General features: G+C 46.0%; 8 protein-coding genes across 14 annotated transcripts in view; 4 read left to right on the forward strand and 4 right to left on the reverse strand.

Moving 5' to 3' along the window:
• Positions 1-1421: 1421 nt before the first annotated feature.
• flot1a (flotillin 1a) lies at positions 1422-7708 on the forward strand (the record flags this gene model as incomplete). The annotated part of the gene is made up of 12 exons (XM_083681142.1): positions 1422-1464; positions 1753-1828; positions 2266-2356; positions 2990-3133; positions 3644-3763; positions 4092-4187; positions 4545-4697; positions 5162-5343; positions 5695-5740; positions 6117-6254; positions 6569-6733; positions 7309-7708. The coding sequence occupies 12 exons, from the start codon at positions 1422-1424 to the stop codon at positions 7327-7329; spliced, it is 1275 nt and encodes a 424-aa protein (XP_083537268.1). The 3' UTR covers positions 7330-7708.
• Positions 7709-10219: 2511 nt separating this feature from the next.
• Positions 10220-23505, reverse strand: LOC310811739 (zinc finger protein 362-like). Of its 6 annotated transcripts, none has more exons than XM_083680012.1 (12): positions 23390-23483; positions 22178-22245; positions 21515-21791; positions 20702-20824; positions 20339-20377; positions 18685-18839; positions 18194-18270; positions 17566-17790; positions 15424-15591; positions 14906-14984; positions 14090-14248; positions 10221-12804 (listed from the first exon to the last, which is right to left on the reverse strand). In XM_083680012.1, exons 2-12 carry the CDS (start codon positions 22238-22240, stop codon positions 12433-12435), a joined length of 1737 nt encoding a protein of 578 aa, XP_083536138.1. In that variant the 5' UTR covers positions 22241-22245; positions 23390-23483; the 3' UTR covers positions 10221-12432. The 6 variants fall into 6 exon arrangements, with proteins under 6 accessions (XP_083536141.1, XP_083536138.1, XP_083536139.1 ...); XM_083680013.1 differs by lacking the exon at positions 23390-23483 and adding an exon at positions 22950-23135; XM_083680011.1 differs by lacking the exon at positions 23390-23483 and adding an exon at positions 22484-23135.
• Positions 23506-26968: 3463 nt separating this feature from the next.
• zbtb22b (zinc finger and BTB domain containing 22b) lies at positions 26969-33972 on the forward strand. The gene is made up of 3 exons (XM_083681152.1): positions 26969-27254; positions 29658-30566; positions 31038-33972. Exons 1-3 carry the CDS (start codon positions 27012-27014, stop codon positions 32010-32012), a joined length of 2127 nt encoding a protein of 708 aa, XP_083537278.1. The 5' UTR covers positions 26969-27011; the 3' UTR covers positions 32013-33972.
• A 3415-nt stretch (positions 33973-37387) lies between these two features.
• caspa (caspase a) lies at positions 37388-43246 on the reverse strand. 2 transcript variants are annotated; one of them, XM_083681001.1, is made up of 9 exons: positions 43106-43246; positions 42035-42141; positions 40918-41196; positions 40386-40501; positions 39558-39734; positions 38761-38995; positions 38452-38598; positions 38148-38257; positions 37388-37843 (listed from the first exon to the last, which is right to left on the reverse strand). In XM_083681001.1, the coding sequence occupies exons 2-9, from the start codon at positions 42039-42041 to the stop codon at positions 37739-37741; spliced, it is 1176 nt and encodes a 391-aa protein (XP_083537127.1). In that variant the 5' UTR covers positions 42042-42141; positions 43106-43246; the 3' UTR covers positions 37388-37738. The 2 variants fall into 2 exon arrangements, with proteins under 2 accessions (XP_083537127.1, XP_083537128.1); XM_083681002.1 differs by lacking the exon at positions 43106-43246 and having other exon boundaries at positions 37388-37746; positions 42035-42396.
• Positions 42550-51571, forward strand: rabgef1l (RAB guanine nucleotide exchange factor (GEF) 1, like). Its single transcript, XM_083681000.1, has 9 exons — positions 42550-42669; positions 44505-44711; positions 45773-45939; positions 46381-46553; positions 46939-47020; positions 47155-47287; positions 47661-47752; positions 48738-48994; positions 49109-51571. Exons 2-9 carry the CDS (start codon positions 44533-44535, stop codon positions 49529-49531), a joined length of 1506 nt encoding a protein of 501 aa, XP_083537126.1. The 5' UTR covers positions 42550-42669; positions 44505-44532; the 3' UTR covers positions 49532-51571.
• A 609-nt stretch (positions 51572-52180) lies between these two features.
• LOC310811734 (high affinity immunoglobulin gamma Fc receptor I-like) lies at positions 52181-55362 on the forward strand. Its single transcript, XM_083680001.1, has 5 exons — positions 52181-52230; positions 52336-52371; positions 52838-53125; positions 53488-53754; positions 54303-55362. Exons 1-5 carry the CDS (start codon positions 52206-52208, stop codon positions 54596-54598), a joined length of 912 nt encoding a protein of 303 aa, XP_083536127.1. The 5' UTR covers positions 52181-52205; the 3' UTR covers positions 54599-55362.
• Positions 55363-56381: 1019 nt separating this feature from the next.
• Positions 56382-58914, reverse strand: otol1b (otolin 1b; the record flags this gene model as incomplete). The annotated part of the gene is made up of 4 exons (XM_083680605.1): positions 56382-57280; positions 57858-57929; positions 58071-58160; positions 58542-58914. 4 exons carry the CDS (start codon positions 58912-58914, stop codon positions 56382-56384), a joined length of 1434 nt encoding a protein of 477 aa, XP_083536731.1.
• A 9772-nt stretch (positions 58915-68686) lies between these two features.
• Positions 68687-69686, reverse strand: part of sptssb (serine palmitoyltransferase, small subunit B) — a gene marked incomplete at its 3' end in the record, with an annotated part of 2736 nt that continues 1736 nt past the window's right edge. Inside the window, exon 2 of the mRNA XM_083679925.1 lies at positions 68687-69017. Coding sequence (XP_083536051.1) covers positions 68687-69010 — 324 coding nt within the window. The 5' untranslated portion in view covers positions 69011-69017. The remainder of the gene's footprint in view (positions 69018-69686) is intronic.

Here is a 69686-nt window from a genome sequence, read left to right on the forward strand (position 1 = left end):
CAATGAAGTTGAATGGCATGCGATGACATGACTTCTTAACAGTGTTTACTAAACACTGTTTTAACAGACTCCTTATTTTTGTAACATACCTACCCACTCAGAACATATGCCCTTCACCAATGTCCCTTCAGAAACAATGGACAGTCATCAATGGTGAAAAGAAAATGAACAATCATTCCTAGTCACCTGATTCATGCTCTAGAAGGAATATTTTACATAATCATCATGGATAGCGAGACCAGACACTCTAGAAACACATTTCACAAGCACACAACTATAGAAATGATCCCTGAAAGTATAGTCTTGGTGTTCCATCTAATGTCCAAAGTGGGCAACATCTTGAGAACAGCATTAGCATCGCGGTTTGCGCGCTTTTATTTTGAATTAATCCTCATTTCCATGGAGGTGGGCGGGGTTCCAGCTCACAGATTTGTGTGACGCTGCTTCTGTTTCAGACGTAACGGGGACAGATGATCGCAAGACATAATAACACCGTGCATGAAGAGAGAAAACCCTTATTGATTACATTTGTTTACATTCGCATTGTGGACTAGAGCAATAGGTCAGTTATTGGTAAGTGATTAAATTCTGGTGCTGCACGCACCTCAATATTAGTAATATTATTACCTAAAGCAACAATTTAAACAGCAGCTTGATCTACCCAAACAGATTATATGTGTAGCTAGCCTAGATACTATTAGCTGCTGTCTTATCCGATTGCAAATCCGATTTTTTTATTTATGCCTTTGCACTTGTGCTGACGATGAATATGTATTGTTGTCAATTTTGGGTGACAGGGAGCGTGTTCGAGAGCGTATGTTTACTGACCAGCGCTGATCAGCGCCTTTCAATACCGTTGACATGATGAGGATACAATTTGTCCGACGACTTGCTCTAAAAATGTCGACTGCTTGAGATTAACGAGAGTCGCAAAATAGAGACGCAGTTTTTCGAGGGAGACGCTGTTTCCTCGCCGAATTCGCGATGGAGCAGCAAATGGCCGTGTTTGAGTTAAGAGAGCCAAACCTAGAAAGGCGAGAACAGGCCCGGCAGTGCATCTGTGCAGTCTTGTTGGACGATGTTGTGAGAATACCCTCAATAGAATCCTCATTAGGACGTCCTATAGAACATAAATGTGCAATCAATAGATTTCTCAAATACCATTATGATTTATGTCCACTCCTACCACAGCCTACACATTAAAATAACACTTTTGAGCAATGTTGTGATTGAAAAGTAGTTGAAACTAGTTGGAAAAATTGGATAACTACATCTAATCTAGCCAGAAAGTGCTTGAACTGCATTTAAGATAGCTAGCTATTTCGTTTGCACCTTCTAGATTGCTACTTTAAGTGTTTGTTCATGTCGGTGTTGACAGATTCAGTTGCTCTTCCTTTTCAGTCTCTTGAGGAACAGTCACCATGTTCTACACGTGTGGTCCCAACGAGGCTATGGTGGTGTCAGGTACCTCTCATCTAAACAATTCCTTCATCCATATGTAGACATCAGCGGAGGCCAGTGGAGGCAGAAATCGGAGGACGGGCTCATTGTAATGCAAGGAACGGAATGAGGAACGGTATCAAACACAGCGTTCCATGCATTACAATGAGCCCGTCCTCCGATTTCTACCTCCACCAGCCTCCCCTGGTAGACATGTTGAGTATTTAGGTGTAGTAGTATAGTATTGTAGTACTGTAGTATTTAGGTGGTAATGATGACCTCCAGTTTTCTGTTACTCTTTCTGTTTCTCAGGATTCTGCCGCTCCCCTCCCCTGATGATCGCGGGCGGCAGAGTGTTTGTGATTCCATGTTTTCAACAGCTCCAGAGGTATTTTATCTGTTCCTCGCAAAGTGGCTGTGTGTCAGGGGAGGCTGGTGGAGGTAGAAATCGGAGGACGGGCTCATTGCAATGCATCAAATCAAATCAAATTTTATTTGTCACGTACATCGCATACAGCCGTAATTGACATTGTGAAATGCTTTGGGATCTCGCTCCTCGCTCAACAACAGTCGGCAACAATCAACAATCAACAATCAGTAATACAATATAATATATTACTTAAAAAAAATGACAATAGTAGTGTATAAGGGTGTAGAGTAATGAGCAGCAGTAATGACTGAAAGGGACGGAATATTTGGTTCCATTCCTTATTCCGTCTCATGCATTACAATGAGTCCTCCGATTTCTATCTAGCCTCCACTGCTTTGTATGTGTTGACCTCCATCATTGTGAACTAAACATTGCTGTCCTCTCCCCTCCTCCAGGATCTCCCTGAACACTCTGACCCTGAACGTGAAGAGTGATAAAGTCTACACACGTCATGGAGTCCCCATCTCAGTCACTGGTATAGCCCAGGTCTGTCTGCCAATCCCTCCCTCCTTCTCTCTCTCTCTTCCACTCCCTCTTTCTCTCTCTTCCCTCTCTTCTCCTCTTTCTCTCTCTTTCCCTCTCCTCTTTCTCTCTTTCCACTCCTCTCCTCTTTCTCTCTCTTCACTTCCCTCTTTCTCTCTCTTCCCCTCTTCTCCCCTCTTTATCTCTTCCCCTCTCCTCTTTCTCTCTCTTCCCCTCTCCTCTTTCTCTTTCTTCCACTCCCCTCTTTCTCTCTCTTCCCTCTCTTCTTTCTCTCTCTTCCCTCCCTCGTAAAAGAGACCTTGGTCTCAAAGGTTAAATAAATATGGCCACTGGGCAGGTGCCTCTGTTTGTTTTGCGCTGAGCACACATGCGGTGATACTGTTTTACATTTTTACATTTACATTTGATTTTATCCAAAGCGACTTACAAGTACATTTGTCTGAAGTAAGTGAATCATCCATCCATCTGTCATCATAAGAAATCTATGCTAGGACCAGGTGCCATTGGCAGACACAATGCTAGAAGAAGGAAGGATTTCTTTACAGAGGGGTAGTGGGGGGTGAAGAGGTCTTTAGGAGGGGTCTTTAGGAGAGGTCTTTAGGAGAGGTCTTTAGCACTGTGGTCTTTGCTCTCCAGATGAAGATCCAGGGCCAGAACAAGCAGATGCTGGCCGCAGCCTGTCAGATGTTCATGGGGAAATCGGAGGGTGAGATCGCCCACATCGCCCTGGAGACACTGGAGGGGCACCAGAGGGCCATCATCGCCCACCTGACCGTAGAGGTGAACTGCACAGCACCCGCTACAGGCCACAGTAGTGTATTACAACAGCTCACCCATTTCAGTACTGTGTTCCCCATGACAGCACTCGAAACACTACAGCGCATTCCGTAATTGATATGTAATTAATGAATTGTGTTATGTTTGTCATTTCAATGCAATTTTCAAGTGCATTTATGATCTGTTTCATGTTTGTAAAGCAGGGCTCCTCTGAAAAAGAGACCTTGGTCTTAGTAGGACCTCCCCTGCATAAAATAAAGGTTTAATAATAACAATAAAACATTTAAAAAAAAAAAAAAATCGTAGATGGGAAAGTCCAACAGTGACTCTGTAGAAAAGTCCATCAGCCAATGACAGACAGTATTTAAGAGTTGAAACAACTGCACATTTTGACACACAATAACATCATGGGTGTTATTGACCATTCTGAATATTTTCACAATTACCGTAATCGGCACCAAATGAAGTTTGGTGTCTGAGGGCCTTCACAGATCCACTACAACCCTCCTACAGGAGATCTACAAGGACCGTAAGAAGTTCTCAGAGCAGGTGTTCAAGGTGGCCTCCTCTGATCTGGTCAACATGGGCATCAGCGTGGTCAGCTACACCCTCAAAGACGTGCACGACGACCAGGTCTGCTTTCTCTCCCGCTCTCCCACCGCTGAGATCCCCTCGTTCCTCACTGAACATACGTTTTAGTCCCGGTGTGTCCCAGGGGAGGCTGCTGGAGGTAGAAATCGGAGGACGGGCTCATTGTAATGCATGCCCTGCCTCACGATGAGCCCGATCTCCAATTTCTACCTCCACCAGCCTCCACTGGTGTATAACGTGCTTAATCAGGGTCTGTGGAACAGTCCTGCTGTATAATTGTTCAAGTAAATGCTAGCTAAAACCTGGCCTGTAGAACAAACAAAGCATAACCAGGTGTTGTTGTTGTTGTCTTGGTGGTCCTGGGGTTCAGGATTACCTCCACTCTCTGGGGAAGGCCAGGACCGCCCAGGTCCAGAAGGACGCTCGCATGGGAGAGGCCCAGAACAAGAGGGATGCAGTCATCAGGGTAAGCCCTCTCTTCTGTCCTCTCCTTCTCTCCTCCCCTTCTGTCCTCTCCATCTGTCTCCATCTTCTCTCCTCTCCTTCTCTCCTCTCCTTCTGTCCTCTCCTTCTGTCCTCTCCTGTCTTCGTTCCTCTCCTTCCTCTACCTCCCTCTCTCCTTGTTTATCTCATCGTTTCATCCCTTCTTCCTCACATTTTTGCCCTCTACCTCCTTGTCCTTTTTTGCATTTTCTCTAGTCACTCCTCCCCCCCCCCTTTTACGTTCTCTCACTCCATCTTTCCTTCTCATTTTCTCATCTACTCTCGTTCCTTCGGTTGTGATGCTGTCTCTGGGTGTTTGTCCCTGGCTGTCCCTGTGCAGGAGGCCCACGCCATGCAGGAGAAGATCTCAGCCCAGTACGTCAACGAGATCCAGATGGCCAAGGCCCAGAGGGACTACGAGCTGAAGAAGGCCAGCTACGACATCGAGGTCAACACCAAGAAGGCCGAGTCTGAGATGGCCTACCAGCTACAGGTATGTCCATGGCTGTACCAGGGGAGGCTGGTGGAGGTAGAAATCGGAGGAGGATGGGGTCATTGTAAAGCATGGAATGGAATCCCCTCCTCACCCTCCTTCTACCCCCTCTCCTCTCTCACCCTCCTTCTACTCTCTCAACCTCTCTCTTATCCTCTCACCCTCCTACCCCCTCTCTCACCCTCCTACCCCCTCTCTCCCACGCTCTCACCCTCCTTCTACCCCCTCTCCTCTCTCTCACCCTCCTTCTACCCCCTCTCCTCTCTCTCACCCTCCTACCCCCTCTCTCACCCTCCTACCCCCTCTCTCACCCTCCTACCCCCTCTCTCTCACCCTCTCACCCTCCTTCTACCCCCTCTCCTCTCTCTCACCCTCCTTCTACCCCGTCTCCTCTCTCTCACCCTCCTTCTACCCCCTCCTCTCCTCTCCTCTCCTCTCCTCTCCTCTCTCCTGTCTTCTCTCAGGTGGCCAAGACCAAGCAGCGTATTGAGGAGGAGAAGATGCAGGTGCAGGTGGTGGAGCGCGCCCAGCAGATCATGCTGCAGGAGCAGGAGATCACCCGCAAGGAGAAGGAGCTGGAGGCCAAGGTGAAGAAGCCAGCGGAGGCCGAGAGGTTCCGTCTGGAGAAGCTGGCCGAGGCCACGCGGTAAGTACATTGACCGGTGGAGGTAGACATCGGAGGACGGGCTCATCGTTACGCACGGAACGGAATGGGGAACGGTATCAAAACACGTTGTGGTTGTCTCCACCGGCTTCCTCTAACAGTGACCATAGTGTGAAAACAAATGATTGAAGCAAATTGAAATGATATAGGAAGAGTAAAATGATTTGGTAGAAATGTTTTAGCGAGTCAGTCACCAGCTCACATCCGGCTCCCTCCTGGGGTGGGAATCAAACCAGCGACCTTCTGACTGCTGGCCGGCCTCTCTGACCTCTAGGCGACCTGCCTACACACTCATTATACTGTCTGATAGAATTCCTCTTTCTTCCTGTCCAGTCTGCAGCTCATCATGGAGGCCGAGGCAGAGGCTGAGTCCATCAGGGTGAGTCAAACTCTCGGCTAGAAAACAAAACCACACACAGAAACCAGAATATTGCATTTCACTCTGACCTCCGCTCCTCTTCTAGTCCTGTAGTGGGCGCTCTCATCCACTGTGACTCACAATAAGTGTGTTTACAGTAAGACAGACACTGAAACAACCAGGGGAGGCTGGGGGAGGTAGAAATCAGAGGATGGCTCATTGTAATGCATGGAACGGAATGAGGAATTCCTTATTACAATGAGCCCGTCCTCCTATTCCTACCTCCCCCAGCCTCCACTGGAAACAACCATATACCACGCACCAAGCACTGTGAAAGCAACACCGTCTGTGTCTCTGTGTCTCTCTCTCTCTCTCTCCCTCCCTCCCTCCCTCCCAGATGAAAGGGGAGGCGGAGGCCTTTGCTGTGGAGGCCAAGGGCCGGGCCGAGGCTGAGCAGATGACCAAGAAAGCGGAGGCCTTCCAGCAGTACAAGGAGGGAGCCATGGTGGACATGCTGCTGGAGAAACTGCCCCTGGTGAGAAACACGCTGGAGCTTTAGCACCCTACGCCAGGGGAGGCCGGTGGAGGTAGAAATCGGAGGACGGGGCTCATTCTAATGCATGGGACGGAATGAGGAACGGTATCAAACGCATGGGTTTGACGCCGTCCATGCGTTAGAATGAGCCCCTGTCCTCCGATTTCTACTTCCACCGGCCTCCCCTGGTGAACACACACTGTGGACATGGGGGTACTGTTTTGCATGCGTGTCAGAGCACACAAATACAAAATGCAAATGTTGGAGCGCAACCCCAAATGTATTGTCCCGTATATTCCTCTGCCGTCCACTAGATAGCAGAAGAGATCAGCAAGCCCCTGGCGGAGGCCAACAAGATTACCATGGTGTCCAGTGGTAGCGGGGAGGTGGGCGCGGCCAAGCTTACGGGGGAGGTGCTGGACATCATGACACGCCTCCCAGAGGCGGTGGAGAAACTGACCGGCATCAATATCTCGCAGGTACACACACACCCCGCACGTACACGCACACACACACACACGCACGCATCTCACACACCCGCACACACACGCATCTCTCACACACACACACACACACACACACACACACACACACACACACACACACACACACACACACACGTCACTGTGTGGGGCAGGACCAGTGTTGGGGAAGCTACTCTGAAAACACATTTAACTAAATGGCCGATACTCTACAAGGAGAGAAGTGGAACTACACTAAAGCTACCCTTGAGAGAATTATAGCTACTTGATGTAGTGAACTACTTTGAAAAAGTAGTTCACTACATCAAAACTACTTCATCCAACACACAACAGTCAGTTACTGAAAGATGACCAGTCCAGAAAGTGTGTGAGTGACATGCTCTGAAATCACTGGGAGAGAAAAAAATGGTGAGGTAGGGTGAAGTGGGGAGACCGGAGGCAGTGAGGGAAGAAGAAGTAGGGACATATAGGCTGCACAGGTCTAAAACAAAGTCTCTCTGTCTAACCTCTCTTTTTCTCTCTTCCCTAAACCTTCCCCTCCCTCCCTCTGTCCCTATCCCTCTCTTCTCTAGGTGGTCACTTGTATGGACTGAAGAGAGGCTCCAATGACCAGGCAGGACCCCCTCACCCCTCCCCCCTGCCTGGATGTACCACACACATGCGTGTCTGTCACAGTCTCCCCTCCCTCCTCAGAATGTTCTAGAATGAGTAGATCGGACGTAGTCCCTCATAACATGGCCATTTCGCTAGTACACCAAAAGATGGCAGACATGGAATTGTAATACATAATAATTGCCATGGTAATCATTATTGCTGCATGTGTAGAACACTGAGAGAAGCTTAAACAAATTCTGAGGCGGCGCCATAGCAACGAAGCACCGTTTGACTGAACATTTCAATGTCAGTTGAGTTGGTTGTTAATAAAGCTGTGAACTAAAACTTCCAAATGGTACACCACAAGACGGCCGCCGGTACGCCCACCATGGAATGTCGGTTCTACTCATTCTATTCCTATGGTTATAACAACACCATATCTATCTACAGTATATCTGCCCTCCTGTCGTTTAATCGCTCCCCTGTTTCAGTCTCTTCTTTCCCTGTCTCTCAGTCTCTCACCTCTTTTTGTATCCAACCCCCTTTTCTCACTCCTCTCTCTCTCTCCCTTTCTATTTCTCCCTGTTTCCCTCTATCGTACGCTCTCAGTCATAACTGCCTATGTCCACTGCCTTGATGCCAAACCTTAAGTGCGTCTTAATATACAAGTTTACTGAAAAACATGCAGTCAAATCCTCCATCCAGTATTCTGTTACAGCCATCAGCCTAACTCAACAGTAGGCAAAGGTGGCCAGACCAAATTCACAACCCATTATTTTAAAATTGTTATTATTGTTATTTTAAGTGTACTACTTTGTTATTTTAGTCTGATGAAAATGGAAAAGAGTGGCTAGTGTAGAGAAGCATTTAGCAGCTGCGTATCTAGGCAGTGAATGTTAGTGGTGTCACCAAGAAAGAATGCTTAAAAAAACTAAAAAAACAATCAAAGGATCAGATCACTGGCGTCAACAAAGGCTCTTGGGAGATGTAGTGCAGACTGGCCAATACAACTCTATAGCTGTAACTGTATTTATCAGTCATTTTTAAATCACTTCCTACCTGTGAAAATCACTTCCTCCCATTGGTGTGTGTCTACTCTGTTAAGTGTTGTTGGTGACGTTTGAATCCACTGCTGTTTTCACATATTTATTCGTGTTAGTTGAAAGTCACAGGAAATCACTTTATATTTTAAACGCCGATTATGTAGCAGTTCTCACAAATTGTATTAACTTAAACTTTATTAAACTTGTATTAACTTTGTGGAGAGTCCTGCTGTGAGTTTTAAAACCTGGTTTGCAGCCCAACAGACCTTCTATAGCTAGTTACTGGTATAAAATAGTTTGATTTTACACACAAAGAGTATTAGCGAAGAGCATGTCACTGTACATAAGATATAATATATTTCACTAGAAGAGAGTCAAGCCCTCAGGACAGTCCTGTCACTGTATGTCAGTCATTCTTCATCAGTCAACGCTTCAGAATACGACGCATGAGTTTGGACTATTAAGGCCTCCTCACTCTGTACTTGGCCTAGGGTGAACACGAAACCCAGGGTTAGCAAACGTGTGTGTGAACGAGGGTGAGCTAGCCCTGGGCCAGTTTTGACCCTGGGCTAAGGATTATTTTTAATGTTATGAAACACAAGATCATGCATGTGATGTAACTAGTTGGCATTATATTCAAGTGTGCAATTTTAGATATGGAGCGTATAAGGCATGTGAAAGTGGTAATGGGTCAATAGCCAGGTAGGGACTGAACCAGAGGTTTCAAATACGACCAAAGGGTCAACAAATGGGTATTTTCATTTTCATAAAGGATGTTTTCTGTACCTCTGTACCCCAGTAAAGGTTGTCTCCATTTTTAACAAGTGTAATTATTGTAACTGTTTTTACTGAAATGGTTTAGGTTTCATTTCTGTTCAACAAAGCTTGAATCATTTTCATGTTTGTCAAAGAGAAGAACATTTCCAAAATCAGCAATGTAAACCCGTTTACACATTTGTCTTACCTTCCGGTTAATTAAATGACAAATGTAATCAAGTCATGAGTACTAATACCCCTGTATTACTAGTACACTGTACCTGTGTTTGTAACCTCACTTTGCCAAGGATCCTACCTGTTGGATTACTATCCATTGTTCTATCAATGATTTATACCAGTTATTATTTCATAATTATTCATAAATGGGATGTTTAGTTTAGTACAATGAAAAGCACACAGAGCTTTAGAGATGGCACCTGGTTTACACTACAATGGAACAAATCATGCCATGGGAGCAGGAGAGGCTGGTGGAGGTAGAAATCGGAGGAAGGGATCATCGGGCTCATTGTAATGAATGGTATCAAACGCGTGTTTCTACCTCCGCCCGCCTCCACTGCAGATGGTAGATTGTATCCATATGTCAAATGTTATTTAATTTATGTTCTTGTTATTTTCTTAATTAGAATTCAGTGTGCTGTAGTTTTTTTGTTTTTGTGGATTTGACAAAATGGGAATATGCCTCTTGTTGTTTTGTCATTGCTGTGGTTGTGCACTGAGGGCATGAAGAATATTAGACATTTGTATTTTGTAGGCACATGTACACTCTTAATTACATGAAATACACTTTCTTTTTTAAAATCCAAAACTGCAACCTGTTTTTGTCTTCTTTTGTGCGAGCGTTTTGCATCAGGGGAGGCTAGTGGAGGTAGAAATCGGAGGACGGGCTCATTGTACCATGCATTAAAATGAGCCCGTCCTCCGATTTCTGCCTCCCCTGGAGTGCGTGTGTGGGAAAAGCATTGTCACAGAGCCAAGCACAGCCTGAGGGGTCCTGTGGCCAGCTTAGGGGACAGACAACAGTGAAATTGTGTCTCTATCGCAGGTGCAGGCCAAACAGTCATTTCAAGCGCCAATATGTATATAATCAACATTTTGATATTAATATCTGATATTTCTCGGCCATATCGGCCGATACAGAAATGACAAATAAAGTTCCATAACGGGGCAGAAAATATGGTGAAAACGATCTCTTTGCAGTTATGTTCTGACATTTTGTAATTGTTCCACACATTTTTACTCGGCAGCTAATGGCTTTATGCACATTCAACCTGAGGAATAAACTGTTTTGGCTCTGATTGAACAACATCAGCAGCACACACAACGTCGGCCACGCAACGCTACCCGCATCGTGCCGGTGGCGTGTCAGGTGTGTGTTCCCTTGGCAGACAGAGCCATTGGAATATCACTATCACCGTTATAATATTTACAAAAAATGTGATGAACAGGAGTATGATGTGATTGATAATCATGGCAGAATTAGTAATTAATAATAACTACAACAGATGAGTAACTGAACATTACTATTCACGGCATCATCAATAACCGTAATTAGTCATCATGAAACTGCTTCGGAGGACCAAGTGTCATAACATTATTGTTATTTTACAATAGTTTTTCATGAGATTGAGATTCTTAAAAACAAACTTTCTGCCAGATTGGGGAACACTATCTGACAAGGGAGCGCGTACTGACCCGACACCGTAAAAGGAGGACCAGCAAGGTTGTCGTCTTGGGACAACTTGTATTACTTTATTGTCCTTTACCAGGAGAGCACTCATCTTGAGATGAACATGTGAACTGTGCATATACAGCCAGTGCAGCGTAAGGGTAGGTAATAACTGCATTAGAACAGGAGTAATAACATTAATAACAATATTGAGGACTGATAACTACGAGGAGAATAAGCACGAGAACCAACCAATCACAAGCCTGCTCCACCAACAGGGAGAGCAGAACGGAGGAGTTCTTGTGATTGGATGGGGGTAGAAATACATGTCAACGACTCAGTATTTAAAAAGCTATTTTGTTTTCTTTTCATACTTTAGATATCTGTTTTGCTTTACAGAGGCAGAGAGGACCATCCTTCCCTTTTTTAAAAAGAACAAGTGTCGTCAATATCTATGAACAGGATAATATTGACAGTTATTGTAATCAATAATAATGAGGCTAACATTGATAGTTGCATACAATAATAATAATATTGAAGGTAGTAATAGTCTGTATGAAAGTTGTATATTTTTTTTTTAAAACAACTCATTAACAGTACCTGACAGCCATTTCACAGCGAGCACAACCGTCTTCCTTCCACCCGTCCCTGGCTGTTCCTCAGTGTTGCTTTGCAAGAATGACTTTGAGGATACCTTAGATACCGTATGGATACCGTAGATACCGTATAGATACCATATAGATACCGTAGATACCGTATAGATACCATATAGATACCGTAGATACCGTATAGATACCATATAGATACCGTATGGATACCGTATAGATACCGTAGATACCATAGATACCGTATAGATACCGTATGGATACCATATAGATACCATAGATACCATAGATACCGTATGGATATGGATACCGTATAGATACCGTATGGATATGGATACCGTATAGATACCGTATGGATACCATAGATACCGTATGGATACCGTATAGATACCATATAGATACCGTATGGATACCATATAGATACCGTATAGATACCATATAGATACCGTATGGATACCGTATGGATACCGTATAGATACCCTATAGATACCGTATAGAAAACCATCATTCTTAAATACAAAATGTGCTCGCTCGAAGATGTCTTCTCACTCACGTCCCTCGATCATAAACTTATTTTTTCGCTTTCCCGTCACACATATTTCATTCACACATTCCTCTTCAGATAGAAAAATAACATACATATGATATACAACAACAACGTACATATGATGAGAAACTGGAGAGGGGGGGGGGGATTACCAGATCCATCGAGTGCCTTCGTTCGGACCCTCTTATCTGATTTCCCTTTTCTACAACGTCTTATTTAGTGCATTCTTTCAACCGTTCATCTCTAGAAGCCAACGCTCCTGTCATCCTCCTCTTCCTCTCTGGCCTTCTTCACTTCTCTCCTCTCCTTAGTCGTTCACTGGGTCTTTCATCTTTAAAGCCTCCAAATGGCCACCTCTCCGGCACCCAAAGGCAGTGTCGTTTTTACTAAGTGCTCTCTCCTCTCCTCAGATTCTGTCCATCCCCCCCCTTCCTCCTCCTCCTCCTCCTCCTCCCAGCACCCCTCTATGAGTTCATGTGCTCCACCTGGATGGCAGAGGTGGAGACGGTGAGGCAGAGGTCCTTGTGGGAGGACAGGTCTGCCACGCTCACGGGTTTGTACTGGATCTCCCCGGACGACACCATCTTGTACTGATGCAGGTCGAAGGGACAGGGCTCCCCCTGCTGGTAGCTGCCGGGAGTGCTGGGGTTGGGCTGCTGGTTCTGGTTCTGATTGTGGCCCACCCCTCCAGGCCCTCCTCCTCCTCCTCTCCCGCGCCCCCTGCCCCGGCCCCCGCCCCCGGGGGTCTGGCCCTGGGCCTGCTGGGCAGCTACTGCGGCCGCCACAGTGAGGGGGTCTGGGTTGTGCTTCCGCATGTGTTTCATCAGGTAGGTCTCCTGGGGGAGGGGGGAGTCGGAAGGGGGGAGGTGAGGGGAGGGAGGGGGGGGGGGAGGAGAGGGGGGGGGGAGAGGGAAGGGGGAAGGAGAGGAGAGGGGGAATGAGAGGGGAGAGGGGGAAGGAGAGGAGAGGGGGAAGGAGAGGGGAGGGGGGGAGGAGAAGGGAGGGGGAAGGGGAAAGGGGGGGAGAGGGGAGGGGGGGAGGGGCGAGGGGGAGGAGAGGGGGGGAAGAAGAGGGGAGGGTTGAGAGAAGGTGGAGAGAGCAGTGAACACTCAGGATGCAGTGAGGGGAACAGGTTGGCTGGGGAGGCTGGTGGAGGTAGAAAAATTGGAGGACGGGCTCCTTGTAATGCATGGAATGAAATGAGGAATGGTATCAAACACGCATTCCTCATTCCATCCCATCCCTGACGTGGAGCCCATCCTCCGATTTTTCTACCTCCGCCAGCCTCCCCTGGTGCACACCCAGTATGGAAGTAACTGGGGAGAAACACTGTGTAGAACATTAATATTTACACATTAACACACAAACTACAGCAGTCACAAGGAACTGTATTCAACCACAGAACTGACGCCTACCAGTACAGTAGGGGAGGCTGGTGGAGGTAGAAATCGGAGGACGGACTCATTGTAATGCATGGAATGGAGTAAGGAATGGTATCAAACACGCCTGTTTCCATTCCACCAGCCTCCACTGCAGTACAGTCAACACTACAGACCAAAACAATCATCTACTGGCTGTTTAACTGTTGACACTACCAACCAACTTACAGTGACCTTACCAAGCAGTCCGCAAATTAACACTGCACTTACTGAAAGAGATATAAATTAACACTGCAGTTACTGAAAGAAATACAAATTAACACTGCGGTTCCTGAAAGAAACAAATTAATACTTAGAAATACAAATTAGTATACAGGATTAGTTTCCATGCCCACAATTCTCTAGCCCCTCCCCCACTGATGCAGCCAATGATTCTCATGCAACAGGCCCCTCCTACAACTTTGGGGCTCATTATTAACTCACTAACTGCCAAACAGTTCCGGAACACTCACCACCAAGAGCGCCAAGTGTTCTATGTGGTGTTTACCTAGCAACAACACTCTGATTGGCTACAAAATGAAGCATCGTCATTGATGCATTTCTGGTGAATAAAGCCACCCTGGGCACTCTAGAATGTTGACAATGTGGGCGACTTTATTCCCCCTCGGCACTGAATGAGTTAAGGGGTGGGGCTGTGTCACCAGGCAGGGGGGAGGGGCTTCGGGGCGACGGACAGACGTACCGAGGTGTACGCGCGGTTGCACAGGCCGCAGGAGTAGAGCTTGGCGTGTTTCACCGTGTGGCTGGACAGGTGCACCTCCAGGCTGGCCGCGTCCGTGTAACCGCGGTTACAGTTGTGACACTTGTAGGGCTTGTCTTTGTTGTGCTGGCGGCGGTGGGACTAGCAAGGAAGGAGACACAGAGCGTTAGTGACATCATCGTTATTGACCGTGTCGCCCATCTGATTTGGGGTCAAAACTGTATCAGATGTTTCTGACAAATATTTGTATTCTGGGGGGCGCTTAGTGGCGTAGCACACTAGTGCGCATACCACATCTTCGCAAGGTTCCTGGTTCCTCTCTCTCCTGTCCTTCCTGTCAATCTCTATTGTCTCTATCCCAATAAAGCACAGATGCCCTAAAAAACATATAAAGAAAAAAAGAAAAGAAAAAATTTCCCCCACGGAGATTAATAAAGTATCTATCTATCTATCTATCTATATTTGAGACTCCCAGTGACATATGGAGCCAGCGTCTGTATGTACCTCTACTGATGTAGATGGTGCTGAAAGGATTCACAACCTTTGTTCTGCAAGACCAAATACATCAACATGATTCTACACCAGGGGAGGCTGGGGGAGGTAGAAACCGGAGGATGGGCTCATCGTAATGCATGGAACGGAATGAGGAACGGTATCAAACACAACGTGGTCTTCTTCACATCGTGTTTGATACAATTCCTCATTCCGTTCCATGTCGTCCTCCGATTCCTACCTCCGCCAGCCTCTCCTGCTGTGCACCATGGAGGCTGAGTTAAGATGGAGGAGGAGTTGTCGTACCTGGAGGTTGGACAGCTGTGTGAAGGCTTTCTCACAGCCGGGGTGAACACACTTGTACGGTCGGTCCCCAGTGTGGATCCTATCAATGTGAAACACAGCGTCTGTGAACTACAACTCCCAGCAGCCTCTAGAAAACCATTACTTTTGTGGCAGAAAATATGATCATCTTTATCTTCTGTGGCAGAAGATATGACAAGAGTGTGGAAGAGGTGTAGAGGAGAGTGGAGGAGAGGAGAGGAGTGGAAGGAGTGGAGGAGAGGAGAGGAGAAAGGAGTGGAGAGTGGAGTGGAGAAAGGTGTGTTGTGGAGGGAGGAGAGGAGTGGAGGCTGTGATGTTGTGACTGGCCAGGGTGCCTGTTACCTGTGATGCTGCTGTAAGTGTCTGAATGTTACTTGTCTGAATGTTACCTGTGGTGCTGCTTTAAGTGTCTGAATGTTACCTGTGGTGCTGCTTTAAGTGTCTGAATGTTACCTGTCTGAATGTTACCTGTGGTGCTGCTTTAAGTGTCTGAATGTTACCTGTGGTGCTGCTGTAAGTGGCTGAGCTGTCTGAATGTTTTCTGGCAGTAGGAGCAGGTGTAGGGCTTGGCCCCGCTGTGGATGCGGATGTGCTGGGCCAGGTAGCTGGAGTTGGCGAAGGACTTGGAGCAGTGAGGGCACTTGTGGGGCTTGCCTTCAGTGTGGTTTCTAACCAGGGAGGGGAGGGGGGTGGAGAGAGAAAGAGAGAGAGAGAGAGAGAGAGAGAGAGAGAGAGAGAGAGATTTATATATCAAATCAAGTTGACGATCCAGATATCATCAAACCATAGTAAAAAAAAAATCAAATCACCTAAATCAATTTTCTAATTGAAATTGTGCGCTTTTTTTTTTTTTTTTCAAGTTGGGGAACACAGAATGGAAACATACAACTGGCACAGTCACCCTTTCCCCTCTCTTTCTCTTTCTCTCTCTCTCTCTCTCTCTCTCTGTGTCTCTCTCTCTCTGCCTACAGTGTGATAGAGATGGTGTGTGGTTATTCTGCAGTCGTCTAATGAGAAGGGATTTGTGTGAAGTGTGTGTTTTTCTCTTGAAACCAACGGCCAACACCAAAACAGTCTGCAGGGCATGGGAGGGAGAGAGGGAGGGAGGGAGGGAGATACGGACAAAAGAGCACTCAACCAGGAGAGGCAGAATCGTTCTCCGATTTCTACCTCCACCAGCCTCCCCTGCACTCAACATGGTAACTGAACGGAAAGGATGGTAGGGGAAACCATGAAACACAGGCAGGTGAACAGAAGAATCGGTTGAGCGAGGTACATGGTCCACAGGTAGAGTGTGGAGGAGGTGCATGAAGAAAGGAGGAAATGATTGCAGAAAGAGGAAACGTTTGATGTGTATTTTACTCAAAGTGATTAAGTCATTGCCAATGTGACTGTATGAGTGATGGTCAGTTTGAGTGATGGTCAGTTTGAGTGATGGTCAGTATGAGTGATTGAATGCAGGTCTGTGACAGGGTGACAGGGTGGTCTGGGACAGGGTGTCAGGGTGACAAGGTGACAGGGTGACAGGGTGTCAGGGCGACAGGGTGTCAGGGCGACAGGGCGACAAGGTGAGAGGGTGACAGGGCGTCAGGGTGACAGGGTGACAGGGTGACAGGGTGTCAGGGTGACAGGGTGTCAGGGTGTCAGGGTGACAGGGTGACAGGGCGACAGGGTGTCAGGGTGTCAGGGTGACAGGGTGTCAGGGCGACAGGGTGAGAGGGTGTCAGGGTGTCAGGGTGTCAGGGCGACAGGGTGTCAGGGTGACAGGGCGACAGGGTGTCAGGGTGTCAGGGTGACAGGGTGTCAGGGTGTCAGGGTGACAGGGTGTCAGGGTGTCAGGGCGACAGGGTGACAGGGTGACAGGGTGACAGGGTGACAGGGTGTCAGGGCGACAGGGTGAGAGGGAGGTAGAGAATGAGAGAGAAGAAGGATGAGGAGGAGACATTAACAGCGAGAAAGAAAAGATGGACGTCAAAACATACAGAGGGGTACAGACATTACAGGCAACCAACAGAAACAGGGACAAGACAACCACACTTCATCAGAGTAGACGAGAGATATTTTGTAAAAAAAAAACAACAACATCTAAATCTCTGTGAACATGAGGTGTCAACGTTTTAGGGGTGACATTTTGACGGCACAAAAAGACCAGCGGTGTCACAAATTCTGGACCCCCTGTAAAATATCGCTCCTCTGTCATGGCACATAGATTTTGAATTAATAAACACTACTATAAGAATTGGCAGAAATTACGTCACCCATCATCAAAATGAGGCCCTAAGAATCTGTTGCACTAAAAATTTACCGAATCCAATACAAATCTGACTGTGGCGAGACGTGGGACACCATTATCACTGTAACTGGTCATTCATCTCCTCCTTTATTTCTGTGTGATTGTCTGTGACTGTTGCTCTCACACACCTATTAAAGAGACATCAACCTAAACCTCAAACCAGACACTCACACACTCAGTCTCACACACCACGAGGAGGCCGGTGGAAGTAGAAAAATCGGAGGTCGGGGCTCATTGTAATACATGGAATGGATTACACCCCCCCCCCCCCCCCCCCCCGTCCTCCGATTCCTACCTCCACCAGCCTCCCTTTGTAATACACACACGCGCCAGTAGAGGGCAGTAGTACCGTGTATGCTGCTGTAAGTGGCTGAGCTGTCTGAATGTTTTCTGGCAGTAGGAGCAGGTGTAGGGCTTGGCCCCGCTGTGGATGCGGATGTGCTGGGCCAGGTAGCTGGAGTTGGCGAAGGACTTGGAGCAGTGAGGGCACTTGTGGGGCTTCGCCTCCGTGTGAGACTTGGCGTGGATCTGCATGTCCGACTTGCTGAAGAATGTCACGGCACACATCCGGCACCTGGAGGGAAGAGAGGGAGAGGGGGGGGGGGAGGAGAGAGAGGGGAGGGGGAGGGGGAGAGAGAGAGAGACAGAGAGAGGGGGGGAGCGGGAGGGGAAGAGAGAGAGAGAGAGAAGAGAGAGAGAGAGAAAGAGAGTGAGAGAGGGAGAAGAGACAGAGAGACGGAGGGAGAGGGGGGAGAGAGATGAAAGGGAGGGAGGGAGGGAGAGGGAGGGAGGGAGAGAGAGAGGGGGAGGGAGGGAGAGAGATGAGAGAGAGAGAGAAGAGAGAGTGAGAGAGAGAGAAGAGAGGAAACTGAGTGACGTGCCATGTTTAAGACAACATATAACACCTAATGGTTACAATGATGTTACGATTACATGTCATAAAAACACATTTGTAATGGGGTGAAATGCTCTCCTACCTGTACGATTTGGTCCCATCTTTGTTGGCATGATCGTCCTCGTCATTCGACAGATCATAGGGGTCGGTGGTGTGGTGCTGAAACAATATCAAACACAGGACGACCGACATTCAGTAATGACAGAGGAACTATCTCTGATGGCCAGCGACATCGTTGTTCAAAACGAAAGCGAAAGTGAAAGCATTACGATGTTCCTCAGTGAATTCAGCGTTTTAGCGAAATGAATAAACAAGATTCTGTTTTATGTCAAAGTTACCTGTCCCAAGATTCACTGGTCAGTCAAAGTTACCTGTCCCCAAGATTCACTGGTCAGTCAAAGTTACCTGTCCCCAAGATTTACTGGTCAGTTAAAGTTACCTGTCCCAAGATTCACTGGTCAGTCAAAGTTACCTGTCCCCAAGATTTACTGGTCAGTCAAAGTTACCTGTCCCCAAGATTTACTGGTCAGTCAAAGTTACCTGTCCCAAGATTTACTGGTCAGTCAAAGTTACCTGTCCCCCGCCAGCCAGGTGTGCCAGGATCAACGCATCACTTCCTGGCGGCAACATGGCGCCCACCCTCGGCATCATCGCCTTCTTCTTCCTGCCGCGCTTCCCAGGGGTTGGCATGGCGATGGCAGGGGGGATGGCAATATCCTCTTTCTTATCTAGAAGAGGGATTATTGAGAAAAAGGGGGGTGAAAGAGAAAGAGGGGAGAGAGGGAAAGATAGAGACGGCTCCCGTTAAAAAATAAATTAAAAAAACCCCCACCAGAAATCATACTACATATCCCATAATGCTCTCCACCCAGTCCCACACAACTGTTGTGGCTTCAACTATGCGAGTAGACAAACCAGCTCCATAACATCTTCATCTCACTAGAGCACCTTGAACCTTAGGGGCTTGATTAAAGGTGAAGCATGTAGTTTTTGCACATTGCTGCCCCCTCTGGCGACACTGAAAATGTGAAAACATACATGATGCTACGTTTTCTAAAAACGGCAATTGTAAACAAACCAAATGTAAAATAGGTACGTCGAGGCCAGCGCTCGACTACGATGCCAGATTTAGAAAGAGCTTTGTTTGGACCAAAACATCGCCCTGCATACTAATCATGTGATCTCATTCCTCGATCTCTACCGCTTTATCATGCCTATTCAGCACTATTTTAAAGCTCAAATCTACATACTGGACCTTTAACTCAGTCCATCAGTGCCGAGGGTGAATAAAGTCGCCCAAATTGCAAACAATCTAAAGTGCCACAGGTGATTTTATTCACCAAAAATGCATAAATGATGATGCTTCACTTGTAGCCAATCAAAGTGTTGTTGCTAGGTAAACACCACATAGAACACTTGGCACTCTAGGTGGTGAGTGTTCCGGAACTCTTTGGCAGTTGGTGAGTTAATAATGGACATATATCTCCATCATCAGTTGGCCACAAGTGGCTTGCCTCAGACAAGCTATGGATTGCATGCTATTCATTTCTGTTTCAAAGACTCCTTGTTAAATACGAAGGGAGTTATTAAACCAAGCTGCTCGAAAATGTCTGATTATTCTTCAAAAACTCCTCAGGAAAAAAATGGTCCAATCCTCCAACAGAACAACCCTGTAGTTGCATCAGTGGACATTACCTTTGAAGCCGTTGTAGGACAGAACAACAAGGAGTCCGTGACCGGCGTAACCATAGATACAGAATTAGTAGAACAGACACGCCTATTTAAAAATCAACATTCCATGTCGGCCATCTTTTGGTGTACGAGCCAAATTGCCATGGTCATATACTCATTCTATTTCTCTGGGCCTACATGTAACAGCCCGGAGGAAAGTGACCTTAACAAGAACCTTACGATGGTCCACAACAAGCCAGGATTTAAACATCAGTTCTGAAGCATGCACCATACCCACGAGAGCAGCCGCGAGGCAGGGCTGCGTTAGGCGGTAGGAGGGAAGGATGGCAGGTGGTGAGGGGTGAAGGGGGAGGGGGGGGGATGGGTGGGTACCAAGGGAGGCTGGTGGAGGTGGAAATCGGAGGACGGGGCTCATGGTAACGCTCGGAACAAAATGAGGAATGGTATCAAACCATTGCTTATTCCGTTCCATGCATTACCATGAGCCCCGTCCTCCGATTTCTACCTCCACCAGCCTCCCCTGGTGGGTACTCACTGTGGCTGTAGAAGTAGAGAGAGGAGGGCTGGTTGGTCTCTGACAGAAACCGAGAGAAGAGAACACACTCAACACATCTGTGCTACCTCGCTCGCTCGCTCGCTCCCTCTCTCTCTCACACCGCAGAGGGCGGAGGTCAGGGGTCATGGGTCAGAGGCTGCTGTCAGTGTGATGCCCATATGTGTGTGTGTGTGTGTGTGTGTGTGTGTGTGTGTGTGTCTGGATACGTGTGTGTCTGAACTGAAGTAAGCCGGTTTTTGCTCTGCTCTGTGATAAGCCAAGCTGCTCAGGCACACAAGCTATCAAAGTACAGGGCGAGATAATCGGGCGTTTGAGAAAACGGGGCGGTAGTTGAGCTGTTACCTGTGTTGGTGGGGTGCAGGGCGGACACTATCATGGTGGTGGACTGGGGTCCGGATACGAAGGGCTGTGTGGAGGCGGGTTGGGAGACCAGGGTGCCCTGGGGAGTGGTTATCACAAGCCCCGCTGAGGGAGAGAGAGAAACGGTCACCTGACTGCACCACAGACCCCCCGTCCCGTCCCATCCCGGGAGAACGACAGCATACATTACACACAATGACACATTACATACAAATATAAATACACACACACACACATACAATGACACATTACATACAAATATAAATACACACACACACACACACATACAATGACACATTACATACAAACACACCCGCATCACACACATACAATGACACATTACATACAAATACACACACACACACACACAATGACACACTGTGTCAGAATTGTGACAGACGGCACAGGTAAAGGACTCCAGGATTGAAGAGGACAGAAACAGAGGACGGGGGAGAGAGAGAGAGAGAGAGACACACACACACACACACACACACACACACACACACACACACACACACACACACAGGTGGAACCACACCACAGAAGAAAGACACACAAGTTGACACCAGGGGAGGCTGGTGGAGGTAGAAACCAAAGGACAGGGGCTCATTGTAATGGATGGAACGGAATCAGGAACGGTACCAAACATACCATTCCTCAAATCCTACAACGGCTTCAAACATACATCAAACATACCATTCCTCATTCCGGTCCATGCATTACAATGAGCCCCGTCCTCCGATTTCTACCTCCCCCAGCCTCCCCTGGTTAACAGCAGGCTGCATGTCCTCTCACCCGCTGTCATGATACCAGTGGATGATACCGGCACCACAGTGATGTTCTGAGAGGTGTGAGGCTGGTGCAAATGCCCGACAGCGCCCAAGGGACCGCCACCACCCCCTCCCTCCTGCTTGGGCACCCGCCCTCCGGCCCCGACGTCCATGGCCACAGAGCCTGGAACGGTGAGCACGGCAGTGGGGTAATGAGAGGAGGAGGAGTGGGGGAACGTTGGAGAACCCTTCTCCGGACCCAACTGCTCCTTCATCTTGTTGAGGAACATGGCGTTCTCAATCTATAGGGGTCAGGGGTCAAGGTTGACGGGCGAGGAGAGGGGTGGAAGAGAGGAAACAATGGGTGAGAGAGAGCGGGTGAGAGGCAGAAAGGAAGAGAGGAGAGTGGTGTTGGAAAGAGCAGGAAGAGGAGTGACAGGAGTGATCATTTGGGGAGGCTCGTTGTGTTACAGACTGTTATGTACATGACAGGGGAGGCTGGCGGAGGTAGAAATCGGATCCGATTTCTACCTCCGCCAGCCTCCACTGTCTCATGAATAGTGTATGAGGTTCTAGCCATCCTCACCTAAGGTGGCAAGCTCAGCTTATTACTTGTTAGTGCTAACACAAACTGTGTCTGCGAAACACCCATGTGTATTTCAAAATAGTCCAATAATAAAGTTTCTACCTGTCCTTGAACTGTGGGAACAGGAGACCAGAAGTATGATGAGTTGAAATGGGAATCTTCCATTATCTCTGTAATTGAAAAGCAACATTCTCATAAAGATTCGTTCTTCGCCGTCAGCTGAAATGAGATGCCCATGCCCTCCTCAACTGACGTCAAGCTCTTGGCCTGACCAACTGTCTCACCAGCGAGTTGAGCACAAGAAAGAGCGAAATAAACACGGACAACGTCTGTACAAGTGCAGCGGTCATTTCCTTCATTTGCATGCGTTTATTCAAGTGTGTGTAGAGTTAACTTAAAAGTATCCACCTTTTGTGAGTGTCGGTGGCTGCAGACAAGAGGTTGGAGTATGCAGGTCAAGATGATAACGGTCATGCACAGCCGTTCACACACAAACAAACGCATGCATATGACTGTAGAGCAGTGCACAGCGTTGTAGTGTGTAACGAAGAAGACTTGTGACCTCTGAAATGTACATCGAGGGAAATGTCTGGAGTTTCACCTGCACATGCATCGAATAACCTTCGCTGTCACATGCAAATATTGTTTTGACTATTGAGCTTGTGCATTCTTTAGAGACAGCTCTTTAGAAAGGGAAACGTTACATTGCTGAAATGGTATTACATGCGTATAGCTTGCCTAGGTCTAGCTGCGTTCGGATTGGGATGTTTCACAGACATATTTCAATATGCCATAGCTACACATATCTCTTGAGCCAGTCACCAAGCTAAATGACGAGGTACCGTTTATAGCAATGGTGGTTAACTCTACCAACCTCTGCCCCTGGCAAAACTAGTCAATTGTCATCATAGTTCGCATTTATCAACAACACATCAGAGAAATATGAGCTGGCGAGTTCGATCCAGAGCAGAAGTTAGCGTAGCTAACTCCATTAATGTCAGCTTTTGTTCGCTAGCTTCAGCTTGCTCCTGTGCGGCCTATATTTGAAGTCTGTAAACAAATTAACTTCCGCTTCAGAACAATAACAGCACCGTGCCAACCCGTCCATCCCTCCCCTCTTTCGGCTCTCTGAGAATAAAAAAAAAAGAGAAAAAAAAAACGAATAGATAAAAAAAAAAAAAAAAAACGCCGCCGATGCGAGACGCAGATCCATGCAGACTTCCGGCTGTCGAGACAGTGGGGAGAAGCAGCTCGTTTGAGTTGCTCTAACACACAAAAATAATTAACAATTGAGTAAAACTCGATGTTAATTACCGGTGCATCGATTCCCTCTCAACCCCAGGGTCCCTCGGGTTGGAAAAGTTCGGAAACTCAGTCCAAATCCGCCCGAACCCTCAAATTTGCTGATTATTTCCCTCGTTTTTTTTTCCTTTTCCCCTGTTGTGGGTCTGCCCGATTCCTCCGCACCACACTTCCGGTGGATGAGGTCAAGTAAAGAGTTGGTTCAGCTCCAGAGGAGAGAGGAGAAGCCAGAGGGCTCACTCTGCCTCCACTTCCCTCCGCTGTCTGTGGAAAAAATAAGGACTGGGCCGTTTTTGTTCAATGCTGGAAAACAATTGGCTGGCTGTGAGTGTGAGTGTTTTTCACTCATGTCTGCACCTTGTTCTTATTGGTTTTAGCTTAACGTGTGTGTAATGTCTAGGGCCTTATGACCTATATGTAAAAGAAATATGGCTGGTATTGGATTTCGAGCCACTCAACCAATCTTCTGTTTATATCAAATCTTTGATGGTAGCCGTTGTCCACCCTGGAAACTATAGCAACGGAAAGTAGCTGGACGACGAAGTGTGGGAAGGTATTTTAAATTGTCTGATAAATGTTTTTATTCATGTGTATCGGCAATTATTCAAGAGTGCAGAGGATATCGGCAGACTGCGCATGTGTGTAGCAGTCACTCTCCTTAAATAAAGTCATTTCTTTGCATATTGGCGGGCTACACTCTGTAAGACACTTTTTTACACACCTAGCTCAAAACAATAAGGACAATGTGTCTGTTGTCTCCCAGCATTGAAAATCCGTCCCAGTCCTTTTTCCACAGACTGCGGACGGAAATGGATGCAGAGTGAATCCTCTGGCTCCTCTTATCTCTGTGGTTCAAGCAAAGAGAGTAAGCAGGAAAGAGACGGCACTGTTAGCATTTCCCATAGAGCATCGGGTAACGCCAACCGCTAGTGGAAGTCGCTGTTGACTAGCGACCCTCTGGTTACATTCCTTGGCCATTCCTTACGTGCAGTCTGAATATAAACACATTCTTGGTGCTGTTTTACTGTCTACTAATAGGCATGTGCGCTCCATTCATTCAAACTCACTTTTCTCCTCAACGGAAGGTTGAAGCAACTTAATATATATCACGTTAGTTAGAAATCAAATTGATTGTATGATATTATGAAGAATATGTGGTTGTTGTCGAGCTGTTTATTTACAAAAGTCCCTTGGAGGACTATTTGTTGTGCATTAATCATTCACTTTCCTTGGCCTCTAGTCTGAACCTAGTCTGCTTGTAGACCACAATGCACTCTGATATTAGCCCTTACCAACATTACCCCCAAAGGGCTAAAAGCCCCACATCTTGGTTTCATTGGGTCAAGATAGAAAAGTGGTCACATTAACAAAACAAAATATTTCTGGTCAATGAAGTCTTGTACTTGATGAATGATGAAAATTATAATGACAACTAGTAGATAATTATGTGTTTATGATAAGCTGTGTCAAGTGATTGCAATTAGACAAAGTTCAATATTTGTGGCCAAATTACCTAAAAGTAACTACCAACCAAGTCAGAAAGTTCATTCGAGTTGATTTGGCCCTGCAATTTCACTCCCATTGTGTTTTAGTTAGCCTCGGCTAAAGTAAGCTGAAGTTAGTAGTGGCTATTTAAACAGCTCTGAACCATGGATTACAGTTTCTACAGCCCATGGACTATTTTCTGGAAAATGAACCATCCGACTTACAGTGATAGTTTACTTAGTTTAATACACCCTATAGTCAATGAGGTGTAAGAAAAGTGAACTATCCCTTTTACACATTATAGTCAATAAGGTGTAAAAAAAGTGAACTATCCCTTTAAGTGGCCCGGACGAAGTCCAATGGAAGCAGCGTCTCAATTATACAATTTATTATACAATAATTGGCTGCTGTGCTCTTTGGTCTCACAGATGAAGAACCGGATGGATCTTGTATGTCATGTAATGTATTGAAAATAGATTTAAAAAAATAAAAATAATAATCATAATAATCACAAACTAAAAATTGTTGGCTACTTATGGTCAGTCTGTTTCATGATGGGCATGGGCAGGAAGCTGTACCATAGCTCCTAGGTTGCTATGCCAGTTAGTCCAAACAACGCTGCTACTTTTCGTCGACCGAAGAAGTCTAGTCTTGTCTGGCATCCCGGGGTGTCTGCAGATCATGCTAAAATGATGTAACTGGAGGGCGGGTAGACGGGATAGTTTGGATCCATCATATTGTTTCTAGACGTGTGCATCTCAAAACGGTACGTCTGGTCTCAGTAGCTTAGCAGCAGCATAACGCTAGTACTGCTATGGTCAATTACACTACTAAGCCTGTTTAGCGTCTTTTTATTCCTCTTGCTAGCTGACGCTAATTTATGAGGTTCAGTAGATGCTTGTACCAATGCAATAGGGAACCTCTAAACACCGTCGTGTTCGACATGTGATTATTGACTAAAGGAGGCTGCAGACTGTTGCTAGTATTAGTTGCTAGTGCTACTGTAGCTACCAACCTTATGCATGGATTGTTTATTTCATTACTGCAATTACTTATACCTGCAGTTATTTAGTGGCCGTTGTAGTTTTGCTATTATGTTTATTTGCTTTCCTTCGCATTGGATTATAGTTGTAACCCAAACCCCATCATTCATGTGGGGTTTTTTTTTCATCCAGAATTGACCAAAACCTTGTAGTTGGAGGTGTCATGCATTTGTGATGTTGTCTCAATTTGGAATAGGACAAATGATTGTCAGGTCGGAGAAAGTCGAAATTATGTGAATTCAGTAAGCATCTGCATAAAGTTTAGAACAAATAGTATCTTCACGGACACTTGACACAATCATGTCAGACATGAAATATGTGTGCAGGACTTTAAAGTAGCAGTCTGGGATTGATGGCTCTTTTTAAATAATGATATATAGCCATTGATTCTTGAAGAATATAACTTCTAAATGCCTGATGATCTTAGTTCAACTGTCTTACCCCATCAGACTCTATATTATAAACTTGTTTTACTCCATTGTTTGTAAACAATGTAATTGTAAACAAAGACTGTATAGCTTCAAAACATTAAAACTGTCATTTTGATCTCATCGATGGTCAGTCCTTGTTTCCATAGGTCAGTCTATGAAATGAAGAGTGGTAACATCCGTACCATCCTTCATCTGTTTACCAAAAAAGTGGCGGGGTGACAGCTTTGTTGTTGTTGTTTGAATCCCAGATTGTCCCTTTTAAAGTTGTTAAATATACAATCTCTGACAACTGTACCTTGCTTCCTCTTGTAAAACTAATCCCGTCGGATAAGGCTTTAGCCATCACCATGAATGCACATTTAAAAGCATCATTTGTTGATTTGAAGAGCTTCCAATGAAGTTGAGTTTTGGCCGTTCATATCTATACAACTGTATAAGCCAAAACATTACTTATATTGAAAAATATTGATTGAAGAATTGGAATAAAAACACTGAAGAAACAACACATTTATTCCCCAGTACGACTTCAGACGCTTATGGACATGAAGGAGCGGACTGGCGACCAACGAACACAAGTCAACATTCTGTTATTTCTGACTCCAAAATACATCTTATGGTTAATAAAAGTTGATGACTCATTGCTGACCTTCTTTTCCTATCTCTCCAAAAGCCTAGATGCAGTCTCTGTCCCTGAAGCAAAGCTGTAGCAGCAGCAGTATCGTCGGCGGCGGCTACGGTGTGACCTCTGACTCGGTGGTCCAGGTGTGCTTCCCCGGCGCCCAGACCTCTGTGTTAGACAGCCTGAACCGACAGCGTGAGGAGGGCCGGCTGTGTGACCTCTCCATCCAGGTGCAGGGTCAGGAGTTCAAGGCCCACCGCTGCGTCCTGGCTGCATCCTCACCCTACTTTCATGACCAGGTGATATATAATAATATATATATATATATATATATATATATGCTCTTTAGCTTGTGTGTGTCTGTGTGTGTGTGTGTGTGTGTGTGTGTGTGTGTGTGTGTGTGTGTGTGTGTGTGTGTGCGCGCGCGCGACTTACATTGCAGTGAGTGCATACATTTCAGTATATATGGTCCCAGCGGTAATCAAACCCACAACCTTAGCGTTGTTAACACGATGCTCTACCAACTGAGCCACAGGTGAGCCCGGCACAGGTGACCTGTCAGCCGGAGTCTGTGACTATCGAGCATTTAGCCGACTTGCTCGTGTCTAGGACAGCAATGGTATTATGGTAAATTTCTATAGAAAATAAAGATTCCTAATTCCACAAAGGAAAGGTAGAGAGAGCATTAAGACAGGATGGCCAGTGGTTGATTTGTGAGGGGAGAGTAGTGAAGAGGTTTTTAAAGGTTACAAGGAGGGAGCAAACTTTGAAGAAAGCAGATGACCAGGGCGTGAGAAAGCAGAATATGGTAAATAAAGAGTGAGGAGGATATAAATTTAACCAGTTGTGAACATTCCAAGAGGACAGGACAAACAAGCTGAGAGCAGATCATGGAAACCAGACACACTTATTCTGTGAGAAAAACAGGGTAAGGGAGAGAGGGAGTGAGAGATTTATTAAAACCCTAATAAACACGGCAATTGGTAGGTGAAGATAAGGTCAACCGTGCCAGGCACTAGAATCACAGTAATAAACACAATGAGCTCATCACCAATATGAAGTAACGCGAGAACTGTCTTTAGAAATGGGAGGGGAAACCAGGCCGTGACGAGGTATAGGAGCCGAATGATATTGGTGGTTATAAATGATTTGCATATGAGGGAGGTAACCTAAATTTGAAAGTATAAAATGGCGAGCTGAAAGAACAACGGGGTCGCCTTTGTAAATGTGAACGGCTTTTATTATTGTGAATAAAAGTCTCTGGATAAACCATCAGCTCTAGTCTTTGGCATTTTATTTCAAAGTATTTTAATGTGGTGGAATTCCACCACAGTATCCCCCCCCCCCCTCCCAGTTGTCTGATTGCCAACCAGATGTGGTATTTATAGCAGGGGAGGCTGGCGGAGGTAGAAATCAGAGGACAGGTTCATTGTAAGGCATGGAATGGGATGAAAGTTGATAGCATGGAATGAGTGATGGTGTCAAGTTTGTGTTGATTGAGTCCGATTTCTTTTGTTTAAGTAAGTGAATCATCTATCCAACAGTCACCATAAGTAATCAATGGCCACCAGGGCCCATTGGCAGTCGTAATGCCAGAAGAGATGGGCTACATCTTAACATCTGGTTGGCAATCAGACAATTGGGGGTTGTTTCGGTCAATATTTGTTTTTGTATTGCACTAGCCAGGCTCCAGGTGTGTGTGCTCTGTTCTTGTCAACAGTCACAGAGGTCAGCTAAAGCACATGCACTGTAGATGTCGAGCCAGGCAACTATTGCAAAAATACAAAATCAATAACTGAAGTAAGACACAAATCGCCAATGCTAAGGTTCTGTGAGTGAAATGGCACAGTCACTTGTGGTGGAATTCTTAGTTAAAATACTTTGAAATAAAATGCCAAAGACTAGAGCTGATGGTTTATTCAGAGACTTTTATTACAAGTAACAAAAGCCGAGGTGGTTCGCGAATACATCATGTTTATATATTTCAAATTTAGGTTCCATCCCTCATGCAAATCATTTACACTTCCTGGCTGTTCCCCACCAATATCATTCACCCGGTTCCTATACCTTGTCACGGCCTGGTTTCCCCTCCCATTTCTAAAGATAGTTCTAGGGTTGCTACAATATTGGTGGTGAGCTCATCGTAATTATCACAAGAATATTACATCATCCTTGGTACCGATTAATACTGTGGTTCTAGTGCTTGGATGGACCTCCTTTCACATACCGACCGCACTGTTATCAGTGTCTCCACAAATCGTCACTTCCTGTATCCCTTATCCTGTTTTCTCATGGAAGATGTGTATTTGGTTTCCATAACTCACTTTTGGCCTCTTTGTCCTGTCTTATATGGATTGTTTATAATTGGTTAATATTACATCACCCCCTGTACTCCTTATTACCATTTCCTGTTTTTTTTTTATGCTCTAGTTATCTGTTTCCTCTAGGCTCTCATCCTTTCATGCAACTTCTAAGAATCTCTTTACATCATTCCATTCATAAATCAACATCTGGTTATCTCTTGGTTTTACTCCCTTTCTACATCAACCTGTTTTCTTATGGAACATTTATAATTGGTTTTCATAACTCACTTTTGGCTTCTTTGTCCTGTCCTATGTGGAATGTTCTCTCTTTATTTGCTATAGAAATTTACCACACACTGACCACCACTATCATTATGAACCCTGTTATCAACCCTCCAGGTGCTCTTAAAGAACATGTCCACCGTCTCCATCCCCGCCGTCATGGACCCCCTGGCCTTCGAGAGCGTCCTGAGCTGCGCCTACACCGGCCAGCTGCGCATGCTCCGCGAAGACATCGTCAACTACCTCACCGTGGGCAGCGTCCTGCAGATGTGGCACATCGTGGACAAGTGCACGGAGCTCCTCAAAGAGGGACGAGGAGCGGGGAGCGAAGCCCAGCAGGGGATCGTCGGGGGCGGGCAGGGAAACTCGAGATGCGGTGGAGGTGGGGGTGGGGGCAGTGGTGGTGGTGCTCTAGGGGCTGGAGGTACTCAAGCCGGGGGGAGTGACACCCAGCACGCCCCTCAGCCCCCCAGTTGCCCGTCCCTGAGCGAGAGCCAGTCCCCCAGCAGCACCTACTTCAGCCCCAGGGAAACCGGCTTCGGAGGAGTGGCAGTCACTGGAGCGGCGGGGGACGGGGGTGTGAATTCCACCCCCAGCTACTGCACCCCCTCTGGGGGAGAAGAGGCCTTCTTGATCGAGGAAGAGGAAGAGGAGCTCCTGTACTCCAGGAAGAGAGAGAAGGGGAGTGGCCGAAGGAAGAAGACCATCTCTGTTTCCGATCAGGAGGTCGGAGACAGCGACAGCTTCGGGGTTTCGTCCTATCAGGACGGGGACACCTCGCCTCTCCAGAAGCGCCCCACCTACAGCCAGCCCAGCATCATGCCACGGAAGCAGTGGGTGGTGGTGAAGACGGAGAGAGCCCAGGACGATGACCTGATCGTGGTGTCTGGAGAGGAAGGGGGTGAGGACGAGGAGGAGAGGGAACTGGAGATACTGAGGGAGCGGGAACGGACATTCAACATATCCAACGTCAGGACTCTGTCCAGAGAGCTGAGCGGCAGAGCTGAGACCGAACTGGAGACACAGGTTGTTAAACCGTTCACGCAAAATGTATTTGTCTGTCTATAAGCGACAACATGCTATTTTAAAGCCACAATCCGTAATTCAACAACACATTGTCAGCCCCACCAATGAAGATGATACCACTCTCAAAGTCACGGACAGGACTCTGCATGAAAGGGCCGACAGTCTGTGACATTAACATTTGTTTTAAACATGTTTTAAAGCTATACAGTGTTTTGTTTGTTTGTTATGACAGTAGGTAAGACAGTTGTATTAAGCTCATGAGGCACCTATAAGTAATATTATTCAAGAATCAATGGGTGTATCTATACATTAACATATAAAAAAACACTTCACAAAATACTGATTGTGGTTTTAAAGGCTGATCAGGAAAACATAATTATAATGATAAGTGCATTCTTGTGCATGATAATAAAAATAAAATAAAAAAGGTTTTGTTTTTATCCTATTAAACATAATGACTTTTCCCAACAGGTGGATTACTGCCAGTCATCTGAAGACTACCTCAAGTTTGACAGTGGTTTAATGGACCAGACAGCCCCCCAGCACCTCCACGAGAACAGTTCTGGCCACAGTGGAGGCAGAGCCGTCTCAGCCTTGCTGGGCCAGGTCCAATCTGCTGCTGCTCGCGCCCAGCTCTTCCCCTTGGACATGCAAGGGAACCAGATCCTCCTGTACAGCCAAGCGCCTCTAGACCCCTCTCCCCCCGTAGGGATGGGAGGTGGCATCATCGGCCCATCGTTCAAAGGCCCAACCCTGGAACACGGAGCAGTCCATCTGTCGGCCCAGGGGGGGGGCTTGGGTGGCGGCTTGGACAGCACAGAGGGGGGGGGCGCCGCCGGGAGCTCGGGGAAGGTGTTCATGTGCCACTGCGGCAAGACGTTCACTCACAAGAGCATGCGTGACCGGCATATTAACATGCACCTGGACCTGAGGCCCTTCCACTGCCCAGTCTGCGCCAAAAAGTTCAAGATGAAGCACCACCTCACGGAGCACATGAAGACCCACACGGGGCTCAAGCCTTACGACTGCCACGGCTGCGGGAAGAAGTTCATGTGGAGGGACAGCTTCATGAGACACCGCTCCCACTGCGAGAGGCGCGGCGGGGTCGCCAGCCGGGGCAGCAGTAGCGATGGCGGGGGAGGGTCAGACGGCGCTGATGTCATCTCCCCAACGCACCTCCCTCACCTGCACCTCTCGACCAGCGAGGCCGGCCAAGGCAGCGTTGGTGGCAGGAGTGGGATCTCGATCTCGTCTCCACATCATTCCAGCACCAGCAGCAATGTCGCGTCTTGTCCAACGATGGCCGGTGCTGGGGCGCTCTTAGGGGTCAACTCTCAGGGCGCCGTGCTGGGCCACGGCTCGGCGGTGTTCGGTCTGGGGGTTAGCCGGAGTGAGTGTGAGGAGGAAGTCTGTGAGGTTGGCGGTAACGATAGTAGCATCACTTAATCAAAATGGTGGACACGTGATCGTTTCATTAAAAAAAGGGGGTTTGATTACTTGGAGGTTTTCCACTGACCACTATGGAAAGTGTCCCCCTCAGCTACTTGCAAGGGACCATTCGGTGAAGTATACTGTTCAATGTCATTTCTATTCTGTACGACTGTTTTGTAGCAGATGCTAGGTGTCTAGTAAGAAAACCAAAAATCGAGAAGACAATACGACTCAGCTTGTGTTATCTTGCGAAATGAAAACAAAAATGAGGAATGTTGCTGTTCAACGTGATGTTATATTAATATTGTATGCCTCTGTCAGAGACTGACGGAGCATTTCATGGTGAATTGTCTTGATTAAACAAGGCGCTTGCGGTACTGTTTGCGCAGACCTCTTCCACATCGCTGCTGTAGGTGTCCACTCCCACGTTGTGGTGCCATCCATGGAGTCCATGTGCTATAGTATATTATTACTATAAATATAGAGAAGTATATTAGTAACTCTGATGTTACCGTTATGATAAGTGTGGTCTAAGCTATACAGTGTATAGTGTGTTTACAAGTGAGCCTCATCAGTTTCAATGGTAGATGACAAAAGCATTACAGCCTGCGTATTGGTGTCCTTATAGCAGGGGTCAGCTGCTGGCGGCCCATGGGCAAAATCTGACCCTCGAGCTGATTTAATGTGCCCCCCCCCCCAGGTTGTTCATATTGAAGAATTATGTAAAAGATGTGGCTCGGCCTATACTGTAGTTAAGTTATGGTGGTCCTCTGTGGCTCAGTTGGTAGAGCATGGCGCTAACAACGCTTAGGTTGTGGGTTTGATTCCTGCTGGGACCATATATACTGAAATGTATGCACTCACTGGAATGTAAGTCGCTTTGGATAAAAGCGTCAGATAAACGGCATATATTATTATATGAAGTTATCATTTTTAAATTACGAATCAATTTCCGGCCCCCAGACTATCCACTCTGAAAAAAAATCATTAGAAATAAAAATAGGTAGTTGCTTACCCCTGCCTTATATAATATGTTTCACTCAAACTGCCAAATTTCACTGCATGCCTTGAGTATGATTTACTATTAGTGTGTCTCAAAGAAATCATTGCAGAGTAACTTGTGGTTTGGTATCTTTCACCTTCTATGAAGGCTGTGGATGAGATTTTTATGCAGGAAAAAAATACTTTTAGAGAAAGAACTGATGGTTTTAGCATTTCAGTGAACGTTATTTTGATATGTGCTTCTGTCCATTGTGATGAATAGAATGTATGGGAGAGTTACTGTATGTCTTGTGGTTGTAGTAGCCTACTTTGTGTGGCGCAAAACACATTTTAAGTGAACTAATAGTACAGTATATGCAGACTGACATATATATTAATGATTAGATTATAGGCATATTTATCAAGAAGGTACAACAGAAACAGAATAAACACTAGTTTATATATTTAATTTGACTGCCTTACTCGAATATTGAGATGTACTGTATTTAAAGTGGTTCTTTGAAGTGAGAAATCTATGGACAGCCATGAGGGTCATTGGCTTCCCGACATTAAAGAGCTATAAGCCTCGATTATGTATAGTATATATTTTCACTTCCAATTGGCTGCGCTAATGTGTTGTATTAAAAGGGAAATACTATTTGCTGAAACTTGTGGAAGACTGTTCAACAATTTCAGTCAGGCTGCTTTTGATTTGGCACTTTGTTTACCATAGCAGCCAGTATTCTTTAGTCTATATGACCTACAGGAGGACAAACACCTTTCTCATTAAGGGAAGATTGTGAGGAAAAACGTGTTACAAAAATTGTAGAGAGCTTATAGAGAGTCAGATGCTAACATGATTTCTCACTTCTTAACATTGCATATTTTGGGTTAAATGTCACTATTTGATATTGAACACAGACAATTGTTGTTGCACATGCTTGTGTGGAACCGGAGTCCTCTGACAGTGTCAGCAGCAGACCGAGTCCATCAATGTTACCTAAACATGAACGGAGGAAATAAACACGATCTGGTGTGTCAAGCTGCGTCCTGTGCTTGTGTTCACGTGACTGTGATCTCCAACTCACTTTTTAATGGGGTGCCTCTATTACTCTTCTAGACCTAATTGCTAAGATGTAACATTTACCCATTTTACTTGCAGTACATTTATGCTCAGAGAGATCAGAATGTTTGTAAACAAAGCCATTTTGGCTATTCCGGGTATAAAACTTTTGGAGAAGCTTAGCGGAGTACATACAAAAACATGATCGACCACCACGGATTAAAGGGCTGTTACAATTGTTAAACATTCTTACCTATTTTGGCTCTGACTTTGGTTATTGTTCTTTAACCCAGACCTTTTTTAGTTGCATGTTTTGCAAAAGGCCCACAGTTGTCAAATGACTGTGAGACTGCTGTAGAATTAGTAAGTCCAACTATTGTTATTGCTCATACTTATTCTTATTATTAGTGGGCTTGTTTCAACATTTTTCTAAACTCATTATACTTGTTACCCTATTCAGCTTTTTGTAACTCAAAAACTCCTGCCTTTTAACTTGGTACATGTTAAACAATGCACTGTCTTGGATACCACTTTGCTACCCCATTGGAAACCACTCTCAACTTCTTAACCAAGCCCCCAAAAATTATACATTTGAAAGGGCACTCACTTTTTACATCTATGGAAATCAAAAGATGCAATTTGTAAACCACTAGTGGTCTTTCAAGCTGTTCACTCCAATCCAACTGTGAAATGTTCCAAAAAAAAAAATCCCTGATTAAAGCTCAGTGGTACCTATTCATTCATTAACTCCAAACACTCTCAATCCAGCATGAGACCTGCAGAACTAATTCTTAGAATGATTACGCAACAATGCACTCTCTTGACAACCAGTTCTCGTTCTCGTTCTCTCTCTCTCTATTTCTCTCTCTCTCTCTCACACACACACTTTAACAATAATCTAACCTTCTATCTCTCTGGCTATCCTACCATCTGACCATCCTACTCTCACTTTCTTTCAACTGCCCAGCCAGATAATCCTAAAATCTTATCATGAAATTAAATGCATGTTCAATCCATCAATTCATTCATCCATTAATTAATTTATACTACTAATACTACTACTACAGTAGTAATGACAATAATGACACATTATATTTGTATTGGACAGTTCGTATTTTTTAGGAAACTAGCCTTTTAACAATTCTAAAAACTAATCTCAAATCCACTATGTATGGCTTGATTTAACTCCCTGTGAAGCTACTACAACTGAGTCTATAAGGGATCTAGTTTATACTGTCCTGTTTGAGGACGTTTACATTGGTTTGTCTCACTAGTCTCCACTAGCCAGCAGTATTGCACCATAGATTCTCAGACTGAAGTCTCCAGTCACCTCAGAACATTGATGCAGGAGGAGATGTTGTCTGATTGAAATGATCAGGCTTTGGATCCAGAATTACAAAGCATTTGTTTTGATTCCTTTGAAATTAACTAATCCAGAATCAAACTGTCTCTGTAACACCGAAATGGTCATACCTCCCCAAATGAACCATTTCCCATTAGTATTTTGGAATGAGACTCTTCCTGTACAGTAAATGACAGTAGTGAGTGGTGTTAGCACTAGTGAGTCACCACCTCCAAGGACACCTTTCTTCAATCCTGGTCCTCAAGACCCACAGAGTTGGAGGGATTTTATTCCAGCCCAGTGCTAACTGATCTAGACTTGATGATTGAGTGTTGTGTGTTAGCACTGTGTTGTGTGTTAGCACTGGGCTTGATCAAAAGCCTGCACACCCTATGGGTCTCCAGGATCAGGATGGATAGAAGACCACTGATCCTTAATATACAGTGCCCTGCATAAGTAATGGGACAGTGCCCTGCTAAAGTAATCGGACAGTGGAGCATTTAGTGGATTCAGGTAATTAGTTCTTACCTGCCATTTTCTGGGTTTAAAGGCTGTGTGTATTGCTCTCTGTTGTCTTGTGTAACCCTCAGCAGACAATTCAGATGATCAGTGAGACTCAGAATGCTTTAACTGTGGCAGTACCACATTACACTTGAAGTGACTCACTACCTTGTTGTTCATTGCCTACTGACATTACTCTACATTGTGAGCCACCATCATCCAGCTCCAATACAATTCATAATGTAACAATAACAACAATAATTGTTTAAAGGACCGACGTGTCACTGTAAATGATTTGGTTACTCTTCATTGTAGAGTCCACTAAGTATCTGGTATTAACTTTGTACCACCATAGTAATAGCCCAAAATTAGTATTTCCTTCAGTCTACATTAATCATAATGAGATTACTAATCTACTTTATGAAAGTGATCCAAATGTTATTTTAGGAGCAAGAGCTTCACTATTGCCACTAATCAATATATAATCAAGGTGTTGAGATATACAATACAAGGTACTGGATAGAAAGGTATAATGGTATTTTACCATTATACCTTTGAATTTGTTTTGAGACAATTAGTTTGAAACAATACATATTTGAAAGGTTCAGGCAAGGTGCTTTAAGGAGGAGTTCTGCAGACTCCACCATAGCTGAGCTGTTTGCCACTGGCTATGCGAGTACATTTTTAGACATCCCACCCACCGCCCCAGCTTCCACCTGCAGGTTAGCTCTGTGGTTACCTACCTACGGGAGGGGGGGGGGGTTGAAGTTCATGGGCTCTCCGCTATGAAAATGATTTGTATGTAATGTTGTTTAACTTAAAGCGGCGGGCTATATCATAGCGGAGCCATCCATTTACGCCAAAACTAATGTATTACCATTTTCATTCAACTTTACATTTAAACAACGTAAGTGTCCTGACTGAAGTGTTGTTTGATAACATGCCTAGTTGGCCAATCAGACTATTTCTGTCAGCTGCGGCCTTGGAAATGACGGCATATCCTATGGCTCTGGCTTGAGGGTGCGTCCTACCCTGTTCTGAAGAAGGCTTGATGCAGAAACGTGTCCACAGTGACTATGCTGATTATGCATTAAACCATCATTTATGTTTCTACTTGAGAGTGTTGGCCATATAATGTACAAACCTCTTAAGCCGGACGGGACCATAATTGGGCCCAAATTATACTTTTAATTTGATTATTAATTACTTTATCTCCTTGTCATGTGTACTGGAGTATGTTATGATCTGAGCATATCCACGATATGAACTATGATCTGAGCATATCCACACAAAATGTCAAGGTGTTACCGATCAAATGGCATCCTGCTTTTGCATCTGATCATCATATTTCTAATGTTGTAAGCAGTTTAGTTTGGGTTTTCGTTTTTAGGAGGAAATTAGTCAAATAGGGCGTTCAGCGAGGTAAATGCATGGTCAACCACAAACCCACAATCTCCTTCCTATCTTTCAAATGGAAACAGGGTGCAAAGATCTCCACACAAATTAGCTCTCAATTTTATTATGTAGTATGTTGTAAAATAGAAAGTAAAGTGGAAAAAATGATGTGATTTAATCGATTAAATTAAATTACACAAAGGTGTGACAATTTAGATAGTGGAGATCCAAGTTGTCAATCAATAGTTAATACATTAATAACTTGAGCATACAGTATACCAGGCACTCTGAAATGATAATGTTTCGTATAGTGTTATCTATAGAGATAAAAATAATAATAATAATTTTAAAAAAAACATTGCCACATGCCCTCTAGCTCAATGTTCAACTGTACAATTTCAGTAGAATACTTTTTTTTTTTTCGTAATTTGCTTCAATTGTAAGTCAAGATGCTCTCACTCAGAGGCCTGGGAAGAGATAGAAGTGTTTGGTTAGAGAAGCTCTGTCTTTGGTCGGCATCTGTCTTTTCTGGGCACTGAAATTCTCCTCAAAACGACCCATGACCTGTATGAAAAATAGAAATGCTGTGTGATCTGTCAATACATCAGGAGAAATCTATTGACAGATCACACAGCATTTCTATACACACACACACACACACACACACACACACACACACACACAGGCCTGGGAAGACATACACACAAATATACCTGCAGTAACTCAGCTCAGCATTATACCCCTTTTTGGGGTACAAAAAACATCAAACAAACTTTGATTATGGGGTGAACCATCCAAGCAGTGCGATAGGGAAAGATTTCACAATGTTCTTAAAAACACGTCTGGTGGTCTGTTTCCAGATACTTACCTTCATAAAGAGATCCTCAACATGTTCCTCACAGGCATACCTTTGGAACGTCTCAACGATATACTGGATGAAAAAGCTTCCCCTCTCCAAATGTCTGTAGGACACAGTATCTGAGAGGGAAAAGTGTCACAATGGAGGGTTATCATCTCCCGCTGATTTATAAACCTTGTGCTTTGCAGTCTCGTCTTCTCTCATGTTGTATCGTGTCATAATCCTATCGCATCGTATCCTATTGCGTTGTGTTGTGTTGTGTTGTGTTGTGTTGTATCATATGCCTGAGAATGTGTTAGTTTGACAGACTGACCGGGTGTGCAGGACAGGAGAGAGATGAAGTCCTTCTCTATGTGCGCCCTGATAGAATCATCCTCTAAGCCCAGCTCAGGGCAAGGCTCAGGAACAGAATCACTGACCACTGTTAATCCATCACTGACCAAAACAGAACCGTCTTTTTCTGAAACAACATCACAAAAAAAAAAAAATGGTTGCTTTCTACACTGTGGCCCTTTTGTTTCAGTGATAAATGAAAACCATGTTTTAAAAAAAATGTGCAAAGATGAATCATGCCGAACTGTCACACTGTAAACACAGTGAATAAAACAAGCGAACAGCTCACCTCCTCTACAGGCCTGGATGAGGATGACCTTGGGTTTGTCCAGTAGGGCTTTGCAGTTCTCCGTGTTCAGGTATTTGAAGATTTTGTTAATGGGGAACTCATCCGGGTTGTCCTGCTTCCAGTGGACTCCCAAGATGGATCCCAGCTTCCCGTGGGACATGATGACCACAAAGACGCTGTCGGATTTGGAGTGCTCTTCACGTTTGGAGAACTCTTTCACAGCCTCATCCATCTCCTGCAATACACACAGTTAGTCAGTCACAGTCTCACCCAGGCCCATTCATTGGCTGCAGAGATACAGAATCAGAATCAGAATCAGAATCAGAATCAGAATCAGAATAGTTTTATTTGGCCAAGTATATTTGCACATAGAGGAAATTGACTTGGTGAGGGTGGTGCATGGGACATAAAAAAACTAAAGCAAATATCGACAAGAAATTTACAAAATATTAACAAAATAGCAATAACAAATTTACAAAATAGAACAACAAAGCAATACATTTTGTAGGCTGTGTGAGGTAAAGTGGCAATGAGGCTAGAGGCTGTGAAATGGGTATGGAGCATGTACACTATAAATTAGAATCATTTAAAATAATTATACATTAAAAATTACAGTGCACCACACAAACCTGACTGTTCCACCACTATACGACTGACCGGATAAATGACTTGACTAAGAAAAACAACCAGTTAACCTGAGTCTCTGGCGAAAAAATCTATTTGTCAAAAGCCACCAGAGAATATAGCCATTTCTTTCCTACGATATGAAGAAACTGATCCCTACTGCGTAGCCTTACCCGGCCAGACAGGTCCCTGTGTTTCACCACCTCGTACCCCAGAGCCCTGAGCAGCTTCTCCACGTTCTCCTCATCCTTCTCCGCCCCATTCCTCCTCATTCTCCTAACATCAAATTCCACGTTGGTGATAAGCAGGGCCAGGCGCCTCCGAACAGACTTATCCATCATAGGGTAAATCTGTTAGAGCAGAGGAAGCACACATAAAAGTTATGCATTAATGAAATCGTGTAGCAAAGATGCAACTCTGCAAAATAAGTAAGCAAATTGGGCCCACTTGATATCTTATGTATGAAGATAGTCGTGACATGAGACAGTCCTGTGTAATTTGACTGCACTTAGCTGTTATTTGTAACCGTGATGCTCAATGGTGGTTTGCGAAATGACAAATTGAAACTGTTTCTACACACTATATGATCATACAGCTAGTACTCATCGTGTAACTCTGTGATCTACTGACCTATATAGTGTTTTCTATTCTGCGGTACAGCAGGTGATAGGCTGGTGAAGGTACAAACTCCTCATTCCATTTCCATGCATTGCAATTTACAATGATAAATTCATTCATTTACAACCGATTTCTCCCTCTACCAGCCTCTACTGTGGTACAGTGGTACCATGGGGTAACATGGGGAGAAGCTGCATATACGCTTTTGGGTCATCTGTCAATAGTTTTGTCAGACTACTATTCTTATCGTGCCCTTGTGTGTGTCTGAGAAAGCGGCACATATATCTGGTTTTGGACCAGATATCTAAAGGGTTAAACTCTTTAGCTGGTATGGGACCAGATATATAAAGGGTTTAACTTTTAAAACCAAGTAAAGCTTCAACCTTGTGTGCCATCCTGTGAACAACATCCGCCTTAAACTGTGCATTGGTGAGGAGGAGACCAGAGGAGTCCTGGGGCCCCTGCTCCTGTTCTGATAGCTGGGGAAACGATGATGGTGCTGATGGGAGGGAAAGCACATGGAAAAATTGGATGTGTGACACTGTCCAAACTACATGCCAGTGCGTTCTCACTTGACTTATTTACAAGTAACCGTATCCTGATCAAGACAAAATCAGTTGACGTGCAGAATTGTCAATAGTGATAAGGAGCTATTGAGACTGTTAAATGAATGAATGAATGAATGAATGAATTGTATTTGACAATCTTGGAACACATACAGTATAAAGTTGCTCCAGAAGGGTGAGATCAACAACAAACACATTCAAAATCATTGTGGATTAAAAACAAAACAATTAAGTCAAAGGAGTGGTCCTCATGTTGTAGGCTTTAATCACAGAATGATTTACCTATTATTATTATTATTATTATTATTATTATTATTATTATTATATATTATTTATCTGTTTCACTCACTTGTCTGGTCAAGCTGCCCAGGGGACAGACCCAGTTCAGAGAGTCCTGAATTTCTGTTCCCCAAACAGGCAATCATCTTTCCACTGGCTTTGTCTCCTTTCTTCAATACCATGTCAATGAGGCAGCGCGCCTGGTCCGCCCTACTGCTGTTCTCCTCGGTAACCGAGTCTGCCTCTTCATTGTTCAGCACCTTTTCCAACCGGAGGTCATCCAGGAGCTGCTTGATCATGACCTTTGACACGCTGTCCACAAACGTCCGCCGAGCCTTGAAGAGCTCACCTGTTGGAAGTAAATTTGATGTCATTGATGATCAACTTATTCATTAAGAGGTAGGCTTGGGGGGCATTAAGAAGTAGGCTTGGGGGGCATTAAGAACTAGGCTTGGGGGGGGCGCTTAGTGGCGTAGCACACTAATGCTCATACCACGTAATCGCAAGGTTCCTGATTCGATTCCGACCCTCGACCTATCTTGCATGTCATCCCTCCTCTCTCTCACCCATCCTTCCTGTCAGTTTCTACTGTCTCTATCCCAATAAAGCAGAACTGCCCTAAAAACATATTCAAAAATAAAAAATAAAAAATAAATAAAAAGTAGGCTTGGGGAAAAGGTTTTTTTTCCTGCCTCAAAAAGACAGGGCAGGCAGGCAGGCAGACAGACAGACAGACAGACAGACAGACACCGGGCAGGCAGGCAGGCAGACAGACAGACAGACAGACACCGGGCAGGCAGGCAGGCAGGCAGACAGACAGACAGACAGACACCGGGCAGGCAGGCAGACAGACAGACAGACAGACAGACACCGGGCAGGCAGGCAGGCAGACAGACAGACAGACACCGGGCAGGCAGGCAGGCAGGCAGGCAGGCAGGCAGGCAGGCAGGCAGGCAGGCAGGCAGGCAGGCAGGCAGGCAGGCAGGCAGGCAGGCAGACAGACAGACAGACAGAGGCAGGGAAATCAAGCGAGTCACGTTCGACCAAAGTGAAAGTAACTTTATGCGTCTCGATGTGCAAGATATATACTAACAGATTCTACGAATGTTCCCTCTATATTTATTCAAAAATATCAGAAATAGTATTTCAAATATACATATATTAATATGGTTTTCCATTATACTGACCTGCCATTTTTGAGCCTCGGAGATCCAGACGACAAAAGTACTCTGTCTTGTCGTCAAAACCTTGTATTTACTTGTTCCTCTGCTACACTGTGCTTCGTGTTAACTGGCTGTTGAAGATTCAAAATCATACATGAACATGTCAAAACCTCCCCTTACAGACTACCTGATTGGCTGGTACATAGTGTAATAACCGGTACTGCGGCTGTTTTGTGTGAGGCAATGTTTAGTTTCGACAGCAGCAGTTTCAGATAAAACGACTTTTACACACACACACACACACAAGACGACAGAAGTTATAGACTACTCTGTCTTGTCTTTTTCTTTTTTTCCCTCTGCTACACTGTACTTTGTCTGTCTTAACTAGTTAAATATTCAAAAGTAATCATGTCTAAAATGTCTTCCCATGGTCTGATTGTAACTGTTGCTTATGGCCACAAGAGGGCACTCACAAGCCCCAAAAATGATACGACTGAGGAAGTGAGTGATCCAGCCTGAGCCCAGCCCCAGCCCAGCCCCAGCTACGTAAACAAACTGGCTAGGTCAGAGAGGAGGAGGAGGCTGGTGCTAGCATAGCAAACAGCTTTACATCGCGTATAACAATACATCCACACACACCAATAAAAGCTTTCTTAAAGGTAAGGAGTAGTAGCACTCTGTCTGAAAATGTACGTGTTGGTTTTGTTAACTGTTGGGACCTGTCAAGAAACCTGGCTAGCTAATTTAGCTAGCTACAGCAGGCCAGTGAGTGGGTCGGATTAATTGCTGGAGCGAAAACGAGTTGGAGACACGTATTGTATTTCAATGAGGAGCTTACTAACTAACTCATTAACTAGCTAGTTCACAACCTTATTTTTTGCGTTATGTCGGAGGGAAGACAGTCGCTCATTATATTCATCAGAATTATATATCATTAATTGCAATTACGTCATTGCAGATGACTCACTTTTAAGCAAGAGTCAAGCAATATACAAAAAACAAACAATGACTTATTAGCCACGCAATCGAATCAATCGTTGGAATGTGGTCAAATGTGTTGTACTCGATAATATTAATCTTATCTGTCTACAATACCTTTTTTTGCCAGACCTCTGCAGACTTTTTCGGTACTTTTTTAGCAAACTAACCTACTATCCTTTCTGAGGATTGCTAGTGGTTTGCACCTTGCAGTGAAGCCTCTGTAGTTCAGCTGAGGACGTGTTCTGTGGATGTAGTCTCTGACACGTCTGGTCCCCTGTGGCTCAGTTGGTAGTATGGTGTTAACAAGGCTTAGGTTGTGGGTTTGATTCCTGCTGGGACCATATATACTGAAATGTATGCACTCACTGCAATGTAAGTCGCTTTGGATAAAAGCGTTCAGCTAAATGGCATATATCTGTTGGGACAGTTTTTGTAATTATAATAATAATAGGAGGAGGGGGGGCCATGTTGTTGGGCTTTTTAGGTGGTGAGGAGAATCTTAAACTGAATCCTAAATCTGACTGATCTAGTTCTGAACAGTACTCTGGGATTACCCCAGCCGGACTGAATGAGGCTTTCTTTTAATTATGGTGAGCGGTCTGCCTTGGCCTCCCAGGTCGTTTGAGATTACTAAACTCACCAGTGCTTTTTTTCTGTTCAGTAATGTTCCAAGGTTTTGACTATGTTTCTGATTGATTTTTCAGGCGAATAATGGCATCCTTGACTTTAATTGACACCTCTTTGGTCCTCATGTTGACAGACACCAACAGCAAACTCCAAAGCCTAGAATCAAAACTCGACAGTGACAGCTCTCTTATGCCTGCACAAATGATGTGACGGAAACACCTGACTAACCAGAAACATCTGTCAAGCCAATTGGCCCACTTTTGGTGCCCTGAAATAGGGGGACTATGTATAAAAAGCATTGTCATTTCTAAATGTTACACAGATAAAAACTAAAATAATCAATAAAGCAGGAGCACTGTATTGTTGTTGTTATTATTATTATTATTATTTATTTATTTTTTTACAAAAGTCAACCTTAATGTGGCTCTTGTATTGGCATTTATATGATCACATAGTCTTGGTGTTCTTATTAATTCTGGATTTAGTTATATATAATATTTATATATGTATATACAGTATCAGTCAAAAGTGTGGACACACCTTCTCATTCAGTGGTTTTTCTTTATTTTTTATTATTTTCTACATTGTAGATTAATATTGAAGACATCAAAACTATGAAGGAACACATATGGAATTATGTAGTAAACAGAAAAAGTGTTAAACAAACCAGAATATGGTTTATATTTTAGATTCTTCAAAGTCACCTTTTGCTTTGATGACAGCTTTGCACACTCTTGGCAAGTTTGTGTCCAAACCTTTGACTGGTACTGTATGTGTGTGTATATATATATATATATATATATATATGTTATATATAATATCTCAACCTTGGCAGTCACAGCCATCATTCACACTGACAGTTGGTCTCTCCTGGCGTCTCCAACAGCATTCCCGTCTGCTAGGCCTGGGGGATTATGAGCCAGCGGTCGGAACGCCGCGGGATCCACGTGGACCAGTCGGAGCTGCTGTGTACGAAGGGATGCGGTTTCTACGGCAACGTGGCCTGGCAGGGCCTGTGCTCCAAGTGCTGGCGGGAGGAGTACCAGCAGACCAGGTCCAAACAGATCCAGGAGGACTGGGCACTGGCCGAGAAGTGGGTTTGTGTGTGTGTGTGTGTGTGTGAGAGAGAGAGAGAATGCACCAGACCCTCCCTGTTGTGACCTCTTCACAGCTGAGGAGAAAAAAGAACACTTCCATTTCACGTTCTCCCTCGTCTACCAGGGCAAAGCGCCACAAAAGGCTTAGACCAATCCTGTTTCTTTATTACTATTTTTGACACAATTTTTGAGTAGGGGTTTTTCCTAAGCGATTATGAGTACAGGTACGAGTACTTTTGTACTCAAGTACATGGTCACACCCCTACTGACCATCCTCTATCTAGTCTGTTAACTGTCCATCCTCTATCTAGTCTGTTAACTGTCCATCCTCTATCTAGTCTGTTAACTATCTATCTAGTCTGTTAACTGTCCATCCTCTATCTAGTCTGTTAACTGTCCATCCTCTATCTAGTCTGTTAACTATCTATCTAGTCTGTTAACTGTCCATCCTCTATCTAGTCTGTTAACTATCTATCTAGTCTGTTAACTGTCCATCCTCTATCTAGTCTGTTAACTATCTATCTAGTCTGTTAACTATCTATCTAGTCTGTTAACTATCTATCTAGTCTGTTAACTGTCCATCCTCTATCTAGTCTGTTAACTATCTATCTAGTCTGTTAACTATCTATCTAGTCTGTTAACTGTCCATCCTCTATCTAGTCTGTTAACTGTCTACCTAGTCTGTTAACTATCTATCTAGTCTGTTAACTGTCCATCCTCTATCTAGTCTGTTAACTATCTATCTAGTCTGTTAACTGCCTACCTAGTCTGTTAACTATCTATCTAGTCTGTTAACTGTCTACCTAGTCTGTTAACTATCTATCTAGTCTGTTAACTGTCTACCTAGTCTGTTAACTATCTATCTAGTCTGTTAACTGTCTACCTAGTCTGTTAACTATCTATCTAGTCTGTTAACTGTCCATCCTCTATCTAGTCTGTTAACTGTCTACCTAGTCTGTTAACTATCTACCTAGTCTGTTAACTATCTATCTAGTCTGTTAACTGTCCATCCTCTATCTAGTCTGTGGTACTTTAACAGAACTGTCATTTCTCCCAGGTTACAGAAGGAAGAGGAAGCTGCGTATGCCAGCAGCCACCAGGGGCCCCAGCCTTCCATCACACCCTTCAGCAAGTTTGAGGAGAGGAAGACCAAGGAGAAGTCACGCAAAGTCAACACAGTGACAAAGTTTTTCACTCCCTCGGCTAAGACACAGCCCAAGAAAGGTATGTATGAATAGGGGCCCACACCTTTGGGGTATTCAGTATTCTCCACACCATTACATTAGCTTAGCACCAGTAAATTATCTTAGCCTAACCCTAACCTGTTTTGGCAGGTTAGTGTTACCGCAAAGTGCCTATGTCGATAAAAAATATAGTTATCGTAACCTCGATCAGCTATCTGATGTGAGACAATGGTGAAATCCTGATTGGCGAGGACAATGGACATCCTCACCTCGTATTCAATTAGAGGAGGCCGGGTGTCTATTAATAGATCAATGACATGGCACAGTCCCGTCCCCCCGTCCCCCCATCACTGGAGAGGAAGTCACATGAGGAGGAAATCACCCCCCAGAGGCCCTATCTCCCCCCAAGGCTCTAAGCTAATCACATACTCTCCCCCCAGATCACATACTCTCCCCCACTCTCCCCCCCCCACCCCTCCAGACTCCGTCCCTGGCGAGGTCCAGTCCAGCCCCAGCCCCTCAGGGAGCCGCCAGCCCAGCGTGGAGACGGACCGCACCACCAGAGAGTTCATCGACTTCCTCAAGACCCTGAAGCCCGGCAGAGAGATCTTCAAACAGTGCCGTGCCTTCACCGAGAGCATGGCCTACAAGAGGGTGAGAACTCCAGAGGGGGGTGCCTGGGTGAGAACTCCGGAGGGGGGGTGCTTGGGTGAGAATTCCGGAGGGGGGTGCCTGGGTGAGAATTCCGGAGGGGGGCGCTTGGGTGAGAACTCCAGAGGGGGGCGCCTGTGTGTGAATACGTCAGTGTTGACTTCTTGCATTTGGCATTGCATCAACTTCAAAAGGGCGTGTGTGTGTTTGCGTGTGTGTGTTTGTGCGTGAGTGTGTGTGTTTGCGTGTGCCTGTGTGAGTTTGCTCATGTGTGAGTTTGCGCGTGTGTGTGTGTGTGTTTGTGCGTGTTTGTGCATGTGTGTGTTTGTGTGTGTGTGTTTGCGCGTGCGTGCGTGCGGCAAGGCTAAACAGTGATGTGGTTCTTCAGGACCTGGGTGCTGATGAGTTGTCAGAGTGTGTCCAGGACTTCTACCAGAACCTCTCGGACCGCCTGCACACACACTTCAAAGGTCAGTCCCTCCCCTGCGCACACACTTCAAACGTCAGTCCCTCCCCTGCACACACTTCAAAGATATGTGTGTGTGTTGTGTGTGTGTGTGTGTGTGTGTGTGTGTGTGTGTGTGTGTGTGTGTGTTGACCCCAGGGTCTACGGAGCGTGTCGAGAGTGTGATGGACGAGGTGGAGAGGTATATGATGACCCGTCTCTACGAGGAGGTCTTCTGTCCGGAGACCACAGACGATGAGAAGAAAGACTTGGCTATTCAGAAGAGAATCAGGTAGGAGACAGCTCACACACACACACACACACACACACACACACACACTACATATTGATATGATTCAGAAGAGAATCAGGTAGGAGACAGCTCACACACACATTACATATTGATATGATACGTTTTGTCACTTTACTGACTTTATTGCCCCCAATTTTGTTTGCAGTGTCGTGACGATAAAAAAGCGTTATAAACTATATTACAGTACAATTTACAAACAGGACAATACAGAACAAGACAATATGATACGATATAATACAGTATTGTGTGTCTGTGTCTCTCTCTCTCTCTAGTACAGTACAATTTACAAACAGGATAATACAGTAGTCTCTCTCTCTCTCTCTCTCTCTCTCTCTCTCTCTCTCTCTCACAGGGCTTTGCATTGGGTCACCATTGAGATGCTGTGTGTCCCTGTAGATGAAGAGATCCCTGAGGTGTCTGATAACGTGGTCAAAGCCATCACAGGTGAGGCACTAGCAGGGCCGACCCTCCAGACCTCTGAGAGGCTCTGACAACCGCCCTCCGGGACTCCCACTGGTTTAAGACCAACGTTAGACTCTTGGGTTTGCGATCTTCCGCCGTAGATTGAAAACCCATCTCTTCAGGCTACATCTTAACAGTCCTTCCTAAGACCTCTTCACCCCCACTACCCCCCTGTACTAACCCTAACCCCAACCCTTGAGACCTCTTCACCCCCACTTCCCTCCTGTACAAGTTCTCTCCTGTTAATAAATCATTTTTAAAAATATGCAGGGCTCTGTCCCGCATTACGACTGCCAATGGCCCCTGGTGTGAGCATTGATTACTTTATCTTATAATGACTGATGGATAGATGATTCACTTACTTAAACAAATGTATTTGTTGTAAGTCGCTTTGGATAAAGGCGTCTGCTAAATGCCATAAATGTAAATGTAAAAATGGGTATTTAAATGAAGGGCAGCAGGGCAGTCGAACATCAGTGTCAGTGTCTGCTGTATTCGCTGATGGTTTGTCTCATACAACACAAAAGAAGGATGCAGCTGATGCGTCTCAGGAGATGTTGCCATAGTCGCCGACGTCGGCCCACATACAGTGCATATACAGTGTTGTGATTTCTGAATGGTGAAACCAATATGTACACAAATACCCTCAAATAAGAGAATCTGAGAATCTCTACTTTAACCTCAGTCATTGTTTGATTTCAAATCCAAACCTTTGGAGTGTAGAGCCAAAAGAGAAAAAAAGAATGCTTCACTGTCCCGTTACTTAGGCAGGGCACTGTCCCGTTACTTAGGCAGGGCACTGTCCTGTTACTTAGGCAGGGCACTGTCCTGTTACTCCATTACGTAGGCAGGGCACTGTCCCGTTACTCCGTTACTTAGGCAGGGCACTGTCCCGTTACTTAGGCAGGGCACTGTCCCGTTACTTACGCAGGGCACCGTCGCTAACCCCCGCCCCTGTGTCCTGTAGATGTGATCGAGATGGACTCAAAACGCGTTCCCCGGGACAAGCTGGCCTGCATCACACGCTGCAGCAAGCACATCTTCAGCGCCATCAAGACCACCAGGGGGGAGCCGGCCTCCGCCGACGACTTCCTCCCCACCCTCATCTTCATCGTGCTGAAGGCCAACCCCCCGCGCCTGCACTCCAACATCCAGTACATCACACGCTTCTGCAACCCCAGCAGGCTGATGACAGGGGAGGACGGATACTACTTCACCAACCTGGTGAGCCCATGTCTGTTTTTAAATAGAAATTGTAGCAGACAGGGGATGTACCAAAGATAAATATATACACACACACACAATATAGAATTGTTCACCTCCCGTGTGCCTTTGCAGTGCTGTGCGGTGGCGTTCATCGAGAAGCTGGATGGCCAGTCCCTGAACCTGAGCCCCGAAGACTTTGAGCTGTACATGTCAGGCCAGGCGTCTCCCCAGCGCCCCCAGGCCTCCTCCTCCCCCTCCTCCTCCGGCCCAGGCAGCGCTGCGCTCAGCCAGGTACATGAGAGCCTGGACCTCCTGACTGGTCTGGGGGTGAGGCAGGAGCGCGTGATGGAGGGCGCCCGTCGCCTGGAGAGCGACCTCATCGACTGGAGGGACGGCGTGGAGCACAAGGTTCAGGACGCCCTGGAGAGGTTCCCGCTGGAGACGCACCCCCCCGCCACCGCCTCCTCCCCGGCTGCCTCGCTAGCCATCGACTCTGATAACGTGGAGAACGACCTCCTGCCCCCACCGCTCCTGCCCCAAGTGTTTGCTGGGTGAATGACCCCCCTCCACCCCCACCCCCCCAACTCAGCTCCACGGACATTCTACACCTTCCTTTCATCTCCATCCTGCACATAGCTTTGTGTGTGTGTGTGCGTGTGTGTGTGTGTGTGTGTGTGTGTGTGTGTGTGTGTGTGTCTTGCATTGGGTGTGGCATGATCTAGTAACCACAGCAGAACTTCCCCCTGGAGCTCTCTGTATTGTGTAAATATGTATAAATATAATATATAGTTTCATTTTTCTGCCAAACTTCTCTCTTCAGTCATAAGCTTGCTTTAGGCAACTGATTTTATTTTTCTATTGTGTGGGTATGAATTCATCAGGATGCAGTTGGACAGACAATTCTTGTTGTTTGATATTTGACTTGATATTTACAACAGACTGCTAGAGATCATAGAATAGTCTTGTATTAGGAGGGATTACATCAGTTGGTAATTCCCAATGTGGAGAGATCTATATTCTACATGTACTGGATGCACATGTAGGCTACAGTCATTTCTGACTCAAGAAACCATTTTATATCATAGATAGCTCAAAGTTTCTTTCTTTTTCTTTCTGAGCTTTGATTGGTCACATAACAGGAAGATGGAGAATACTGTTCTGTTCGGCCATGGTATGAATTTGACGGCTTATCAACCTCTCAACTAGAGAAGCACTGCAATAATTTAGATACCGTGTTTTGTTTGAGTTGTCAGAAGAGCACTTAGAGTTTTTTTAGTCTTTATTTGACAGTAGTTAAATAACAGTAGGGTAGTATTTCATTTTAAGTACTAGTTTTGCCGCAGTCTGGACAGTGGAGTTGCCAAAACAACTGCTTCTGGTTTCCATGACTACCAGGACATGGGCAAGGTGACATTGTTGATGCAACAGAGAGGTCAATTTACATGCTACCTATATGTTTTCAGGTCGTGATCGGATACAGTGGCTACAGATACAGACTGGTAATCAAATTCTCCTAGGCTACTCATCCGGTTTGACTGTAACACTATGCCTAACCTTAATTACAACCTTAAACCGCACCAGAACCTTAAGCCTAACAATAACCAATCATAAACCTACACTTTAGCTATCTAATTATAACCTTAACCATAAACACAACCACTTCCTTATTGTAGGAGTGAGACTTTTGTCAACCAATTTCCAGGCTTGCGAATACTGTACCGTTGGCTAGCACTAAATCTAACATTAAAGGTAAGATGGAGGTTTAGTTGCACATTTAGTACCTTAAATATTTTTGCTTTAGTGTTGACATGGTTATCATACTCACATGAAATAATATGAATCAATTTCTTGCCTCATAAAACCAAACAATCCTTATTTTAAGGCTTACAAACTTAACTTATAATATAATATATGCCATTTAGCTGATGCTTTTATGCAAAGCGACTTACACTGCAGTGAGTGCATACATTTTTCTGCATATATTCAGTATGTTGTTATTATTATTATTATTATTATTATTATTATTAATAACTTATGCTCATAGGCGTGCATAGAGTTGTGTGCCTTTGTGGATATTATTTGTAACTATTTAGGGGACCCCTTATGGCTCAAGAACACCCCCAGAGGCAAATCTTCCACAAAGTTACTTCAACCCTTTACACTAACCTCACTCCTAAGGTTGGTAGAATAAGGAAGTGCCGATATAGTAACTATTGGACGAATAGTGAACAATATGGAGGAATATGCATTCGTACCTGTAGCCACTGATGTTTTTATCATGATGGATGGAGTCACATTTTCCACATTTTTTATGTATTAATGTACTGGTGCTAGCCAAACCTAGTTTGCCAAAATGATTTGAACCCCAACTTTTAACACGAGTTGAAATAAAAATGCGTTTAACCCTTACACAGAAATCAATGATCAGGTATTTTGGAGGACAATGTGTGAGTACATTTTTGCAACCTTATAGGATTGTTATTGTATTTAGAAGGAGAAACTCAACACTGTCTTGTATTTAAATGTAACTTATTTAGACAGTGTTCTTTTGTCTCTGTGGGTTTGTGTTGATGAATTAAAAAACCTCAAAGGCCACTGTGTCTTCTCCAGTGCTTTTTTTATTATTATTATTATTTATTTTTTTAACTTAATTGTGACAAAAAGTATGGATGTGAATAGCAAAAGTAAGCAGAACGAGCATCAACATGAAAAAGGAGCAATCTTATGTTTGCAACTTATATGTTTATCAGAGTGAAGAGTCGTCATGCACTTCAATATACAGCACAAGACTGGAGACTGGTTTGACGGAGGTATTTCTTCAGAATGTTCTAAAAGACGTTCTACAGTTGACCATGATTGATCGTTTTGGAACCAGAATTATACAATTGATCATTATGTGAAAAACAACCGAGGTTTTGTGTATTTGAAACACAAACATCATATTTTCTTAAAAGGGCCTCCTGCTTGCTTTGTGGTCTTTTCTTTTGAGGCTTCATCATAAAACTTTTTGAGGTTTCACAAGTGTTTCCAGTAATTGCATGTGACGTTTACTTTAAGGCAGATGGAATCAATTAGAAAGGGAAAATAACAAAATTTTCCCTTCAAAGGAATAAGAGGAAGTGCTGTTTTGAAACCGAAACTTGCAGACAACTTGCAGTTTTCATTTCCCCTCAAAATATTATAAAATCTCTAGTTCACCTCATCATTAACACAAACCAATACCTTTAAAATGGAGCTGTTACTCTGCCTCCTGGGTGAGTTTCTTTCAGGCAAATTGAAGTGCTTCAAATAGAGCAATAGTCAATATGTAACAATGATTATGATTTGCATTTGCTTAAGGTTATTATTGTATCTTTCAGTTGCTTCAACACTACCACACTGGACTGTGCCTCAAGGTATGTGATAATTTTATCATTCAGATATTCAAAGCCAGCAACATAACACTGCTTTATATGTATTACTGTATGTAACATATGATGATGAAATATGTAAATCGTCCATGCTTGTAACCTTGTACTATGCTGAACAGAGGTTTCCTTTGTACTGTTAGGTGATTATGATAATGTCTGTCTGCGTGAGCTTAGCAGTAGCATCTCGAATACACAGCTTCATACAGTGGATGTGTTTTCATTAAATGGTTGAGTATCAAACCAACATTTCCTGCAATAGAGACAAAGTAATTTAAGTTTCTGATGTACTGTATTCTGCTCATTAAGGTTGTCCTTGGTGTTGAAGGCAAGGTGTAACTGCGTACATCTAGATAGTTTGCTTGCTATTGTCTTCAGTAGTACATTTATATGTTCTGTACTCTTTATCTACTAAAATATAACTGAAAAGCATATGAATAACATTCCCCCACAGCACCCACCAGTAACGGGCAGACAGCCGTGATTGAGCTGGCCGTGGGGAAATCCCGGATTTTCTCCGGGGAGAGCGTCCAGTTCAAGTGCAGCGTTCCTGGGCATGAGTCGTACAACTGGCGGTACCGTTGGTTCCGGGGGACAGAGCTGCTCCAGGAGTTTGAGGAGTACACCCTGTGGGAGGCCCGTCCGGAGCAGAGCGGGGACTACCACTGCCAGGGGGTGAGAGACACACACAGGGGCCCCCTGAAGACAGTACGTAGCCTGCCCCTCTTCTTAGACGTGGATGGTAAGTTCTATATAGAAGTTGCCAGTATACTCTTCTACCTAATCTAATATGTCATTTAGCTGACGCTTTTATCCAAAGCGACTTCTGTTCTAGAAGTGATCCAGGGTCACTTAATTCATTATATTGCAAAACCTAACCTTAGAACAGCATCCAGGGGACGCTTAGTGGTGTAGCACCCTTGACATATATTGCATGTCATCCCTCCTCTCTCTCTCTCTCTCTCAACCATCCTTCCTGTCAATCTCTACTGTCTCTATCCCAATGAAAGCAGAAATGCCCTAAAAAAAAAACATATTGTAACAATATTAAAAAAAGATCAGCACCCGGGCTTCCATAGATCACCTCCTCTGCTCTGCTCACAGGTGGGTGGGTCATTCTGCAGGCCACGCCCCAGCTCATGCTGTTTGGAGGGACGGCGACGCTGACATGTCGTGTCCGTGGCAACAGGGTAGTGAAACAGATGATACTCTACAAGGACGGGGTGGAGCTTAAGACGGCCACAGACCCAAAGGTGCTTGTGACCAACCTCTCCCTACAGGACCAAGGATCTTATTGGTGCAGGGCAACCTGGGAGGAGCGCAAACTATCCCACTCCGCGCTGTCATTGGCCACTCAGGTGTCCGTCAAAGGTGAGATTTTCCTACGATTGTGGATTGTCGTTTTAGCTTTGTGAAGATTTTAGCTCATTATGTAGGATTAAATCATCTAGTAAAGACACTTAACTCAATAACTGCCAAAGAAGAATTCCGGAAGACACCTAGAGTGCCAAGTGTTTTATGTGATGTTTACCTAGCAACAACACTTTGATTGGCTACAAATTAAGCATCATAATTTATGCATTTTTGGTCAATAAAGTCACCCTTGGCACTCTAGGATGTTGACAATTTGGGCGACTTTATTCACCCTCGGGACTCAGTGAGTTAAATAAGACAGTCTGTTTCAATTTACAGTATTAAATCATCCATATAATGTATAACTCCACCTGTTCTCTAGGCATGTTCTGTAGCCTAACTGAGAGACACTACAGTGTGTTAGTACCAGTGAAGATAGAAAGACTCACCATTCAAATATACCATTCCTCATTCCATTTCATGCATTACAATGAGCTCGTCCTCCAATTTCTACCTCCACCAGCCTCCACTGGTCAATACTAATGATCTTAATTCTGTTGCTGCAGAGGTGCTGACAGAGCCTGTGCTGGAGATTCTGACCCAGAACGGCAAATGGCTGCTACTGATCTGTAAGGTGAACAGCCACCAGACCGCTCCGCCCATAAACTACTACTTCTACCAGGACGGGGAGCAGCTTGCACCTGGTATTGACCAGGACCGCTTTACAGTTGAGCAGTCTCCGGGCCAGTACCAGTGCAAAGCTAGAGTACCTGAACTGGACATGGAGAGGTGGAGTAAGCCTACACCGTACAGGCGAGGTGACCACTCCGGAGGGTCCAGATCCGCACCATCGATGAGCTAAGCAAGCCAGACAACATGAGAGGGATAGAAAAGTGATGCAGTCACTGTGATCCAAAGCTGAGCTGTTTGTTTTCAATAGGGACACATTAGAGAGCATCTCTTTCTGTCTGGCCCAGAGCCTATCCCACAACATCTGTCAGGCCAACCCCTGTCTAGCCTACGGAGGAAAAATTCCAACCCACACAAGCCACTCTCAACCCTACTTTGTCCTCACCCCACCCCACCTGTTCCCCACTAACCAAACCCCAACTAGCTCCAACACCCCATCCAGGGCCACTGTCCTCACTGATTCCTCTGGTGACTTTCCAGACACACTGGATCATTTTGCTGCTGGATCAGAACAGGATCAAGACATTCAAGAACAGGACACCTGAGAAATGTGCCAGAGAAATGTACTGTATCAATGGCTGTTCCAGAATCTTCTAATTTAGTTCCATTCATAGCTTGGCCATTCCATAGCTTCTAGAACAGACTCCAACTATGTTAGAAAATACAACTCCTTGACTTCTTTCTGTGTTTCGCAATGTGCTTTATAATAACGTTTTCTTATGAATCTATAATCTTTTAATTACATAATTAATACAATGTCATATTCACCTGTCAGTAAAGTAATAAATGGTAGCGTTTACTGCATCTGTACAACTGATTATCATTTCAAAGTAAATCAATACATTTCATTTGTAAAGTCTACCGCTTGATTTTGTTTCAAACGTGTACGAAAGCTCATTCTCAAAAAAGCTCATATTAAATACAACAGTACTGTTTACTGATTAATTTAGCCTACACTGGGAAACAATTATTAGGATCCCTCAAATAATAGATACTAAACAGTGTCACACTCCACAGTGGTTTAGACTTCATTCTAGCAGATTTACAGAATAGAAAAGGTTCACAGTGTATGACTCTCTACTTATCATGTAGGGCAAAATGAGACTCTCATTTCTCAGTTAAATACAGACATGATTGCAGTGCAGGGGAGGCTGGTGGAGGTAGAAATCGGAGGACGGGCTCATTGTAATGCACACGTGTTTGATACCATTCCTCATTTAATTCCATGCATTACAATGAGCCCGTCCTCCGATTTGTACCTCCACCAGCCTCCACTGTTGCAGTGACAATGCAGTGGGAGGTTGGAGTGTGGTATACTCTTAGAAAGAAAGGTTCCCGGCTTGTCCCAGTGGGAGAACCCTTAAAGAACCCCCTTTTTGTTTTTCTGCATGGTATCAGAAATGTTTCTACATGGCACCAAAGAGGGTCCTTAGAAGGGTTCCGCTACAGGGACTGAAGAACTGAAGAACCCTCGGTAGAACCTTCATGGCAGACCTGGATCCAAATAGTATTTTAATTATTTCCAAATAAGCTGTGCTTGATTGAGTCAAATCAATGGAACAGTCCCAAAAGTGCAAACCACACCCATCTAGCACTGCAGGCAGGTTCCAGCAAACGCTCGTAGTGTTTGAATGCTTTTGTTTGTTTCATTTTTTGGACCCACGGGGTCAGGGGCACTGGGGACGGGGGCACCGTGCTGGGTTTGCAGTACATTGAGAGGTGAGTGTTGCAAAAGAGATGGTACGAAAAGGGGTACAGGATACAGTACAGTCACTGTCGAGGCAGGAGGGTCGTAGGTAGGCAGGTAGGTAGGGAGGTACGTAGGTAGGTACGTAGGTAGGTATGTAGGCAGGTAGGTAGGGAGGTAGGGAGGTAGGTAGGCAGGTAGGTAGGGAGGTAGGGAGGTAGGTAGGTAGGTAGGTTCGTAGGTAGGTAGGTAGGGTCTGGACCCAGTGTCAGGGCTTGTCTGAGTAGAGCAGGAACCCAGAGAAGGTGCTGTCGTCCTCGCTGCTGGCGTAAGCCCCGTTCCAGTCCCTCAGCGTCTCCAGCCACACCTGGTCACCCACTGCCAACTGCAGCAGCACCAGCGCCGACGCCTGGTCGATGTCCTGGCCATAGAGGGAGTCGCGCATCCGCAGGCGCCGTGCCCCATTCACCACCAGGGCGGCGCGCAGGGGGCGGTTGCGCACGGTGATCTGGTAGGAGAAGACGTAGACACCGGCGTGGACGCAAGTGAAGCTGCTGGAGGAGACGTTGTAGTGGTTCTCTCCGTTGTAGAAGACCTTGTCGAAGCGGACGGGGAAGCCCGAGGGCGGGAAGGACTTGCTGGGTGACAGGCCCACGCTGAAGGCGGAGCGTTTCTGGGCCACCCCCGCGCCCTTGGCTCCTTTGATCCCCCGAGGGCCACGGTCCCCCCTCATCCCGGGGGGACCTCTGTCGCCCTTCTGCCCGAACATCCCCCTCCCTCCCTGGGGACCGGGCGACCCTCGAGCCCCGGGCTCCCCCCGAACTCCGGGATGTCCTGGATGCCCCTGGTTGCCTGCCGTGCCAGGGGGGCCCTGCTTGCCATCCAACCCAGGAAGGCCCACCCTTCCCTGGGCACCAGGAGGCCCGGGGTCCCCTCGCTCGCCCTGCTGTCCTCTATCCCCAAACGTTCCACACTCCCCTTTGTCCCCCTTTTCTCCCTTCAGACCTTGTGCCCCGGCCAGCCCTGGGGGTCCCGCCGGCCCCTCCTTCCCAGGCTCCCCTCTCTCACCCTTGGTCCCGTTCTGGCTGGGGTCCCCCTTCTCCCCTCGCCCACCTTTGACCCCAGGGGGCCCTGTGCCACCTTGCTCACCTTTGGAGCCAGGTCCACCTGTGGGGTTGGGGGAGCACAGTATCAGAGGACAGTTGTTATTAGGGACAGATATTAGTCCTAGGATTATAATTTCTAAATGGTGAACCAATCTGAAAAAATAAAACATTAAATGAAAGCTGAAAATCTCTATTTTAACCTCGTTGTAATTGTTTGATTTCAAATCCAAACTGTTGAAGTATAGAGCTTCTGCCATAGATTGAAGACGAAGAAGATAGAGTTTCTCTAAAATTAAAAAATCTTCCTTTCTTCTAGCATTGTGACTGCCAATAGCCCCTGGTCCTAGCATAAGTTAATTTTTCTTATGATGACTGATGGATAGATGATTCACTTACTTCGTCAAATGTATTTGTTGCTTTGGATAAAGGCGTCTGCTAAATGCCATAAATGTAGAATGTAAAATGTAGAGCTAAAAGAAGACAAAAGGCTTCCTCTTTCTAATACTTCTGGAGGGCACTATAGCGACAGACATTTGTGGTTTCATCATATCTGAACAGTGCTTTTCTTATCCCAGTGTGTTTCTTATTCCAATGTGTGTGTTGTTTTCATATGATGCTGTGAGGCATCAGTTTGTCACCTCTCTCTCCCTGTTTCCCCGGTGATCCCGGAGCTCCTGGCATTCCACTGTTTCCCTGGAAACCTCTCTCCCCTGGGAAATGGACACGGACATCTCAATCAGTGTATAATATAAACAAATCAATACCAACATGTAGGCGATGACCTCTACATGATCAACGAGTGTGTAGAGAGCTCTTTTTTTTTGAAGTGTGGTTTTATGTTTTGTCTTCACCTCTGTCTCCTTTAATTCCCATGGTTCCGTTTGAGCCCGCCAGTCCAGGTAATCCCCTGGGTCCTAGCTCCCCCCTTTCTCCGGGTGCACCTGGGAGAAAATACAGTTGCGTGACAGTGTCAGTGGCAGAATGGGGGTTCAAATAGTATTTGAAATCATTTCAAATGCTTAGTTGTGCTTGACTGAGTTTGCCTGGCACAATGGAAGCAATGGAATAGTCCCAAAAGTACAAACCATGTCCATCTGGCACTCCAGACAGGCTTGAGCATTTGAAGGCATTTCAAATACTTTTTGACTTTTTGACTTTTGACTTTTTGGTCTGATTCCTGATATTCTAAACCATCTCATCCCTCAGAAACCAACGGCTACCCCAACTAGTGTTCTTTTTATTTGTTTACAAAAGCCCATGTGTATGTGCAAAAAAACTACAACAAATAAAACAGATCAAAAATAAGAAAAATATGTCTATACCTGGTAGCCCTCTGTCCCCCTTCCCCCCGCGGGGTCCTCTCTCAGGTGGACAGCACTCGCAAAAGTTAAAGTAACACTCGTTGTAATCCAGGGTGTAATTATCATGTCCAACACCAGGGGGCCCCGTGTTCTCAGTGTAGTACTCCGGGTAGGCGTCACTGGGGTAGGTGGTGCTGTCTGTGGTTGCCGGCGGGTAGGGGTCCATGGGAGGTGTAGTCTCCACTGTCTTTAATGTCTTGGGGATGCTGGTGGTAAGAGCTGTGTGCATGGTGGTCTGTGGCTGCTCACGGTAAGGCATTGGCTTCTTGGTGTATTGGTACTTTGGCCACGGCGTGGCTTTAGCCGACACGCTGGCCACTGTGAGTGCTACCATTGCTAAAGCCAAGAAGGCCAGGTGATGGGAGAGTGTCCTCATGACTGTGTGAGATCTGAGGATGGGGAAAAAAGAAGCATGTAAGGTCATTCTTTTCCCGTACTACTGGAGCCTAGTGATGATTCTGTCATTGGATCGTTGTAGCAAATGACAACCAGGCTCAGGTACCATGAGAACAACACACTGTATATTCAATACGATATGATACAACTTTATTGATCCAGAACACTGACATACAGGATGTTGATCCCGAACATACAGGACACTGACATACAGAACACTGACATACAGGACACTGACATACAGAACACTGACATACAGGACACTAGAACACTGACATACAGGACACTAGAACACTGACATACAGAACACTGACATACAGAACACTGACATACAGGACACTAGAACACTGACATACAGGACACTGACATACAGGACACTAGAACACTGACATACAGAACACTGACATACAGGACACTGACATACAGAACACTGACATACAGGACACTAGAACACTGACATACAGAACACTGACATACAGGACACTAGAACACTGACATACAGAACACTGACATACAGAACACTAGAACACTGACATACAGAACACTGACATACAAGACACTACAACACTGATATACAGGACACTAGAACACTGACATACAGGACACTAGAACACTGACATACAGGACACTAGAACACTGACATACAGAACACTGACATACAAGACACTACAACACTGATATACAGGACACTAGAACACTGACATACAGGACACTAGAACACTGACATACAGGACACTAGAACACTGACATACAGAACACTGACATACAGAACACTGACATACAAAACACTGACATACAGGACACTGACATACAGAACACTAGAACACTGACATACAGAACACTGACATACAGAACACTGACATACAAAACACTGACATACAGGACACTGACATACAGGACACTAGAACACTGACATACAGGACACTAGAACACTGACATACAGAACACTAGAACACTGACTCTCCTGTCCTCAATCCATCCTCTCTCTCTATCTCTCTATCTCTATCTCTCTATCTCTATCTCTCTATCTCTCTCTCTCTATCTCTCTATCTCTCACACACACACCGTTTCTCTTGCCTGCAGACCCCTTGTCTCTTACCCATGTTCCTTTCTCATTTTTCCACACCCACATCAAAGATGATGACTACAAGATCACTCACTCACCTCATCCCCTCATCTTACAAAGACAGACCCTCTTGACACTTACCCAGTTCTGCCCGGCCCCAAATCAATAACCCCCGCCTCTGTAACGGCACCTTGTAGACAGACTGCAGCAGGACGGCTGGATGGATCTCTTTGACATCTCTATGAGGGGTTTGATGATGGGACATCCCCCACCAATGAGGGGTTTGATGATGGGACATCTCCAACCAATGAGGGGTTTGGTTGTGAGCGCGGGGGGAGGTCTGAAACCCAACGACATGCTAATCGTACCGCCGCTGGAGCTGGCCCAAGCAGAACCACCACAGCGTGGCCTGTTCTCTGTACCCCTGTTGTGTAAAAAGGTGCTTTTGTGACACGGGATACAGCGGGCGGCGTGAAACGCCCCACCCCCCCCCCACCCCCCCGGCCGCTGTGGGGCGAGGGGCTACGGGGGACGGGTCACCTGATACGGGAGGAATTCCTCCAGCAGCCACCCTGCTACCCTGCTACCCTGCTACCCTGCTCTTACTGAGGGACTGGAGCCAAGCTGGGAGGGTTACAGAGGTAGTAGAACAGTAGGACAGGGAGGGAGAGAGAGAAAGGGCGGGGGGAGGGAGGGGAGGGGAGGACAGAGAGAGAGAGAGAGAAGAGGGGGAGGACAGAGGGATGGAGAGAAACAGAGATGGATGGAGGGAGGGAGAGAGAGGGATAGTTGTTTAATTGTTTTGATTTGGCAACATTGACTTATTGCTTGCATGCCAGTAAAGAGAGAGAGAGAGAGTGTGAGTGTATGACAGATCTGCTGTGTGAGTAGGTGACAGATATATAGATCTGCTGTGTGAAATATCTAATAGCAAGTGCACAGCCATCTTGGATGTAAATGTTTAGATTGGATGAAGATGGGCCCCTCCCTCCCCACCCACCCACCCACCCACCGGACCCTACCAACCACTCCTTGGCTGACCACGACCAGAACGAGAGAACTAGAGCATAGAAGCAAGGATCTTTGTATCTGCTTGGTGAGTGTCCAGAACTGGGCTTTAGCCTAAAGAGTACTGATAATCTCTCTGTCTCTCTCAACAGTCCCTAAACCTGAGCTGCTGTCAAAGGAAACAGCTTATCTCCCTCACCCTCTCCAACTTCAACACACACACACACACACACACACACAGTCACTGCACAGTGCTGCACACACAGTCACTGTGCTACACACTCTCTACACACTGATAGACAAAAGCCCTGTTCGGGTTAGACTAGAGTTACAGGAGTATGTTATGGAGTATGTTATGGAGTTCGTTATGGAGTTATTACCCTGGGACATCCGTTGTTTCAGAGGATGATTTGCATTGGATAGGTTTTACCCTACGAACGCCTGTAATTCATGTTGTTGTTTTTTTTTATCCAGAATTGACAGTTAACAAATATAGTGAACTGTGCTGCTAGTGACTTCTGACAACATTCTACTATGCCCGACACCAGTGGACATGGTTCGCTTGTCAAAGACCTCAACCTCACAGAGGGATCTATGACCAGCGAGAAATGAGCAGGAAGAAGGGAAATGAAAGAGTGAAATAGAGAGGGGAAGTGAGGGGGAGATGGAGGGAGGCGAATAGAGAGGGAGAAGGAGAGAGAGAGAAGGGGGGAGAGAGGGGTTTAAGCCAGGGGCAGTGGGGGAGAGCTTTGTGTGTGCATCGACAGCCACGTTTTCTTTTACAAATTGACCGTGCTCCAATCCTCCAAAAAGATATACTACAATATCAGACAATATGAATGGATTCTTATTTTCTGAATTTTGATTCCCCTTTCACCCTTTTTTTTTTTCTTTTTTTCTCTCTCCCCCTTCTTCACTGCACTATTTTCAGCCCTCTCCTCTCCTGCTCAACTCTCTCTCCCTCCCTCTCTCCATCCCTCTCTATATCCCTCTCTTCTTACAAGCTACTTGTTGCTGCAGTCTTTTCATCCCCCCCTTCCTTTCTCCTTCTCAACTCTCCCTCTTTCCCTCTCTCCATCCTTCTCTCCTTCCCAGCAGTCTTTTCAGCCCCCCCTCCTTTCTCCTTTCTCCTTCTCAACTCTCCCTCTCTCCTTCCCTCCCTCCCTCCCTCCTTCCTCCCTCCCCCCCCCCCCTCTCTCCTTTCCTCCCTCCCTCCCTCCCTCCCCCCCAGCAGCTTGAATGTGATCTGGAGAGAGATGCCCCATGGAGACCCCATAGAACACAATAGAAGAAGGAGGAGTCAGATATGCATGTGAAGCCTGTGAGAGACTGACAGACAGGGGGAGGGAGGGGAGGATGGAGGGATGGAGAGGGGGGAGGGTTGCCCCACCTCGACCCCTCAGTCTCACTCCTCCATTCAAACCACACAACGGTGGCAGTCAGTTTACCAGCCTCGCCACTGGGACCAGGGATCCACTCGCCCGCTCATTCACTTAACACTGGCACCGTGATTGACCCCTACACTGACCCCACTACAGCACTGTGACTGACCCCACGTACACTGGCACCGTGATTGACCCCTAGACTGACCCCACGTCCACTTCAGAACCCTAACTCTCCAAGACTGACCCCTAGACTGACCCCTAGACTGACTCCATGTCCACTACAGCACCCTGACTGACCCCTAGACTGACCCCACTACAGCACTGTGACTGACCCCTAGACTGACCCCTAGACTGACCCCACGTCCACTACAGCAGCGTGTAACTGAGTTGAGATGGTAAACTCACTCCTCAAGTTCAAATACCTCCATCCGCGCTGTCCCGCAATAGCAATTGCGGGCCTACTGTTTACAACAACTTGACATCTGTTTAATTGGTGCCATGACCCGGATACGCAGCTGGGCTCAGCTGGGCTTGCTGTGGTGTTGTGAGTTTAGAGGGGTGAATGTAACTGAGTTAAGATGGTAAACTTACTCTTCAACTTCAAATACCGCCACCACCCGTGCTGTCCAATCGTTAGCTTTTCGACCGATGGTTTACATCGGGTATTGGAGGAGACGCTCACGTGTGTTTGGCAAACCAGAGGTCACAAGTTCAAGACTCGGTCGGAGCAACTCGAATTGCGGGGCGACTATTTACAACTTGACGTCTGTTTCATTGCATACACATGGACAGACAGAGGGGGGGGGGGCACTGAAGAGTTAACTTACTCTGCAGGTGCAGCAGGGCAACATTATACAGAAAAATGACCTGGAAGTGCCAATGTGTGTGTGTGTGCGTACGTGTGCGCGCGTGTGGTAAATGGATAAACGTATTAAACCACTGTCAATACAGTCGCCATACTTTCCGATTGATAGAGTGCCCTCAGCAACCACAAAAACCCCCATTTCTCCTGATTCTCCACCTGGTGCACTCACCTAGGCTATAGACAGGTACTTGTTCTCCAGTGTACTGTAGGCTGTCTTATCAAGTGAAATCTAGATACCTCAGAATTAGCGACTAATGACTTTGGCACAAGAGAAGTTGGCACAGAAAGATATCCACCTCCGTATCAGCGAGACCCGGCAGGACCTTCATGGGACATTACTTATTTTGAAATGTCGTTGTTAATGTCAGGACACTTTGTCGTAGTTTATATGATATCATTTTCATTCAACTGATAATAGTCGAATGAAAATGGTAATGCATTAGATTTGGCCTAAATGGATGGCTCTGCTCTGATATAGCTCCCTGCTTGAAGTTGAATTGTTGATAAATATCTTTGCGTCCATTACAGCTTTTTTTGTTGTTTTAATGTGGAGAAATAGAAATATCGGTATGGTTTATGGTTTGTTGTCCTAGGATATCGCAGGTGTAACCAGGGTAGGGGTTTCTGCTCAGCGGTGTACGGAGTGGCTGAGAAAATACTGTACACAAAACGTGGCGTTTTTTTTTTTTTTTTTTACCGAGCCACAGAGCTTGATTGTGTTATGGGATGTAAAGTGAGGCATAGCCGGGGTAACAGAGACCCAGACCCAGACAGCCTCCCCAGGGACACAGAGGGGTGTCTGTGTGGAGTGACACTAGGGGGTTGGGGGGTGGGGGGATGGGGGGGCTGGGGGGCTGGGGGCTGGAGGGCTGGAGGGCTGGGGGCTAGGGGGCTGGAGGGCTGGAGGCTAGGGAGCTAGGGGGCTGGGGGCTAGGGGGCTGGAGGCCTGGAGGCTAGGGAGCTAGGGGGCTGGAGGGCTGGGGGGCTGGAGGGCTGGGGGGCTGGGGAGCAGGGGGGTTGAGGGCTGGGGGGCGGGGGGGCTGTGGGGTAGGGGGCTGGGGGCTTGGTTGCTGGGGGGCTGGAGGGCTGGAGGGCTGGGGGGGCTGGGGGCTGGGGAAAGCAGGGTCAGGAGGGCTACTGGAACGGGGGGGGAGGTAGACACAGAGGTGTAAGACGGGGGGAGAGGGGAGAGGTTGGGGGAGAGGGAGAGGGAGGGAGGAGTGAGGAGGTAAGGTGAGGTGGTGATGGAAGTGTGGGGGGGTCGTTATCATAACCCTGTTGCTTGATGCTTCCCCCCTCGATGCTTTACCTACCCCCACCCCCACCCCCGCCCGTCCCACAAGGGTAGGGTAGCCCAGACAGTGCTCAGCTCAGGTGTGGAGCTCCTAATGGACTTCTCTATGACCCCGTGAAGAAAGGACAGGCTTCAACTCCTGTAGGAACCATTAGAAAAAGCCTTTTCAGAAAACCACCTCAGCCCCCTCCTCCCTCTCCCTCCCTCCCTCCCTCTCTCTTTCTCTCCCTCCCTCTCTCTGTATACTCCTTTTGCTATTTAAAACATCTCCCAGAAGAAAAAGAACAGCTCCTAAAAGCTTTCAATACCATTATGATTACCATAGCTTGCAATGTAAGCAGTGAACACCTGCAATCCTATGAATATTGAACACAATGCCTCCCCATAATCACAGCCTGATAAACAGTGACTCTACTGACTGACCAGCAACACGACACGTCTCCTGATTAGGAAAACAGACCAGGAGGCAATTATTGTTCAGTTGCTCACAGTAATTTACACACAGACAGAGGCAGGGGCAGGTGGGAGAGAGGGGGAGGGAAGGAGGAGAGGAGGGGAGAGAGGGGTCAGGCAGGGACAGATGGGAGAAAGGGGAGAGAGGGGAGGAGGAGAGAGGGGTCAGGCAGGGACAGATGGGAGAGAGGGGAGGGAGGGACAGAGAGAGGGGAGAGGGGAGGGAGGGGAGAGAGGGACAGAGAGAGGGGAAGGAGGGACAGAGAGAGAGACAGAGAGGGGAGGGAGGGACAGAGAGAGGGGAGGGAGGGACAGAGAAGGGAGAGAGGGACAGAGAGAGGGGAGGGAGAGACAGAGAGAGGGACAGAGAGAGGGGAAGGAGGGACAGACAGAGAGACAGAGAGGGGAGGGAGGGACAGAGAGAGGGGAGAGGGGAGGGAGGGGAGAGAGGGACAGAGAGAGGGGAAGGAGGGACAGAGAGAGAGACAGAGAGGGGAGGGAGGGACAGAGAGAGGGGAGGGAGGGACAGAGAAGGGAGAGAGGGACAGAGAGAGGGGAGGGAGAGACAGAGAGAGGGACAGAGAGAGGGGAAGGAGGGACAGACAGAGAGACAGAGAGGGGAGGGAGGGACAGAGAGAGGGGAGAGAGGGACAGAGAGAGGGGAGAGAGGGACAGAGAGTAGACCTCAGTGGTTCTGGTTGTCCATGGTCACACAGTTACCAACAGCAACACTGACTCAGAAATATGACCTGACCCTCCTTCCCTCGGCTCCTCAGTGATCTCCACCTGCTTATCCTCAAGAACTCTCTCTCTCTTTCTTTCTCTCCTTCTCTCCCTCCCTCCCTCCTTCCCTCCTTTGTTCCTTCCCTCCGCCCCTCTCTCTTTCTCCCTCCCTTTCTCATTCTCTCTCCCCCCTACCCCCTCTCCACCTCCCTTTATGACACCACTTTCAAGACACACACCCCTTTGGCCACTAGGCGGCAGGGTTGTGTTTAGAAACGATCCAGGAAAGTGGAACACTGTGGAAAATGGAACAGCTTGGAATATTATGAAGTATTATGAAGTTGGCGAGACAACAGCCTGGGTGGATGTCTCTCCTTCTGCAGGCTGTGTTGTACTTAAACATGGGGCTGGTGGTTTCATTAGTGTCCTTTCACCTGCAGGCTTAAAGTCAATTTAGTTATTGGTAGTAAAAGTGCAACTGAAATATGCAATAATAATAACAACTCAACATCTTTATTTTTTATTTTTTTTAAATCCTCTTCTTGGCGCCCCCTGTAGGTGATGGCGCCCTAGGCAACCGCCTACCCGGCCTATGCCTAGGGCCGGCCCTGGCCTTGACCTACCAGTGGGTCCCAACCAGGGGAGGTTGGCAGAGGTAGAAATCGGAGGACGGGCTGCTTGTAATGCATGGTTCCTCATTCCCTCCCATGCGTTACAATGAGCCCGTCCTCTGATTTCTGCCTCCTCCAACCCAGTAGTCGGTAGCTGCTGCCCTATGCCCCAATCTTCCCTGTGACTTTGATCCTGCCAGGAACATGTGAGTTTGCTCAGGGCGTGATGGAATTCTGGAGTGAATGGCTGCCCTACTCACCCTGTCCCCTCTGACACACAGGGAGAGAGCAGCAAAGCCAGAAGAAACAAATCTCTCGGTTCTCTCTGTCTGTGTCTGTGTCTGTGTCTGTCTGACACACACACACACACACACACACACACACACACACACACACACACACACACACACACAATCTCTCTAACTCTCACTCACACACACACACACACACACACACACACACACACACACACACACACACACACTCCCCTCAAAACAAACAGAAATGAAAATGTCACCTTCACAGGATTGGGTTTGTTTGTCTTAGGGCGGGACAGACAAAGGGAACAGATCCTGTAGATTAACTCATAAACTAATAACGCTTATCCCTGAGTACACACACTGAGATTTAGGGCTCTATTTTCACCTGCTGTGTGCGCGTGTGTGTGTGTGTGTGTGTGTGTGTGCGTGTGCGCGTGCCAGACCTTGTTGTGTCATCCGAGCCGTCCCTGTTCAGTGAGGAAATAAAGGGTATTGTGATTGTTGTGTCCCATTAGCCCACCAGAAAGGCGGTGGAGTCCTGTTACACGGCCTAAAACAACACAGCCAGGCCAGATTGTACACCACAAACCAGAAAGAATTTTTCAGTGACCTCCCCCTTTCCAATCATCTCGCTTCATATGAAACAATCCTTCGTTAGTGACAGAATTACTAGGTTACCTCTTTCCTGGGGACTTACCCTCATACTCCTCATGTGTAGAGTAGAAAAAGTACAAAAATAACAATTTAGAGTTTGATTGAGTCTTCCTGGAGTGTCAGATTTGCACTTTGGGGACTATCCCGTTGGTCCCATTGTTTCAGGCAAACTCAGGTCAAGCACTGCTTAAAGTATTTGAATTGATACTATTTTAAACCAGTTCTGCTAAAAAAATTTTTTTAAAAACCATAAATGTGTTGATGATTTTCTCTGTTGTTGTTGTTGTTGTTGTTGTTGTTGTTGGTGAGGGTTAGGATATTAATGGATAGTAGTAATCTGGCTCCAGGTAAATCGATGCCTCTAGGCATTCATTCCTGTGCTCTGGGGGCCAACCGGTTGGGTGGCACTGCCTCTAATTGTTTCTGCTCTGAATGCAGTGGACGTGTGTGTGTGTGTGCGTGTGCGCGTGCGTGTGTGTGTGTGTGTGTATGTGGTGTGGCACTGCCTTTAATTGTTTCTGCTCTGAATGCAGCGGATGTACACGTGGTGTGCATGTGTGTGTGTGTGTGTGTGCGTGCGTGTGTGCGGTGTGGCACTGCCTCTAATTGTTTCTTCTCTGAATGCAGCGGAGGATGAGACGTCCCTCGTGACCTGAAGGCTTCTGTTCTGTTGTCTTTATGACAGCCACCCCTCTGCTTCACCACAACTCAAGACCTGCACGGCCACAGGACACACTGGTACGCACACACACGTACACACACACACACACACACACTCTACACTATAGCATTTGCTCAATGGACTGAGAGCAATAACAATGGCCAACATTAAACCAATTGATTCACATTCACACACACATACACACACACACACACACACACACACACACAGTATGAGATACAGTCAAGACATGTTGACTCAATATTGCTCTGTTCTTGGCCACTGAATGCCCCCGCAACTGAACAAACGCAGGTGGCATGTTATCAGGAAATGGAGTACGAACACCAAACTATCATTCATTAGTATTGGTAAAATAGTTTTATTTCTGAAGAATGCATCGCTGGGGTATCATATGTAAATAAAACCTACATATGGGTAACTGAGGACACGCTCAGTGAACAGAGTACACATGTCCATTGCTCTTTGTGTTTCTCCGACTCATCAAGCAGGGATCAAGCTATCAGAAATGTCCACTAACGATCAATATCATTCGATAGAGAGAGATTATATAAAAGCATTTTGAATTGGGGAAACAAACAACATGTTCAGTACTGCACATAGCCACAAGAGAAAACAAAACACGTGACATAAATAGATGCAAACAGTTTTGGTACTTGACATTGGGAGGGGGGGGGGGTCAGAGGGTCATAGAATCAGATCAGAGCTTCGTTCAGGGGGGGCTCGAGGAACCCCTCCAGCCCCCTCCCTGCCTCTCCCCTTCCCACCCTCCTCCCCCCCTCCACATCCCTCCGTCCCCGTTCATTCCCTGATTCCCGGGGCGGCGGACCCCGCAGATCCCGGAGAAGAACTCCAGCGCCAGGTACAGGTGGATGGGCACGAACACGTAGGAGGTGTACATCACCATGGCGACGACGGAGAGGAGGAAGGAGAGGAATAGGGAGCGCTCCCAGGGCTCCAGCACGTAGACACCCGTCACAAGGAGGTACTGGTAGTACAGCCAGCCCAGGTGTTCCCTCAGGGTCTTAAAGGCCATCCTGAGGCTGGCTCCAAGCAGGGGAGTGGGGGGGCAGGTAGGGATAGAGGTGAGAGTGAGGGAGAAAGAGATAGATGGAGAGGGTGAGAGGTATGGAGAGTGAGAGAGAGAGAGGTGGAGAGAGTGAGGATGAGAGCGAGATAAAGAGAGATGGATAGAGAGAGAGAGAGAGATAGAGGAGGATGGAGGAAGGTGATATAATGCAGGCAGGGACATGTAATGGCCACAAACACAAACAAGACAAAACACACACATTAACACACAGGACAGACACACCCAAAATCAATCATGTGGAAACACATATCTTGGGATGCCTCTAGAGTGTTGGTGCTGGATATTTATCTTCTGAATACACTTTAACAAACAAACTGGGTGAGTCTCATATTACCCCTACTTTCCCAGGAGGGAAAACACTTATCAGGTGAAAGGTGAGCCTGAGCCTGAGCCTGAACCTGTGTGTGTGTGTGTGTGTGTGTGTGTGTGTGTGTGTGTGTGTGTGTGTGTGTGTGTGTGTGTGTGTGTGTGTGTGTGTGTGTGTGTGTGTGTGTGTGTGTGTGTGTGTGTGTGTGTGTGTGTGTGTCTTTGTTTTGGAAAAATAGTTCCAAAAGACTTGAATTTCCGACTTGACATAGGTAAATGAAATCCTTAGTGGTCCTCTGTGGCTCAGTTGGTAGAC

The sequence above is a fragment of the Argentina silus genome (assembly GCF_951799395.1).
Source record: "Argentina silus genome assembly, chromosome: 11".
NCBI lineage: Eukaryota > Metazoa > Chordata > Actinopteri > Argentiniformes > Argentinidae > Argentina > Argentina silus.

Coding starts and splice junctions, on each gene's coding strand:
- LOC310811739 (XM_083680012.1), bottom strand. CDS start 22,240: ATGGAAGATTCCCATTTCAACTCATCATACTTCTGGTCTCCTGTTCCC. Junction 17,791..18,193: donor GATGGGACCAAATCGTACAG/GTAGGAGAGCAT, acceptor TCTTCCCTCCAG/GTGCCGGATGTGTGCCGTGA. Junction 14,249..14,905: donor CACAGCTGTCCAACCTCCAG/GTACGACAACTC, acceptor CTTCCTTGCTAG/TCCCACCGCCGCCAGCACAA.
- caspa (XM_083681001.1), bottom strand. Junction 38,996..39,557: donor ACAGGGACCTGTCTGGCCGG/GTAAGGCTACGC, acceptor TGTGTATTGCAG/GAGATGGATGAGGCTGTGAA. Junction 38,599..38,760: donor CATCCAGGCCTGTAGAGGAG/GTGAGCTGTTCG, acceptor ATGTTGTTTCAG/AAAAAGACGGTTCTGTTTTG.
- rabgef1l (XM_083681000.1), top strand. CDS start 44,533: ATGAGCCAGCGGTCGGAACGCCGCGGGATCCACGTGGACCAGTCGGAG. Junction 46,554..46,938: donor AGAGCATGGCCTACAAGAGG/GTGAGAACTCCA, acceptor GTGGTTCTTCAG/GACCTGGGTGCTGATGAGTT. Junction 47,021..47,154: donor CCTGCACACACACTTCAAAG/GTCAGTCCCTCC, acceptor TGTTGACCCCAG/GGTCTACGGAGCGTGTCGAG.
- LOC310811734 (XM_083680001.1), top strand. CDS start 52,206: ATGGAGCTGTTACTCTGCCTCCTGG. Junction 52,231..52,335: donor GCTGTTACTCTGCCTCCTGG/GTGAGTTTCTTT, acceptor TGTATCTTTCAG/TTGCTTCAACACTACCACAC. Junction 53,755..54,302: donor CACTCAGGTGTCCGTCAAAG/GTGAGATTTTCC, acceptor CTGTTGCTGCAG/AGGTGCTGACAGAGCCTGTG.
- zbtb22b (XM_083681152.1), top strand. CDS start 27,012: ATGCAGTCTCTGTCCCTGAAGCAAAGCTGTAGCAGCAGCAGTATCGTC. Junction 27,255..29,657: donor CACCCTACTTTCATGACCAG/GTGATATATAAT, acceptor TCAACCCTCCAG/GTGCTCTTAAAGAACATGTC. Junction 30,567..31,037: donor AGACCGAACTGGAGACACAG/GTTGTTAAACCG, acceptor TTTTCCCAACAG/GTGGATTACTGCCAGTCATC.